The sequence below is a fragment of the Ahaetulla prasina genome, chromosome 2 (genome assembly GCF_028640845.1).
Source record: "Ahaetulla prasina isolate Xishuangbanna chromosome 2, ASM2864084v1, whole genome shotgun sequence".
NCBI lineage: Eukaryota > Metazoa > Chordata > Lepidosauria > Squamata > Colubridae > Ahaetulla > Ahaetulla prasina.
This window is the reverse complement of record NC_080540.1, coordinates 2,780,971-2,851,703: the sequence shown is the minus strand read 5'-3', so window position 1 is coordinate 2,851,703 and position 70,733 is coordinate 2,780,971. Positions and strand designations below refer to the sequence as shown.

Below are 70,733 nucleotides of genomic sequence, written 5' to 3'. Positions count from 1 at the left end.
AGATAAGCAGAGCTGGTAGCCGGTGCTCCCCCCCAAACCCAATCCATGATGCGCGAGAGGCATGTGCAGACGATGATACACGGTGCATTACTGTGGAACCGGTGGGCGGTTAGAAAATTTTACTACTAACAGAGATACAAAAGTGGGCAGTAAGTATAAAAAGGTTGACTACCCCTGGTCTAGATAGATAAGTGTGAATTGCTAGGGAGGATTTGATCTTCCTCTCTGCCTGCCTGTCAGAGCCCCTCCCTCCTGCAACTCCTTCCACCACAGGGAGGGGAGAAAGAGGGGCCCTCCTTCCTCACCAAAATAGGCCTTGATCAATTCTTCCCACAGGCTCCAGTCCTCCAAGGCCAGCCTCTTTAGAGAGCCAAGAGACCCCAATCAATCCAAGTCTCTGTATCTTCAGCGGAGCCCAGGGAGAAGATGGAGTCAAGAAGCCCGACGGGAACCAGCCCTTGTGGTGGTCAGACGGAAGAGTTTGATCAAAGGACCAGGCAGAAGTTCCTAGAAGAAGACAACCTCTCTTGGGAGATTCACCAGCAGAATTTCAGACGATTCTGCTACCAGGAGTCAGAGGGACCCTGAAGAGTTTGCAGCCGCCTCCATCGCCTTTGTCACCAGTGGTTAAAACCAGACAGGAACACCAAGGCTCAGATGCTGGACCTGGTGCTCCTGGAGCAGTTTCTGGCCATCCTTCCCCTGGAGATTGCCAGCTGGGTGAGGGAATGTGGAGTGGAAACCAGCTCCCAGGCGGTGGCCTTGGCCGAAGGCCTTCTGCTGAGCCCGATAGACGGCAAAGAAAGGGAGGTGAGGAACCTGATTTTTGACTTGATTCCAAATGGAGCCCTACCAGGATTTTTTTGAACTTTTAACAGATTAACAAGAGTTGGAAGGGACCTTGTAGGTCATCTACAAGGTCCCTACTCAAGCAGGAGACCATCTACCCAAGCAGGACCCCCTACACCAGTGGTTCTCAACCTTTATAGTGCTGCGACCCCTTTAATACAATTCCCCACGATGTGGCGACCCCAACCATAAAATTATTTTCGTTTTGAATTTATCGCGCCTGAAGCCGTATTGGCTAGCGATCTGAACTGCTTGCGATTGCCTTGAGGACGGAGGCATTAAAGCGGAGACTCCTCCCCTATTAAATTTATCGCGCCTGAAGCCAGATTAGGCTAGCGATTGGGAGTGATTGCAGCTGGCTTGAGAGGGAGACATCAGAGCAAAGATTTCTCTCTTTTTTAATTCATCGCGCCTGAAGCCGAATTTGGCTAGCGATTTGAAGAGCCTGCAGCTGGCTTGTGGAGTCAACCACATATTTCCGATGGTCTTAGGCAACCCCTGGCAAATCGTCATTCGACCCCCAACGGGGTCCCAACCCACAGGTTGAGAACCGCTGCCCTACACCATTTCTGAAAGAGGGCAGTCCAGATTCTTCTTGAAAGCTTCCAGTGATGAAGCTCCCACAACTTCTGAAGGCAACTTCTGGTCCATTGGTTGATTGCTCCCACTGTCAGAAAATGTCTCTTTATTTCCAGGTTGAATCTCTCCTTGTTCAGTTTCCACCCATTATTCCTTGTCTGGCGTTCGGGTGTTTGTAAAATAGCTTGACCCCCGTCGTCTCTCTGGCAGCCCCTCAAATATTGGGACGCTGCTATCGTGTCTCTCCAAGTCCTTCTCTTCACTAGCCTAGCCAGGCCCAACTTGTAATAGAAGGTGTCATTATACCTCTTTGACCCATTTGTCCCCCGAATAAGTAAGAAATAGAAAATTTGCTCTATTCCCATATTGAATTGAAAGGTTTACTTATTAATATGTCTAAGCTCATAACTGCCAATCAAGAGACTTAAACAGAGGCTTGAGTAAAATAGCATTTAATCCTGATCAGGTTCAAATGGATAGTCGTTCCAAACACATAAGATGGTACATACATGCAAAGAAGGAAGCTACCAAGCTCATGAGAGAAAGCAATGTCCTCTTATGCCCAAAAGGTCATAAATCCTCAACTCTGGCATCTGCGTATTCTGGAATCTGGTTTGTGTATCTCCATAGTAAAAGTCAGTGAATGTAATCTAACTCCAGATTTACATCCCTCTGCATTGTTTATCTTTTCCTCCTTTGTCTTCTAAATTAGCCACTTGGTCCCCTGGAGGATGACATACACGTTCTCAGCCAGAGTGGGGTGGGGAGAGATCAAATGATGGGCTCTGATCAAATGATGGGATTATATTTTTATTATTATTTATTATTATTATTTATTTGATTTTTATACCGCCCTTCTCCCGAAGGACTCAGGGCGGTGTACAGGCAAGATAAAACATACAATGTACAAATTAAAATGCAATTTAAAAAACTTATTTTAAAATTAGCCTGAAAAAATTAAAATATGCCATGAACTAAAAACCCCATTTAAAATTAATAAAATTTACAAAATTTAAAAATTAAAATTCAATTCAAGCCAGCCCCGCACGAATAAAAAGGTGTGTCTTCAGTTCGCGACGGAATGTCCGAAGGTCGGGTATTTGGCGTAAGCTCGGGGGAAGCTCGTTCCAGAGTGTGGGAGCCCCCACAGAGAAGGCCCTTCCCCTGGGGGCCGCCAGCCGGCATTGTTTGGCGGATAAATATTTATTTTATTTATTTATTTATTTATTAGATTTTTATACTGCCTTCTCCCGAAGGACTCAGGGCGGTTCACAGCCACAATAAAACAAAAAACAATGTACATATAAAAACAGAAAATAAAAAACTTACTCTATATTTGGCAAATTTTAAAACAATTATAACAATTAAAAACCCCTTAAAATTTGTATCAAAAAATTAAAATTCCAACCCTTAAAATATTAGAATATAAAATTCCTACGCCAGTCCCGCGCGAATAAACAAACAAGTCTTCAGCTCATGGCGAAAAGTCCGAAGGTCAGACAGTTGACGCAAGCTAGGGGGAAGTTCGTTCCAGAGGGTAGGAGCCCCCACAGAGAAGGACCTTCCCCTGGGAGCCGCCCACCGACATTGCTTGGCGGACGGCACCCTGAGAAGTCCCTCCCTGTGTGAGCGCACTGGTCGGTGGGAGGCGTGTGGTGGTAGAAGGCAGTCCCGTAAGTACCCTGGCCCTAAGCCATGGAGCGCTTTAAAGGTAATAACCAAAACCTTAAAGTGCACCCAAAAGACCACAGGCAGCCAGTGCAGCCTGCACAGGAGTGGTGTTACATGGGAGCCGCGTGCGGGAGCCTATTATTTATTTATTTATTTATTTATTTTATTTATTTATTTATAAATATATATATCCTGACAATTGCCAGACACTTTCGGGATGAGGTCCCAATAACAATTTATTTATTTATTTATTTATTTTGTCACAACAATATATGTAGGCATCATACAAAAAGATTATATAGTATATAAACATATATATGAGTAAATATTAGGAGGTATAAGCATATATATATATATAGGAAGAAGAAAAGAAAAACAATAGGACAGGAACAGTAGGCACGTTTGTGCGCTTATGCACACCCTTTATGGTCCTCTTAGGAATGGGGTGAGGTCAATAGTAGAAAGTTTTTGGTTAAAGCTTTTAGGATTATGGGAAGAGACCACAGAGTCAGGTAAAGTATTCCAAGCACTGATGATTCTGTTGCAGAAGTCATATTTTCTGCAATTTAGATTAAAGCGGTTGACATTAAGTTTAAATCTATTGGTTGCTCTTGTATTATTGCAATTAAAGCTGAAGTAGTCTTTAATAGGAAGGACATTACAATAGATGATTCTATGAGTTAAACTTAGGTCTTTGGAAGGCGACGGAGTTCCAAGTATTCTAAGCCTAGGATTTCAAGTCTGGTGGGATAAGGTATTTTGTTGTTTTCAGAGGAATGGAGAACTCTTCTTGTAAAATATTTCTGGACACGTTCAATTGTATTGATGTCAGAGATGTGGTGAGGGTTCCAAACAGGCGAGCTGTATTCTAGAATTGGTCTAGCAAATGTTTTATATTTACTCAATGTGACCTCAACACTCCAGGATGCCAGCATGTCTGTCTTACAGCTTCAAAGGCACAATACATATATCAGTGTGGCATGTTTGTCCTATGTCACTGCCACAGGAAACACATATTTACAGCGTGCAGGTATATCTCTTCCCTTACATTCCTAAGTCTAGTATTTCAGTATATATGTTCCCTTCAGAATAGTTAGTTTACTTTATTGTCATTGCACCTCGTACAACGAAATCAAATACCAGCTTCAGTGTATATTATAACTATAAAAATAAAACACAAACACACATCCTGCACATGCCATACAATTGAATTGAAAACCCCTCATATTGCAATAATATTGCACTATACAGTAGAATTCTGAGCCTCTGGTGGCTCAGACTGCTAAGACAGTCTGTTATTAACACAGCTGCTTGCAATTTCTGCAGGTTCAAGTCCCACCAGGCCCAAGGTTGACTCAGCCTTCCATTCTTTATAAGGTAGGTAAAAGGAGGACCGAGATTGTTAGGGGCAATAAGTTGACTTTGTATATAATATACAAATGAATGAAGACTATTGCTTGACATAGTGCAAGCCACCCTGAGTCTTCGGAGAAGGGCGGGATATAAATTCAAATTAAAAAATTTTTTTAAATATAATTACTGCTCTGGGATAGAAGCTGTTTTTCAGTCTATTTTTCCTTGTTTTTATTGTCCTGTACCATCTGCCAAATGGTAATAGTTCAAAAAAAAAAAAGGGGTGCCCAGGATGAGATGGATCTTTAAGAATGTTTTTGGACTTTCTTAAGGCAGCGGGAGCTATACAGCTGTTCCAAGGAGGGGAGAGGCAACCAATGTTCCTCTGGGCAATGACGTTAATCCTCTGGAGCGCTGTCCTATCAGCAACTGTGCAATTGGCAAACCATACACGGGCGCAGTAAATTAAAATACTCTCTATGGTGCAGCGGTAAAAGATCACCAGCAGTTTCTCACGTAGTATAATCTCTGCTGGGACCTTTTGACCAGTGCTGCAATGTGAGCGCCCCAGGTCAGGTCCTCTTTTATGATAACACTCAGCAACTTAAAATAAGGCCATGGTCAAAAGTAATAATTCCTTTCTTAGATTCCAGGATTCCGATTCTCCTTTTTTTCAAAGGGAGATAAGGTCTCCCGATAAATCTTGCTGTGTGTGAGGCCCAGCCTCTCCCCCTTATTCAAGAAAGTAAAGACTCTTGAAACTTGGCATTTCAAAAGGAAACTTTTGTTGAAAAAGGGATGATAGGAAGGCTCTGAGGTCCCTCAGGGTATACAACTAGAATAAAAGAAATTAAAGAGACCCCTCCCAACAGTCTGACCGTGGATTCAGCCAGTCGTGAAGATTGTTATTGTACCAGCCGCTCTGAGAAAGAGATAAAGAGAACTTTCTCAGGGCCGTCTTCCCGCGATGCATCCCACATGACCCACCCTCCCCTTACATTCCCCAAGAGGCGAGAAACTGCCAGGCAGCTACGGCGCCAGGCAACGGTTATAAATCAGGCTAAAGGTTATACAAGAATGCAAGCAAGATATGGGATACATAGAAAGGAAAAGAAAGTAAATGTACCAAGTATGTTACCCCGTCCCCTTCCTCAGAAGAATGGCAGATACACAGATCTGACATTGTGGTTTATTTATAGGAAAGCTCTATCAAGGTGGATCCACAAGGTGCAAACGCGAGGATGGATTCCTCAGATTCTTTTCGGGGGTTACTTTTCGAAGGAATCTCCCAGGAAAACGACATTCTTGACATCTTAGCAGGTAAGGATGGATTCTGTCTTCCTGCCCTGATTGGCAACTTCTCCCATCTTCAGAACCTGAATTCACAGGATTACCTTGAGTGTGAACAGGTTTTTATAGAGAGTGTCATCACGCAAATTGTTAATAATATTTATTTATAATTTAATTTCTATACCGCCCTTCTCCCGAAGGAACCCAGGGCGGTTTACAGCCATATTAAAACACAAAATACAAATAACAAATTTAAAAAAGAATTAAAAACAAATATTTAGTAGGCCAAATCAACTAAAACGGTCATAGACCGACATAAAACCCCTTTAAAATTTCAATTAAAATACACTTAGGCTAGTCCCGCACGAGGAAATAATAAAGTCTTCAGTTCATGTTTGAAGGTCCGGAGGTCGGGGAGTTGGCGTAACCCCGGAGGCAGCTCATTCCAAAGGGCCGGTGCTGCCACAGAGAAGGCTCTCCCGCTGGGGGCTGCCAACCGACGTTGTTTGGTCAACGGCACCCTGAGCAGGCCCACTCTGTTGGGAGGCTATCGGTGGCAGAAGGCGGTCTCGTAAATAACCCGGTCCTAAGCCATGGAGCGCTTTAAAGGTCACCAGCACCTTGAATTGCACCCGGAAGGCTACCGGCAGCCAGTGCAGGTAATAATAGTCTTCTAAAATTCACTTCTTCCCATTTATTTATTTATTTATTTATTTATTTATTATTTAAATTTATATACCGCCCTATCTCCCAAAGGACTCAGGGCGGTTCACAGGCATATAAAACATCGATACACAAAATTAAAATAATTTATTTGTCTCCCTTACAGGATATGGTCCATCACCACTGGACCTTGTTGAAATGTTTTCTTTTTCTGAGGAAGAAGACATACTCCCTTCAACTCAGGTAGGGAAAGGACCCATAATCACAGAAGTCCTCTTTAAGGACTCAGAACATTGAAGAGTCAAGATAAAATCATAACCCTCTAACCTTGGACCTGGCTATTCATGCCATGTGCGAGCTTCTTGAAGTGACGGGCCTAAAACTATTCTTATTTATTCTTTTATTTCTTTCTTATTTATTACATTTGTTGGCCGCCCATCTCGCCACAGGGTGACTCTGTCATTTTAACGTTTACTGGTTTTTAATATTTGTAAGCGGCCCAGAGTTGCCTCTAGACAAGGTGAGCAGCACACAAATAATAAACAAATAAACGAACAAATAAAACATAGCAGGAGTGACTGAGAATTTGACTTTCTCCGCATCCTGAATGAAAGGGGCTTTCGGAAGCTTCATCATAAGGGCCTCTGGTGGCTCAGACTGGTAAGACAGTCTGTTATTAACAGCAGCTGCTTGCAATTACTGCAGGTTCAAGCCCCACCAGGCCCAAGGTTGACTCAGCCTTCCATCCTTTATAAGGTAGGTAAAATGAGGACCCAGATTGTTGGGGGCAATAAGTTGATTTTGTATATAATGTACAAATGGATGAAGACTATTGCTTGACATAGTGTAAGCCGTCCTGAGTCTTCGGAGAAGGGCGGGATATAAATGCAAATTAAAAAAAAAACTATTCAGCCATTCTGTTCCCAGGAAAAGAGGGAACTTTGTGTTACTTGTACACTCGAAAGTAGCATTTAATTGAATGGCTGCGGACCTTGATAAGGAGATAAATACCTAGGAGCCACAAGACCTCACAAGTTTTATTTCTTCAGCCAAGACTTCTGATGGGCCTTCCAGTGTTGGGAACTGAATGTGTGTTAGGGCTCCCTCTTCTCCTCTTTGAAACTCAATTGATAAGGACCTTCTCTGATAAAGATGGCTGGGGTAGAGGGGGAAAAGTCCCCTGAATCCAGTTTTTCTGGACGCCACTCTTCAAAATCTAAAAATAGTGGAAACCTTTCAGTACAACTAAGGTTTCTGGTAGAATAACCATCCTTGGGAACTCTTGATATTTCAGCAGGTAGGTGATTGTGGTTTGGAACCCTGAGAAACACGGCTTCTCTGTCTCTGATCTCATTGGGGTACCACCATCTGTTTGAATGTTTCCTCTCCTGGTACTTCAAGGACCATGATGGCGAACCTATAGCACACGTGCCACAGGTGGCATGCGGAGCTTTATCTGCGGGCACGCGAGCCATTGCTCTAGCTCAGCTACAGCGTGCATGTGCGTGCCGCCCAGCTGAATTTTGGCTGGCCCCTCCCCTCCCTTCCCAGAAGTCTCCACACAACCAGTTTTGGATGCCAAGTAAGTACAGGGCTCACGCGGAGGCTCTGGGAGGGCATTTTCGGCCTCCGGAGGGACTTGGGATGGGGGAGGCTGTTTTTGCCCTCCCCAGGCTCCAAGAAAGTCTCTGGAGCCTGGGGAGAGCGAAAAACTGGCTTTCCGGGCCCACTGAAAGTCAGGAAAGGGGCCGCTTCCAGCCTCCAGAAGGCCTCTGGGTGTGTGTGGAGGAGACTGTTTTTACCCTCCTCAGGCTCCAAGAAAGCCTCTGGAACCTTGGGAGGGTGAAAAATGGGCCTACTGGAAGTCTGCAAACAGAGGCTACAGGGAGACTTGCTAGGCCCAAAACAGGGTGCGAGGGGGGGGTTGTGCAGACATGTGCGGGGGGTCGCAGGGGAGGTCACATGCGCATGTGCAGGGGGGCGGGGCGTGGGGGGCATTGAATTATAGGTATGGGCACACACATGTGACCTTCCCGCACTCCCCTCGCTTTTGGCACCTGAGGGCAAAAAGCTTAGCCATCACTGTTCTAGGAGAAGAGGGCATGTCATGTAATCTTCAGTTGGACGAGCTGCAGTTCCCTTTTCCTTTGGGGAAGGAAATCCAAAATCCAAACTAGAGCTGTGAGAAGGTCCATCAGTGGATCACCTACTTCGGACTTTTCCTTCATACAGTGTCAAAAGAGAACGCCCTCTTTTCTGGAAAGGGAATCCTCACTGAAGGTGCAGTTGAATCCATAGAAACTGTAACACTTTACTGAGAATTCTTCATTGTTTTCTTCTGACAATTTGCAATCCTGCCCAAAATTGGCCATTGGATGTACTACAAGTGGTTGAACATCCTCAACGTCCACCAGCTTCCTGTATGGACCTCCAGCTTGGTGGAATGCGGGCAGTAGCAAGATGTACGTGGATGCAGGGAAATGTTTGATGAAGATTAAAGCAGAGGGCGCTTTATCTGTTAATATTTTCTCCCCTCCCTCAGGGTGCTGTGTCCTTCCAGGATGTGGTGGTGTGTTTCTCCAAGGAGGAGTGGGCTCTGCTGGATTCCACCCAAAAGTCCCTCCACGGGGAAGTCATGCAGGAGAACTCTAGACACGTGGCGTCTCTGGGTAATAGACCTCTCTTTGCTCTGAGTTCAGATAGTGGGAACAGGCATTTGGAAGTGAGCAGCCTATTTTCACAATAATAACAACAACAGAGTTGGAAAGGACTTCGGGAGGTCTAGTCCAGGGGTCTCCAACCTTGGCAACTTTAAGCCTGGCTGTTCTGTCCTCCTTCGCCTCCGTCCGAGTGATGGCTTAATTAGTCAGCTCTGGCAGCAGAATAGCCAGCGTCTGCCAAGAGCCTCCGTTATCTTCCATGACGCTGGTGAGTCACCCAGGAACAAACTTCAGCTCTTAGTCAATCAGAGGATTTGCCTGTTACAAAGAGACACAGCAGCTCTCGCTGCCTTTTATATCCTGTGGGGTGTGGTTCCATGACTCAGCACTTCCTAGGCCTGCCCCACCCCTGCTTCTGTTATTCCCTCCTCTCCTGCCTACGAAACCTAGGGTCCAACCAAGCCTGATTGCCATCAGCTGGGTCTGAAGGCGTGGCCTGGGGGGGGGAAGAGTCAGGGGATAGAGGCTTCGTTATCTCTTCCACCTGGCCAGCCTCTGGCTCCTGGAGCTGAGCCAGGGAAGCCGGTGCTCCCGAGATAAGTCTTGACGGCCCTTCCCCCTCACTGTCCGAGTCACTTTCTGGCAGCAGGCCTGGCTCCAAGTCACTTTCTGGCAGGAGGACCGGGTCAGGGGGCGCAGACACAACACTGGCGGACTTCAACTCCCAGAATTCTGGGAGTTGAAGTCCGCCAGGCTTAAAGTTGCCAAGGTTGGAAACCCCTGCTCTAGTCCAACCCCATACTATACTATCCCAGAGAAATGGCTGTGCAGTCTCTGAAAAACCTCCAGCGTTGGAGCACCCACAACTTCTGGAGACAAGTCATTCCACTCATTCATTGTTCTCACTGTCAGGAATTTTTTCCTTAGTTCTAGGTTGCTTCTCTCCTTGATTCGTTTCCGTCCTTTGCTTCTTGTCCTGCCCTCGGGTGCTTTGGAGACTAGGTTGACCCCCTCGTCTTTGTGGCAGCCCCTGAGATACGGGAACATTACTATCATGTCACCGCTAGTGGGTTGGACTGGAAGACCTCCAAGGCCCTTTCCAATTCTTGTTATTTTGTTATTCTGTTCTGTTCCTCCTCCTAGATACCTGGAAAATATAGGTAGATCTTGTTTAATGACCATTTTTTAGTGACTCATCAAAGTTACGACAGAGCTGGAAAAAAATGGCTTGTGGATAGTTCTCACAATGGTTGCAACATCTCTACGGTTGTATCACAACTGGGCACTTGGGAAGCATCACACATTGTTGTGGCTCCAGCCCCTCCCGGGCCTGGCTCCCTGCCAGAGAGTGACTCAGAGAGTGAGGGGGAAGGGCTGTCAGGGCTCCCTTCTACAGGGCCAGCTTCCCTGGCTCAGCTCCAGGAGCCACAGGCAGGCCAGGTGGAAGAGATAACGAGGCCTCTTTCTCCTGTATCTCCTCCCGCCCAGGAAACACTTCCAGACCCAACTGAGGACAATCAGTCCTGGTTAGATCCCAGATTTCATAGACAAGAGAGGCGGGAACAACAGAAGCAGGGGTGGGGCAGGCCTAGAAAGTGCTGAGTCACGGAGCCACACCCCACAAGGTATAAAAGCAGGAGGGGCTGCTATACTGCTTTGTGACGAACTAATCAAACTGCCTAGAGAGAACTTGAGCTGAAGTGCTGTTTATTCCTGACTTCCTGGTTGACACGCCGGCATCAAGAAAGATAACTGAAAAACCTTGGCAGACGCTCGCTGGGTTGCTACTAGAGCTGATAGCTGCCATGGACTCAATTGCCGGCTAATTGAGTCATTTCTCGTGTCTCCCGGACTGAGGTGGTGGGGGACAGAACACACATATATGACAGTTGCCGTGTTCCACGGTCATTTGTTAGCCATTTGCAGTCTTCCCAGCTAGCTTCCAACAAGACAGTCAATGGAAAAACTGGCAGGGGGTCCCAAGTAATGTTTCACTTAACAAGCACTTTGTTTCAATTAGGATCGCTAAGTGAGGACTGCCTATATTGCTATATGAACTTTTAATCAACTTTTCAAGGATAACTATGCATGTCCTTCTGTCTCTTCCTATAAGACTTAGCTGCTCATTTTAGTATGATTGCCTCGGAGGATTTGCCCCCCCAAAATGAAAAGCGTGCTCTTGCTTGCTCAGTTCCAGGTTGTTAAAATTAAAAACTTTGCAGAATTGTAAGCAACATTTATGGCTTATCTGCATCGCCATTTCATTACAGTTTTTGTCCTCTCTATTGTTCCTTTGTTTTAAGCTGCTTTTTATTTTTTTGCAAAGAAAAAAATAGTTACAATATCTTCACTGGGGAACAGTTCAGTCAAGAGATGACTGCTGAGATAGTTGTGTAATCAAAATTTAAAAATTAAAAAAAAACTACAGGAAATGAAAAATCCTGCAAGACGCTGTGAATCAGTTCCCATCAGCATTAATTCATTAGCTAATCAGCATTAATCTTTGGAAGCCCAGTCTTAAAAGCTAGTTCATGCTTTGTTTCTCTCTCTAGAAGCAGATGAGAACAGTGAGAATTGCCAGGTGCTGGATACGATTTTGCAACCAACCAGGGCCGAAGTGGGAAATGAGATTTTTGAGAACCGCCGGAGATCAGGAACATTTGGGGAAAAGAAGTCAACATCTAGGAAGAAGAAATCACCTACTTCCCACCGTGCTGAAGTCCACGAATTCCTGACTCAAGGGAATCACACTGGAAACCAAAAGAGGAATTCCCTACCCCATGGGGAAATCCCCGGGGATCAATCCGAGAAATGTAATCATTCCAAAACTAAAATTAAAGGCAACCAGTGCAAGTGCAGACCGCCGCAGCGAACCTATTCCAGCCAAAGCTTTGCTTTGACTTCATGTCAACAAACCCACCCAAGGGCTACAGATAAACCCGAGACATTCAAAGGGCGTGGAAAGAGCAGTAGGAACAGTAGCGCCCGTAAAAGGCTCCACCCAAGAGAAAAACCGTGGAACTGTGCCGAGTGTGGAAAGAGTTTCAGGTGGACAAGTGAACTCACCTCTCATGTGAGAATCCATACGGGGGAGAAGCCATTTCCATGCGCGACATGCGGAAAGAGGTTTAGATTGAACAGTGACCTTACCCTACACAAAAGAGTCCATACCGTGGAGAAACCGTACAAATGTCTGCAGTGTGGGAAGAGCTTCAGCAACAGCCGCAACCTGACTTTTCACACAAGGAGGCACATGGGAGAGAAGCCCTACCAGTGTACGGAGTGTGGGAAGAGCTTCAATTCGAGCGGATCCCTGGCTTCGCACAACCAGATCCACACAGGAGAAAAACCGTATGCATGTACAGAGTGCAGCAAGAGTTTTAGCGTCCGCAGTGCTCTCTCGAGTCATAAAAGGGTCCATTCAGAGGAGAAACCCTATCAATGCACGGAATGCGAAAAGAGCTTCCGATGGAAAAGTCAGCTAAGATCTCATCAAAGTATTCACATGTGGGAGAATTTGTATAAATCCACAGAGAGTGGAAAGACCTTCGGTTTCGGCAGTGACCTTTCTTCCCATTCGGGCAAAATTCCACATATATGTACCGTGTGTGGACAGGGTTTTATTGACAGCGATGCCTTTCGTACCCATAAAAAAATGCATTCCATAGAAAAGTCCTATATATGCACGGAGTGCGGAAAGAGCTTCTGTAGAAATTACACGCTTACTATTCACAAGAGGCTCCACACGGGAGAGAGACCTTATCAATGCACGGAATGTGGGAAGAGATTCAATCAGAAGTACAACCTTACGACTCATAAGAGGATTCATTCAGGGGAAAAACCCTATAAATGTGGCGAATGCGGAAGCAGCTTCAGCACTTCCGGTGGCCTCACTGCCCACACGAGCATCCACACGGGGCAGAAACCTTACAAATGCAAAGAGTGTGACAAGAGCTTCACCCGATGCAGCAGCCTCTCTGTCCATAAAAGCAGCCATACCAGAGAGAAGCTCTACAAATGTCCGGAGTGTGGAAAACACTTCAATAGGAGCAAGAGCCTGGACTGTCATATGAGATGCCACACTGGCAAGAAGCCATATAAATACACAATGCGTGAAAGGAGCGTCAGTCAATGCAGGAAGCTTGCTTCCCATCAAAGTACCCATTCAAAGGAGAAACTCTTTATCAGCGTATGATGTGTGGGAAAAGGTTCGGGCAGGACAGCCACCTTATTTCCCCATAAAATAATTCATTCTGAAGGAATAGTGTAAGACAGTGGTTCTCAACCTGTGGGTTGGGACCCTGTTGGGGGTCGAATGACGATTTGCCAGAGGTCGCCTAAGACCATCGGAAATATGGGAAGTATACTTGCGAGTCGAAGAATCGCGCTCCAATGGTTGACTCCACAAGCCAGCTGCAGGTTCTTCAAATCGCTAGCCGAATTCGGCTTCAGGCGTGATCAATTAAAAAAGAGAGAAATCTTTGTTCTGATGTCTCCCTCTCAAGCCAGCTGCAATCACTCCCAATCGCTAGCCTAATCTGGCTTCAGGCGCGATAAACTTAATAGGGCCGGGATAGCTCAAGCAATAGAGAAGCCTGTTATCAAAAACACAGAGCCTGCAATTACTGCAGGTTCGAGCCCGGCCCAAGGTTGACTCAGCCTTCCACCCTTTATAAGGTAGGTAAAATGAGGACCCAGATTGTTGGGGGGGCAATAAGTTGACTTTGTAAAAAAATATACAAATAGAATGAGACTATTGCCTTATACACTGTAAGCCGCCCTGAGTCTTCGGAGAAGGGCGGGGTATAAATGTAAACAAACAAACAAAAAAAATAGGGGAGGAGTCTCCGCTTTAATGCCTCCGTCCTCAAGGCAATCGCAAGCAGTTCAGATTGCTAGCCAATACAGCTTCAGGCGCGATAAATTCAAAACGAAAATAATTTTACGGTTGGGGGTCGCCACATCGTGGGGAACTGTATTAAAGGGGTCGCCACATCGTGGGGAATTGTATTAAAGGGGTCGCAGCACTATAAAAGTTGAGAACCACTGGTGTAAGACAAAGTTCCCCAACCTTTCCGCCTTTGTGGACTGGGGAGGAGGAGATCCCGCACGAACGGCAGGCAAGTGCATGTGCAGCTCCAGTTGTGTGAGCAGCAGGCACATGCACCCATTACTTGGGCAAATGGACCACACGCGCACGCACATACTGTCATCACATACTGTGATTTACTTCCAGTTCCAGCTTAATGTCAGCCTGCCCCAGATCAGTGTTTGAGAAAATAAAAACCCAACTTCATCATGTTGAAGAATTTGGTAATCTTTATCATACAAGTCTGGATGCGGTGAAAAGCAAAGCTGGAACTGGAAGTAAATCAAAACCCCAGAGTCATATTCTCTCCTGAACCCTCCCCCTACTAGAGGTCATACAGTAATAGTCCAATGTCTTCTTTCTCCTCAGCCAAGTGTAGTTTCACTTCCGATATTCTCCCTCTGTCAATCTTCTGAATGGAATGTGGAATCAGCAGCTGCCATTACATTCACGCGCCAACACAATTCAAACCTCTGGTTTTGAAAATGGCATTTCCCCTCTCCCCCACATACAATGTCAGCCGACGCTGGGAACAGTGAAAACCTCCCCCCCTTCTCCATAAAGCATGTAAGACAATCAGTAGAGCAAACTTTTAACAAGGTAATAAAATAGTCAGATAATCTAGTAGGAGAAATACACTAAATTAAAGCGGAGGCTGACACATACTCACTACTCGCCGAGGTGGGGATGCATGGACGCATGCTCGCCTGGCACATCCGCAGCCCGGTTCCGAATGGCTCAAGGCCCAGTATTGGGTTGCGGCTCGGAGGTTGGGGACCCCTGGTGTAAGAGGAAATGAGTTCCAGTTTTATTTCTTCATTTGTTTTATGTTTCATATTTCTAAATTGCCGAATGTCCCTCAAAGATGAATCGTACCAAAGACAACTTATAAATCCTACAAGAATGCACTCTTTCCAATAAAATGATCAGCATGGGAGAAACCATACCCAGGTAGTCCTTTACTCACGATCACAAATGGGATCAGATTTTCCATTGCTAAGCAAGGGGGTGATTTATTTATTTTTTTAATTTATTTGCATTTATATTCCGCCCTTCTCCGAAGACTCAGGGCAGCTTACACTATGTTAGCAATAGTCTTCATCCATTTGTATATTATATACAAAGTCAACTTATTGCCCCCAACAATCTGGGTCCTCATTTTACCTACCTTATAAAGGATGGAAGGCTGAGTCAACCTTGGGCCTAGTGGGACTAGAACCTGCAGTAATTGCAGGCAGCTGCTGTTAATAACAGACTGCATTAGCAGTCTGAGCCACAGAAGCCCCATAATATAAGTGAGTCGCTTCTGATTTTACAACTTCAGTTATTAAGCGGGGTTACAATTGCCACATAACAGTGGGGTTGCCATTGCTAAGTGATGCAGTCCAGTGGGGAAATCTGAACTTGTTTACTACCGGTTCGCTGGGTGCACATGCACGCTGTGCACCAAACGCATGCTGCGCCCGCACATACACAATGCACACCATGCACCAACTGCAAGGTGCGCTTGTGCGTGTGCAGTGCACGCCAAAAAGAGGCATTGGGGTAAGTAGAAAAGCGCACCGGGTGGGAGGTGTGATAAGCTGTGGTGGACGATCTTTTTTTTTTTTTTTTACTTTTAAAAGCATATTTTTACAACCTATTCGGGTAAATAGGTTGTAAAAAAATGCTTTTAAAAGTTTTTTAAAAAGGTTCTGACGATCAGGCAGCTCAGCTGAATTGATATTCTTCCCTTCTTTGACAAAGTGACAAAATTAGTAGACCAGAGGAATGCTGTCGATATAATTTACTTGGACTTCAGTAAAGCATTTGATAAAGTAGACCATAACCTACTACTAGATAAAGTAGAAAAATGTGGGTTAGACAGCACCACCACCGGATGGATCCGTAACTGGCTGACCAACCGCACTCAACGTGTAGTCCTCAATGAAACTACATCCACATGGAGGGAAGTATGCAGTGGAGTACCCCAAGGCTCTGTTTTAGGCCCAGTACTCTTCGACATCTTCATCAATGACTTGGACGAGGGGATAGATGGGGAACTCATCAAATTTGCAGATGACACCAAGCTGGCAGGAATAGCCAACACTCCAGAAGATAGGCTCAAATTACAGAAAGATCTTGATAGACTTGAACATTGGGCGCTATCTAACAAAATGAAATTCAACAGTGAAAAAAAGTAAGGTTCTACATTTAGGCCAAAAAAACAAAATGCACAGGTACCGTATATGTGGTACCTTGCTCAATAGCAGTACCTGTGAGAGGGATCTTGGAGTCCTAGTAGACAACCATTTAGATATGAGCCAGCAGTGTGCAGCAGCTGCTAAAAAAGCCAACAGTTCTGGGCTGCATAAACAGAGGGATAGAATCAAGATCACGTGAAGTGTTAGTGCCACTTTATAATGCCTTGGTAAGGCCACACTTGGAATACTGCATTCAGTTTTGGTTGCCAGGATGTAAAAAAGATGCTGAGACTCTAGAAAGAGTGCAGAGAAGAGCAACCAAGATGATTAGGGGACTGGAGGCTAAAACATATGAAGAACGGTTGCAGGAACTGGGTATGTCTAGTTTAATAAAAAGAAGGACTAGGGGAGACATGATAGCAGTGTTCCAATATCTCAGGGGTTGCCACAAAGAAGAGGGAGTTGGGCTGTTCTCCAAAGCACCTGAAGGTAGAACAAGAAGCAACGGGTGGAAACTGATCAAGGAAAGAAACAACTTAGAACTAAGGAGAAATTTCCTGACAGTTAGAACAATTAATAAGTGGAACGACTTGCCTGCAGAAGTTGTGAATGCTCCAACACTGGAAATGTTTAAGAAAATGTTGGTAGTAAAAAAAATGCTAAAAAAGTTTTTTAAAAAAAGTTCCGACAATTGGGCGTCGCTCACCTAATCGTCATAACTTTTTTTTTTTTACATTTTTTACTACCAGTGCGGGGAACCGGTAGCCTTTTACTACCAGTTTGGGAAATCCGGACCAAACCGGGAGCATTTCACCACTGATGCAGTCATAAAGGCTGGCATTACATGACCAGGTAACAGTAGTAGTGATCCAGGCTGTTGTTCTGTCCTCCTTCGCCTCTGTCCGAGTGATGGCTTAATTAGCCGGCACTATCAGCTCTGGCAGCAAAGTAGCGAGCGTCTGCCAAATGTCTGTTATCTCCCTCGACGCTGATGAGTCACCCAGGAACAAACTTCAGCTCTTAATTAATCAGTTGATTTGCCTGCTACAAAGAGGCATAGCAGCTCTTGCTGCCTTTATATCATGTGGGGTGTGGCTCCATGACTCAGCACTTCCTAGGCCTGCCCCAACCCTGCTTCTGTTGTTCCCTCCTCTCCTGTCTATGAAACCTAGGGTCCAACCAAGCCTGTTTGCCATCAGCTGGGTCTGAAGGCGTGGCCTGGGGGGGGAAGAGTTAGGGGACGGAGGCCTCGTTATCTCTTCCACCTGGCCTGCTTCTGGCTCCTGGAGCTGAGCCAGGGAAGCCGGTGCTCCCGAGGTAAGTCCTGATGGCCCTTCCCCCTCACTTTCCAAGTCACTTTCTGGTAGGAGGCCCGGCTCGGGGGGGGGGGCGCAGACACAACAGCTGTCCTGGTTGTAACCTCAAAACGTGGGTTGGAGCCTGGGTGGGAGACACCAACACATGCTGCACAAGTTGGGGGAGGGTGCTGCAGTGTATTGTGAGCTCAGATAAGCTGAGGAAAGTGGGCACATGGATTTGGGGGGAAGGAAACTTACCAAGGCTACCTAAGAGAAGCAACCTAGAGCTAAAAGATTTTCTGACGGCTAGAACAATTAACCAGTGGAACAACTTGCCTCCAGAAGTTGTGAATGCTCCAATGCTGGAAGTTTTTAAGAAGATGTTGGATAACCATTTATCTGAAATGGTATAAGGTTTCCTGCCTGAGCAGAGAGTTGGACTAGAAGACCTCCAAGGTCCCGTCCAACTCTGCTATTCTATTCTATTCTATTCTATTCTATTCTATTCTATTCTATTCTATTCTATTCTATTCTATTCTACTCTACTCTACTCTACTCTAATCTAATCTACCCTTCTATTAATCTAAACCATCATGGATCCGCTGTTAGAGCCCTTGCAATTTGCATATCGAGCAAATAGATCAATAGATGATTCTGTTAATATGGCTCTGCACTACATCCTACAACATACGGCAGTCCAGCCGAGTCAGGGGTTCTCCAGACATTCACACAAAGTTAGAACCTGCTGATGCTTTAGGTTAGGAGAACCCCCGGGGACCTATGGAGCAGAGAAATCGTAGAAATATTTATAATTTACACAAATCTGTCCACACAATGAACGCGAAGACTCTTATAATATAACAACAGAGGTGGAAGGGAACTTGGAGGCCTTCTAGTCCAACCCCCTGTCTAGGCAGGAAACCCTACACCATCTCAGTCAGATAGTTATCCAACATTTTCTTAAAAATTTCCAGTGTTGGAGCATTCACAGCTTCTGAAGGCAAGTCGTTCCACTTATTAATTGTTCTAACTGTCAGGAAATTCCTCCTTAGTTCTAGGTTGCTTCTCTCCTTGATTAGTTTCCACCCATTGCTTCTTGTTCTACCCTCAGGTGCTTTGGAGAATAGTTTGACTCCCTCTTCTTTGTGGCAACCCCTGAGATATTGGAACACTGCTATCATGTCTCCCCTAGTCCTTCTTTTCATTAAACTAGGCATACCGGGTTCCTGCAACCGTTCTTCATATGTTTTAGCCTCTAGTCCCCTCATCATCTTGGCTGCTCTTCTCTGCACTCTTTCTAGAGTCTCAGCATCTTTTTTACTTTGCATCAAGGCAGCGGGGGGTGGGGGGGGAGCCTGGCTTTCCCAAACAACTCCCCTCCCAAATGCGCTGAGCCCGGACTCCAGAACACATCTTCTCGGCGGGCATCACCTCGCTTTTTGTTAGAGTTACGAATCTGGGGAGCTCTCTTTGTCTGCCTGCCAACCCACCTCCCCTCCCCTCCAGTGGCTCATGCCGGTTTTGGTTTAAGAGTCAGGGGGAGGGGAAAGCTCCCCTGGCATCGCTTCCCCATCCAGCCAGGTACCCGTGCTGGATGGGGATGTACGTGCTGGATGTACCGTGCAGGTAAAGGTGCTGTAGGAAAGGACCAGAGCAGTGGTGGGTTTCAAAAGGGGCCTCTGTGGCTCAGTCTGGTAAAACAGTCTGTTATTAACAGCAGCTGCCTGCAATTACTGCAGGTTCAAGCCCCACCAGGCCCAAGGTTGACTCAGCCTTCCATCCTTTATAAGGTAGGTAAAATGAGGACCCAGATTGTTGGGGGGGCAATAAGTTGACTTTGTATATAAATATAAATAGGATGAAGATTATTGCTAACATAGTGTAAGCCGCCCTGAGTCTTCGGAGGAGGGCGGGATATAAATGCAATAAATAAATAAATAAATAAATAAAATAAAATGTGTTTACTACCGGTTCGGTAGGTGTGGCTTGGTGAGTGTGGCATGGCTTGGTGGGCATGGCTTGGTGGCAGGGGAAGGATACTGTAAAATCTCCATTCCCACCCCACTCCAGGGGAAGGATGCTGTAAAATCTTCATTCCCACCCCATGCCAGGGGAAGGATACTGTAAAATCCCCATTCCCATCCCACTCCAGGGGAAGGATACTGTAAAATCTTCATTCCCACCCCACTCCAGGGGAAGGATACTGTAAAATCCCCATTCCCACCCCACTCCAGGGGAAGGATACTGTAAAATCTTCATTCCCACCCCATGCCAGGGGAAGGATACTATAAAATCCCCATTCCCATCCCACTCCAGGGGAAGGATACTGTAAAATCCCCATTCCCACCCCACTCCAGGGGAAGGATACTGTAAAATCCCCATTCCCACCCCACTCCAGGGGAAGGATACTGTAAAATCCCCATTCCCACCCCACTCCAGGGGAAGGATTTAAGGGCCGGTTTAGCTCTGCCTGGTAAGGCCTGTTATTAAGAACACAAAGCCTGCAATTACTGCAGGTTCGAGCCCGGCCCAAGGTTGACTCAGCCTTCCATCCTTTATAAGGTAGGTAAAATGAGGACCCAGATTGTTGGGGGGGCAATAAGTTGACTTTGTAAATATATACAAATAGAATGAGACTATTGCCCTATACATTGTAAGCCGCCCTGAGTCTTCGGAGAAGGGCGGGGTATAAATGTAAACAAAAAAAAAAAAAAAAAAAAAAAAGGATACTGTAAAATCCCCATTCCCACCCCACTCCAGGGGAAGGTTGCTGCAAAATCCCCATTTCCTCCCAATCAGCTAGGACTCGGGAGGCAGAGAATAGATGGGGGCAGGGCCAGTCAGAATTTTTACTACCGATTCTCCAGAACCGGTCAGAACCTGCTGAAACTCACCTTTGGACCAGAGGTTCCACCGCAGCCCTCCCCAACTGAGCTTGCAGAGGGTGGCGGGTAAGCTTTGATGTGGGAGTGACGGGGACTGTGATTTTTTGAGGAGCGGGGTAGGAGGGGGTCCTTGCCACAAGTTTTGCCTTTCAAGAGGCTGGCGTTCGCTAGCTTTAAACCTAGAGCTGGCACAGCAGGAGGAGGAGGAGGAGGAGGAGGAGGAGGAGATAGGCATGGGGGAGGGGGCTGTCTGTAGACCCTTCCAGAACATCGTCCCCATATAGGGGCAAAGCCACGGGTGAAATCCAGCAGGTTCTGGAGAACCGGTAGCAGAAATTTTGAGTAGTTCCAAGCACCAGCAAACACCACCTCTGGCTGCCCCCAGAGTGGGGTGGGAATGGAGTTTTTGCAATATCCTTCCTCCAGGAGCGGGGAGGGAATGGGGATTTTGCAGTATCCTTCCTCCAGGAGCGGGGAGGGAATGGAAATTTTGCAGTATCCTTCCCCTGCCACGCCCATCAAGCCACACCCACAGAATCGGGGGTGGGTGGGTGTTCCTTGGAACCCTGACACCGGTATAAAAAAAAATTGGATTTCACCACTGGGCAAAGCCCTTCTTCCACTTTATTTTATTTATTTTATTTATTTATTTTGTCACAGTATATATAAGCATAAGCATGAAATAATTATACAATATATAAGCATATATATGTGAGTATGAGTATGTAATAACTATATAAATTGGATATAACGAAAGGAAACAGTAGGACAGGAACGGTAGGCATGCTTGTGCTCTTATGCACGCCCCTTACGGACCTCTTAGGAATGGGGTGAGGTCAATAGTAGACAGTTTTTGGTTAAAGCTTTGGGGATTTTGGGAAGAGACCACAGAGTCAGGTAGTGTATTCCAAGCATTAACAAATCTGTTACTGAAGTCATATTTTCTGCAATCAAGATTGGAGCGGTTCACATTAAGCTTAAATCTATTGTGTGCTCGTGTATTGTTGCGATTGAAGCTGAAGTAGTCTTCGACAGGAAGGGCTTGCCTGCAGGCCCAGGAAGGGAGGGGGCTCCACTGGGGGAGTTCTTCCCTCCCTTGCGTGGGGGTCTGGGGGCTCCTGGAAGGCGGGAGCTGTGGGAGGACGTGGTACCCTGGAAACATCAAGTGAAAGATGTTTAGGGAGCTATAAAGGTCTTGTGCTGTCTCCCCTGACCCAGCTGCAGCCCCCCCCCTTTTCTTGAACTGGGAGACTAAAGAAGGGGGAGGGGGAGGAAAGAGGCAGACCCCAGGGGGGGTCCTTTCTGTGGCGGAGGGGAGAAGATGGGGGCCCAGATGATGGGTATTCTTCCCACATCACTGGTGCTCTCGGAGTCCCCGAGGTTCAGAAAAGATGGAAGACCCAACCCTCCCCACCTTCCACCTCATAGGTCCCGATGCTTATGGTGAAATCCAGGGGGAAATTTGGCTGAAGGGTGAGGTTAAAAAAAAAAACACAACACAGTTCGGCTTGGGATGTCAGCAAAGGCATTTCAGCAGATCGTTGCAACCAGGAAACCGCGGTGACTTTCTTCCAGCTCTCCTTCCTTTTGCGGGACTTGAGCACAAAGAGTTAAAGGAGCTGCTGACGGGTGGGGGGCAGGGGGGGGGCGGGAAATATTTATTTCGGTGGGTTCCTCGGAGGCTCTCCGAGCTGGGTTGTTTTCCTGCCGAGGTTTCCTTTGTGCCAAATAGGTAACATCATGCCGACGTTTCGTTACCAAACAAGGCAGTAGCATCAGGGCACGGATCGCGTTACCTAGTTTGGTTAACGAAACGTCTGCAGGACGTCAACCCAGCTCAGGGAGCCCGAAGAACCTCCCCACACACCACACAGAGAGCTCAACTCTGAGTTACAAATATTTTCTTCTGTGAGTTATTTCTATATTGTCCATAGTTAGCCTCGCCGCCTCCTATATTTGGTTTACACTCTGCCTCCAACGCCTGATGTGCTTGAAGGCAATGTCTATATTTGGAGATCTGGAGTCAGTACTTGACCCAAACCCCCCCCCCAACCTTTTGCCTTGATTATTTTCAGAGAGGAAATTAACCCGCATCTCCAAGGCTGCCGCTCCTCTGCTGGCCCAATTCTTTGTTCGAAGCCTTGGCTATAAATTCCTGCATTATCTTCGTGAAGCGATTAGCGTAGGAGTCACCACAGAGACTGCGAATGCTGCCTTAGACAAAATATCGGAGCAGCAGTCCATCAAGCTTTCAGGGCTAAGGACTTGAACTCAGGGTCTCCCTCTTTCTAGCCTGGTGCCTTAAACCATGCGAAGTATTTGTACCACTCTGTAAACCCTTAGTAAGGGTTGCATCCAGTTTTGGTCACCGCATTATTAAAAAGATATTGAGACTTGGGAAAAGTGCAAAGAAGAGCAACTAAGATAATTAAAGGCTTGGAGACTAAAACATCTGAAGAACGGTTGCAGGATTTGGGTTTGGCCAGTCTAGTGAAATGAAGGACTTGGGGTGACATGATAGCAGTATTCTAATATTAGGGCCTCCGGTGGCTCAGGCTGCTAAGACAGTCTGTTATTAACACAGCTGCTTGCAATTACTGCAGGTTCAAGCCCCACCAGGCCCAAGGTTGACTCAGCCTTCCATCCTTTATAAGGTAGGTAAAATGAGGACCCAGATTGTTGGGGGCAATAAGTTGACTTTGTATATAATATACAAATGGATGAAGACTATTGCTAACATAGTATAAGCCGCCCTGAGTCTTCGGAGAAGGGCGGGATATAAATGCAAATTAAAAAAAAATATTTGAGGGGCTGCCACAAAGTGGAGGGGGTTGATTTATTTTTCAAAGCACCAGAATGCAGGACAAGAAACAATGGATGGAAACTAATCAAGGAGAGAAGCAACCTGGAATGAAGGAGAAACTTCCTAACAGTGAGGACAATAAACCAGTGGAACAGCTTGCCACCAGAAGTTATGCTTGCTTCATCATCGGAGGTCTTTAAGAAGAGACTGGACAGCCACTTGTCTGAAATGGCATGGGGCCGTGATGGTGAACCTATGGCACGCGTGTCAGAGATGGCATGCAGAGCCCTCTTTGCTGGCACGCGCGCCATCGCCCCAGGTCACATCTCCGTGGCGTTTCTTTTTGTTATAAAAAGTTTTTATTGGTCAAAAAAAATTTATGCAAATACATATCAGGTATGGTAAATTTTCATTTTTCTTATACATGATAAGAATTTTACTCAAAATTTTAAACACATACAACAGCCATATGGCAAGCAGGTGATCTGAGTAGCTAAGTTTCAATCTTACACAATAAGGAAGGGTCAAGAATAATCAGAATATCATACGAAAGAGAATAAGGAAAACCAACACAATACCAAATATCTTTGTCACTTCCTAGTTTTGGATCTCAGAACTCTGGGTTCAGCCTGACCCACCTCCAGGGCCGCAACAGCGGCAGCCGCCTCCGCCCATGGTCTATAACCTCCCTTCTTCAATTCCTGGGTCATCTAAATCCAGGAGGGCTTTGTGTTCCTCCACGTAGGCCGCAGCCTCCATAATTGTACTAATTTTTTCGTAATGCCCTCCCGGAAAATCATCAATCCCTCTGGCATCAGCCATCTGAAGCCCACTCCCTTCTGGTACAATTTGCTTGATAAAAAATAATATTTCTTTCTCATTTCACGTACCTGTCTGGGAATCTGCCTCAGAATGGCTATCTCCCTGCCCCTATAAGTCAGTGCCCCACTCCTATGTTTTCTAAGAATTTCATCTCTCGTCTCTCTTTTCACAAATTTGACATGAACCTCTCTAGGAACTGCATGCGTGCGTGCATATTGTGAATTAACTCTATAAACTCGATCCACATCCCAATTCATAAAATCAACACCTCTCCCAAGAAATTCTCCCAACAGTTTAGTCACAACATCTCTCAAGTCTTCTTGGTCCACTTCTTCCAAATTTTGAAACCTAAGAAAATAAGACATTTTATCCATCTGTAGTCCAAGCACAGCATTGCTTGTCGTCTCCCCTCTTTTCTGCACTGCCCGCATCTCACCCTCCAGACCTTCCACTTTCTGCTTATTTTCTGCTGAGACTTGTTGAGTATCCTTTAAATCCTTTTGGATAGTCACAATTTCTGCTCTTATTTCATCCAGTTTCTTGTCCATATTAGATAACTTTTCCAGAATTCTCTCCATTTCTCCAGCAGTTGGTCTCTGACCTTTTGCCATTAAAAAAAAATTTTTAAAATCCTCCGGCAAGCACAGTATCCTTATAATTTCCTCCGGATCCACCAGGGGGCACTCACAGGAGCAACGAGTCCAGAGTACAGTTAGTCAACCAGGAAGCCGAAGGGAAGTGATGTCATCAAGATTCTCATAGTGAAGGCGGAAGCTGGACGCCACCATTGTTCCCCAGAGGGAGGGGGGGCCTCAAACCCTCCCTCCTAAATTTCTCCATCACCTCTTTCTCCAGAGCTCCACAAAACCTCCGTGGCGTTTCTTTTGTGAGTTTCTGTTTCCCTTCAAACGACAAAACAGAAGCTCACGAAAGAAAAAGATCTTATCTCTTTCTGTGCTGCCTTTCTGTGCTCCCACCGGCCAGCTGGCCTTCAGGTCTCTGCTGCGCATGCCCACATTTGTAAACAGTGCCTAAAAGGTTCGCCATCACTGGTATAGGTAAAGGTAAAGGTTCCCCTCGCACATACGTGTTAGTCGTTCCTGACTCTAGGGGGCAGCGCTCATCTCCGTTTCAAAGCCGAAGAGCCAGCGCTGTCCGAAGACGTCTCTGTGGTCATGTGGCCGGCATGACTCAACGCCAAAGGCGCACAGAACGCTGTTACTTTCCCACCAAAGATGGTCCCTATTTTTCTACTTGCATTTTTTACGTGCTTTCGAACTGCTAGGTTGGCAGAAGCTGGGACAAGGAACGGGAGCTCACCCCGTTACACGGCAGCACTAGGGATTCGAACCACCGAACTGCTGACCTTTCGATCGACAAGCTCAGCGTCTTACCCACTAAGCCATCACGTCCCTTATACTTGCGGGCATAGTTGGTATAGGTCTCCTATACGAGCAGGGGATTGAACTAGAAGACCTCCAAGGTTCCTTCCAACTCTGTTCTGACACAGATTAAACTGGGTCTCAATATTCCTCATAACAGCCCTGCCGACAATCCTGGGACAGAACTCAGAAGCCGTTTTGAGAAAGGCTGCTGGGCAGCTCTGTAAGGATGTGAGAAGTGGAGAGAAATTCTATTTTGCTGCACAGGACATCGCCAGATAATCCCAAGGCTGGTGTAGCGGTTGGTTTGATGGACTTCCTCCGACAGCCTTCAGGGTGTCTCTTCTGGAGTTTTGACTTCTCCTGGTGTCCCTTGGAGGCCCAAGCTCCTGTTCCCTTGCCCCAGAGGGAAGTGCAAGGAGAGGAGCAACAGGGTTCAAGGTCCCCTCGCAGGGGACTTCCAGGCAGGGGCAGAGACTTGAGGCAACCTGTCCCCAGAAAGGATCCTGAACGCCCCCTGGAGCCCAATTTGAGCAGCTCACAAATCCCTACAAATGGACTTCTAGCCTGTCTCCATTGTCAGGACGACGCAGCTGCCAATCACTCCGCAGCAGTGGCCAATCAGATAACACCACTGGACAAGGAGGCAGGGAAGGAAGGCTGAGGGAGGACAAGATGGTTGCCTGGGGACGGTTTCTGTCACCTCAGCCTTGAGACAACTAGGCTGAATAAACAAAGCCAAAGAAAGAGTGAAATTTAAATAACTAGGCTGAATAAACAAAGCCAAAGAAAGAGAGTTACATTTAAATTCAATTCAATTCAGGAGACGGTCCCTCAGATAACCATTATTTATAATGCTGTACAAATAATCCGCCCATTTAAATTTACTTCACAGTGCGGGCAGTTTCATGCAAATTATAAATATTGTGATGTCTCCCTTGAGTTAGGTTGTTAATGAATTCTCAAGTCAATATGTAGCTTTGCCAGTAAGAAGCACCGAGTTGTCACCCTTGAAATGGTCAGATCGTTGTGATCCACTCCAGATTCCTCCAGAAAGTTACAAACCTAGTTTGTTTCCTAATGGATTCATTGAGGGACAGTAATTGTCCCTATATTATACTATTAACTCTTGTTATACCCAGCACTGATGATGGTACCTAGTTTGATAATGGAATGTCTGCAAGAAAACAACCAAGCTCAAAGACCATCAGGGACCCATCATTTTGACCCTGAGCTACAACTATTCCATAAGGTAAAGGTAAAGGTTCCCCTCGCACATACGTGCTAGTCGTTGCCGACTCCAGGGGGCGGAGCTCATCTGTTTCAAAGCCGAAGAGCCAGCGCTGTCCGAAAACGTCTCCGAGGTCATGTGGTCGGCATGACTCAATGCCAAAGGCGCACAGAACACTGTTACCTTCCCACCAAAGGTGGTCCCTATTTTTTCTATTTGCATTTTTACATGCTTTTGAAACTGCTAGGTCGGCAGAAGCTGGGACAAGTAACGGGAGCTCACCCCGTTACGCAGCAGTACTAGGGATTCAAACCGCTGAGCTGCCGACCTTTCAATCGACAAGCTCAACGTCCTAGCCCCTGAGCCACCGCATCCTATACAACTATTCTATACTTGTTCCTATACTTTCAATACCCACGTTACTACAAAACAGGAAGCGTAATTGAATCTTTCCCCTCTAAGATTAGGTCCTCTCACAAACTGCCCTATACAATGCCCTATACATTGTAAGCCGCCCTGAGTCTTCGGAGAAGGGCGGGGTATAAATGTAAACAAAAAAAAAAAAAAAAAAAAAAAAAAACTATCCCAAGATTTTAGTCAAAAGGGAAACTAGAACGTTGTCCACCAAAGAATATATTTATTATAGTACTACAGACAGCAGAAGCAAAATCTAAAAAGGGAGGAAATCTCTCCTTATACACTCGCACAAACTAGAATATACATACGATTGTCAAAAATAATTGAATTAAGCATGTATGTGATGGGTGCCTTGGTTAGTGAAGTCAGATAGGGAATCCATGGGGCAATGGAACAGAGTTACAAAAATAATGATGTATTTAAGTGAACAATGTATTATATGAACATAGTTAAGTTTCTAAGGATATTTTTATGGCTTGTCATATATGGGCTTTGCTTGTCAAAGCCTTTGCTCACCACTCAGTATCTGTTCTCCTGGGCCTTCTGTGGCTGAGTGGAGAGGGTAATTTTGCCCCTGGGAAGGGGGTGGTTTTGCCTGTTCTAATCAATGCCATTTTTTTTCTCCTACAATCCAGGCTCTACGGATAAACTCTTGTGCATACTCTTATGAGACGCAAGCTGACTGCGTAACCTGAAACTCATTCCACACTCCATACACTGATACGGTTTCTCTCCGGTGTGGATCCTCTTATGAATCGTGAGAGATCCGTTTTCACGGAAGCTCTTTCCGCACTCTGCGCACTGAAATGGTTTCTCGCCCGTGTGGATCCTTTTGTGAGAAGTTAGGGACGATCGCATTGTGAAGGTCTTTCCACACTCCATACACTGGTATGGTCTTTCTCCAGTATGGATCCTTTTGTGGGAGGTAAGGTCACTGCTCCGCTTGAAGCTCTTTCCGCATCCCATGCATTCATACGGCTTCTCTCCTGTGTGGATCCTTTTATGGGACGTGAGATCACTGCTTAATCGGAATGTCTTTCCACACTCCGTACAGTGATATGGTTTTTCTCCCGTGTGGATCCTTTGATGAGATGTAAGCTGACTGTTCAATCGGAATGTCTTTCCACACTCCATACATTGGTAGGGTTTCTCCCCTGTGTGGATCCTTTTATGGGAAATAAAGCAACCTTCCTTACTGAAGCTCTTTCCACACTCTGTACATTTAAACGGTTTCTCCCCGGTGTGGACGCTACTATGGAAAATAAGAGAATTACTCTGGTTGAAACTCTTTCCACACTCCAGACACTGATAGGGTTTCTCTCCCGTGTGAATCCTTTTATGGAAAGTAAGGGAACTGCCTCTGCTGAAGCTCTTGCCACATTCAATACATTTATACGGTTTTTCTCCCGTGTGGATTGTTTTATGGCAAATAAGGGCAGAACTGCCTCTGAAGCACTTTCCACACTCCGTACATTTATACGGTTTTTCTCCTGTGTGGATCCTTTTATGGCTGGTGAGGTTACTCCTGTTTTTGAAGCTCTTTCCGCACTGCACACATTTATATGGTTTTTCTCCCGTGTGGATCCTCTGATGGGCCGTAAGGTGACTATTCCATTTGAAGCTTTTTCCACACTGCATACATTTGTATGGTCTCTCCCCTGAATGGATCATCTGGTGGGTCGTAAGAGAGTATCCCTGGCTGAAACTCTTTCCACACTCCATACATTTGTATGGTTTCTCTCCTGTGTGGATGGTTCTGTGAGACACCAGGGCTGAGCTGTCTCTGAAGCACTTCCCGCACTCCGCGCATTTATACGGTTTCTCCCCTGTATGGATCCTTTTATGGGAAGTAAGATGACTGCTGTTCCGGAACCTTTTCCCACACTCTGTGCATTTGTATCGTTTCTCTCCTGTATGGATAGTTTTATGGCACGTGAGCGAACTAACATTGCTAAAACTTTTTCCGCATTCCGCGCAACTATACGGCTTCTCCCCCGTGTGGTTCCACATGTGATACGTCAGCTGACTGCTCAACCTGAAGCTCTCTCCACACTCGATGCATGTATATGGTTTTTCACCTGAGTGGATCCTTCTGTGAGAAATAAGATGACTCCGTTGCCTAAAGCTCTTTCCACACTCTATACATTTGTAAGGTTTTTCTCCTGTGTGGATCCTATGATGGGAAGTTAGGTGACTGCTGCTCCGGAAGCTCTTTCCACACTCCTTGCATTGATAGGGCTTCTCATTGTGAAGTTTTGTCTGGGCATTAAGCAGGCTACTCTGCTTGAAGTTCTTTTTTCCATGCTCTAGATATTTATGCGCTCTTTTGCCTTTTTGTATTGTTTTATGGGAAGCAAGGTCACTGGGCTCACTGAGCTCCTCTCTAGACTCCGTGCATTTATAGGAATTCTCCCCAATGTGGGTTTCTTGATACGAAGGAGGAGGGAAGGTTTGCCTGCAAGACAATTCAGAGTTTGCGCCTTCATCGTGGTTGTATTCAGTCTCGGTTGCACACTGATTATCTAAGTCCAAGTTATTTTTTAATGTTGTCCTATGTAGTAGCCACGAGTTAGTTGCGTTTTCCGTGTCTTCCTGTTGGACTGAGGATTCAAGGACTTCTGCACACTGGGAAGGGGATGAATTATCTCCCATATATTGAAGGCGGTAGTCCTCGTGTATTTTTGAGCTACACTGATATTCAGAAGTCTCCTGTCCCACTTCTTCCTCCAACGTTTCTGACATCGCTATATCTAGTATCTGATCATACACAGTTTCCTGCTCATCTCCTTCTATGGGGGGAATGAGTGAGAAAAAGAAAAAGAGAGATATATAAAAAAGAAGTATAAATCTTCTAAGACCTTTCACACAGGAACTGGGTGGTGCACTGAAGATCAACTTCCATTAGTTAATCAGCTACTTCTAATGAAAGTTGATCAGCATCTGCAAGCTTCTCTTTCTTCATTAAAACTTATACAATGGTACCTTGGTACTAAACTGCTTTGAAACTCATCAAATTTGGTTCTCAATGCATCTTGACAGCAACGTTTTGTCCTGCTACTCACTGTTTGTTTGGTACTCAAAACACCCACTGGAACTTGTCATTCTCAGCTGCCTTATTATGCCTCACTACATTATTCTTTATGGAAAAAAATGTTTGCTACTCATTGTTTTTGGTACTCACCATGCCTCCCAGAACCAATTAACGATGAGTACCAAGGTACCACTGTATTAAATTGTGCTTACACAACTATTTCAGATGTTATTTCTCTGCTGCAGTATTTCCCACTCATTTGATGAACTGGCAATAAAATGTCATAAATAAATAAATAAACAAAGTACAGAATGGAAGAGGAAAGAAAAAAGGTAGCAATGAAAATATGTTGTAGTTAAAAGGATTGAGATGCCCGCGGACCTGGCAACAGAGTCAGTGAGGAGGCTGGGGAGGACAATGGGCCAATCCTGGAGTCAGGGGAAGGCCCGGACGAGGGCTCTGCATCAGAGGCAGAGGTGGGGCCAGGGCCATCTGGGAGCGATGCGCAGACTTCGGAGCCTCCAGAAGCAGACAACAGAGAGGCAGAGGAACAGAAGGAGCCTGTTCCTAGTGCACGCATGCAAAACAAGAGCAGCTGAAGAAAAAAGGACAACTCTGGAGTAAGGCCAGAAGATGATTGGCCCCATCCATAAGGCTTAAAAGAGCAGCAACGAGCCGTTGGGTTCTTTGCAGAAAAGCAATGTTGATTTCCGTGCTTCTTGTCAGCGTCTCTTGAACTTTATGGGGGTTTTGCCAAGAAAAGCCTTTGGCAGGTTGCCAAAAACATCAAAGGTTGGTGATAAGGCCGACAGACTGGTTATTAAGAATTTTGTTTTGGACGAAGCTGAGGATGAATTAATTCTCAGCTGTTTTAATAAAATAAGTTTGTTGAATTGTCTTTAGTAATCATTACTTGGGCCTTGGTCACAACAGGATTTTAGATTTTAGCCAGCTGGAGCCAATCAATAGAACATGAAACTGTTGCATCTTGGGAGGCTGAATTGGCAAGGGGAAATATTTATCCATCATTATTGTCAAAAGAATGAGGAAAGGTTTTTTTTTCCATAATTTGAAAACTCAGGACATTAGAACCACAATGTACGTATGTTGGATAGGCATCAACAAAGTTATATGTCCTGCAAGATCTCCAAGGGAACAGAGGGCAGAAGATTACGGTACAAATCTAAAAGTAACTTCTGATGAAAAAGGACCTTTGAGGTTCACCCGTAACAGTTAATTTGATATAATTTGATGGGGAGGAGTGAAAATCTATTTTCTGTGACTGTTGGGTCTGTATTCTCGTCCCTGAATCTTCTGCTTGTGCAATAATCATTTGTTCGACAACTTTGCACTGATTATGTCGGCTGGCGGCACCCAGGGGGAGGGCCTTCTCTGTGGGGGCACCAACCCTCTGGAACAAGTTACCACCAGGTATCCGTCAACTCCCTGATCTTCGGACCTTTCGACGCGAGCTGAAAACATTTTTGTTTCACCGTGCAGGACTGGCCTAGTGGGGTTTTAATAAGGGGTTTTATTGGTTTTAAGTTCTTCAACCAACTCTAAATTTTCCTTTTAAACTGTTCTTAAAAATTGTACTAACTGTCTTTACTTTGGCTGTAAACCGCCCTGAGTCCTTTGGGAGAAGGGCGGTATAGAAATTTGAAACAATAAATAAATAAATAAATAAATTATACGGCTCACCATATCATGAATGGGAATATAGACTACCAGGATTTCCAAAGAATGTGGACTAAATTCAAAAGGGGGAGAAGGAACAGGGACCCAAATGCAAAATACCGTATTTTTTGGACTATAAGACGCACTAGGAGTATAAGACGCACCCTAGTTTTTGGGGAGAAAAATAAGAAAAATGCTGATTGGGGGATGGATTGGCCTCTCGCAATACCCCCAATCAGCTGTTCTCAGAGGTGAACTTTAGCAACAGGTTCTTTGGTTGTGAGCTCTGTGCCTTGCTTTTTTTTCAGCCTCTGAAACCTCCCTTTAAGAGGTTTTTTTCAGCTTTTGAAACCTCCATTTCAGAGGCTGAGAGGGGCTACATTCGGTGTATAAGATGCACCCAAATTTTCACCCTCTTTTAGGGGGGGAAAAAGGTGTGTCTTATACTCCGAAAAATACGGAATACGAAAGACAAAGGACTAGCTGAGAGAAAAAGAAAGGCATGCTTGGATGGAAATGATGAAATCCAGAAAAAGAAAGAGGAGGAAAATTTCAGAGACAAATGACTACGTGGGGACTTTCTCTTGATTAGTTCTTACTTGCTTTCAAGGGCCTCTGGTGGCTCAGACTGCTAAGACAGTCTGTTATTAACACAGCTGCTTGCAATTACTGCAGGTTCGAGTCCCACCAGGCCCAAGGTTGACTCAGCCTTCCATCCTTTATAAAGTAGGTAAAATGAGGACCCAGATTGTTGGGGGCAATAAGTTGACTTTGTATATAATATACAAATAAATGAAGACTATTGCTTAACATAGTGTATAAATGCAAATTAAAAAAAAATCCACTTAATTGCTTTCAATTCCACTATGAACTCTAGGGAAGTAAGGGTCCTTACCCAGAGAAGTCACATTCCTAGTATTTTCCATCCTGACTTCCCCATGGAGGGATTTCTGCATGAAATCCAGCAGAGCCCACTCCTCCTGTGTGAAACACACTGCCACCTCCTGGAAGGACACGGCACTCTGAAAAGAAAACAAGAACATTCCGGCTTAACTGAGAAAACTCAAGAAAGTTTCGACGCACAAGAGCCCAGCCATAGGTATTACTATATATCCATCATGCTATTCCCTTTTGGGGTAAGCAACTTTTTCCAAAAAGGCAGAAAAGAAATGAGATGATCCCATTGATCGGGGCTGTCAAAGCACGGGGGCGGGGTCTAGATCCGGCCCACGGGGTGCTTAGATCTGGCCGGCGAGGCCGCCCTGGAAATATCAAAGGACCGGCCCGCGGTGCCTCTGCCAGCGAAAATGGAGCTTGGGAGGGCTGCACATGGCTGTCCCGAGCTCCGTTTTCGGCTGCGACCGGCCTCCTGCAACCCTTTGCCAGTGAAGGGCCGCGGTGTGGCTCAGGCTGTAAGAAGCCTGTTATTAACAGCAGCAGCCTGCAATTACTGCAGGTTCTAGTCCCACCAGGCCCGAGGTTGACTCAGCCTTCCATCCTTTATAAGGTAGGTAAAATGAGGACCCAGATTGTTGGGGGGGCAATAAGTTGACTTTGTATATAAATATACAAATAAATGAAGACTATTGCTTAACATAGTGTATAAATGCAAATTTAAAAAAAAATCCACTTAATTGCTTTCAATTCCACTATAAACTCTAGGGAAGTAAGGGTCCTTACCCAGAGAAGTCACATTCCTAGAATTTTCCATCCTGACTTCCCCATGGAGGGATTTCTGCATGAAATCCAGCAGAGCCCACTCCTCCTTTGTGAAACACACTGCCACCTCCTGGAAGGACACGGCACTCTGAAAAGCAAACAAGAACATTCCGGCTTAACTGAGAAAACTCAAGAAAGTTTCGACGCACAAGAGCCCAGCCATAGGTATTACTATATATCCATCATGCTATTCCCTTTTGGGGTAAGCAACTTTTTCCAAAAAGGCAGAAAAGAAATGAGATGATCCCATTGATCAGGGCTGTCAAAGCACGGGGGCGGGGTCTAGATCCGGCCTGTGGGGTGCTTAGATCTGGCCGGCGAGGCCGCCCTGGAAATAGCAAAGGACCGGCCCGCGGTGCCTCTGCGAGCGAAAATGGAGCTTGGGAGGGCTGCACATGGCTGTCCCGAGCTCCGTTTTCGGCTGCGACCGGCCTCCTGCAACCCTTTGCCAGTGAAGGGCCGCGGTGTGGCTCAGGCTGTAAGAAGCCTGTTATTAAACACAGCTATCTGCAATTACTGCAGGTTCGAGTCCCACCAGGCCCAAGGTTGACTCAGCCTTCCATCCTTTATAAGGTAGGTAAAATGAGGACCCAGATTGTTGGGGGGGCAATAAGCTGACTTTGAATATAAATATACAAATAGGATGAGACTATTGCCTTACACAATGTAAGCCGCCCTGAGTCTTCGGAGAAGGACGGGTTATAAATGTAAATAAATAAATAAAAAGGCTTGGGAGAGCTGCATGTTTTCACTGGCACCACAGGGTGCCAGGCCACCACAGGCACCCCTAACATGAGTGATGCTGAGCTAGCCACGCCCACGCTGGTCACTCCCCACCCCACCCACCAAGGTCAAACACAACCCTGAAGCCGCCCTCAATGAAATCAAGTTTAACTCTCCTGCCATACATACTGACTTCTGTGACCCTTCATGTCACGGCTTAGAACAATCAAGGCTATCACAAAATGAACTATAGCGTCAGAACTGCCACCTCACACTTGCCCTTCGCCAAGTGCCAGTCTGCCGTGAACTCTGGGGAGGAGAGGGAGGACAATTCGGGGTGGGAAGGGGTGAAACAGTTCATTGCCAGAGACACGGACTCAAGGTCAGACAGCTGGGAATGGAATGCAGCTGCACACCAGCCCGCATTTCAAGTGACTCGTCCCAAAACATCTCCTTTGAATTTGATTGGACAAGGAGTAAGCAATTGGTAGCACCTTAGAATAGAATAGAATAGAATAGAATAGAATAGAATAGAATAGAATAGAATAGAATAGAATAGAATAGAATTTTTATTGGCCAAGTGTGCTTGGACACACAAGGAATTTGTCTTGGTGCATATGCTCTCAGTGTACATAAAAGAAAAGATCATCAAGAATTCTAAGGTACAACACCTAATGATAGTCACAGGGTACAAATAAGCAATCAGGAACCAATCAATATCAATATAAATTGTAAGTATACAAGCAACAAAGTTACAGTAATACAGTCATAAGTGGAAGGAGGTGGGTGATGGGAACAATGAGAAGATTGATCATGATCTTTCTTGGGTTCTGAACAGAGGCATGCCTGACACAATATGTTCTGTCCTCCTTCGCCTCCGTCCGAGTGATGGCTTAATTAGCCAGCACTATCAGCTCTGGCAGCAGAATAGCCAGCGTCTGCCAAGAGCCTCCGTTATCTTCCACGACGCTGGTGAGTCACCCAGGAACAAACTTCAGCTTTTAGTTATTCAATGGATTTGCCTGTTACAAAGAGACACAGCAGCTCTCTCTGCCTTTTATATCCTGTGGGGTGTGGCTCCATGACTCAGCACTTCCTAGGCCTGCCCCACCCCTGCTTCTGTTGTTCCTTCCTCTCCTGCCTACGAAATCTAGGGTCCAACCAAGCCTGATTGCCGTCAGCTGGGTCTGAAGGCGTGGCCTGGGGAGGGAAAAGAGTCAGGGGATGGAGGCCTCGTTATTTTTTCCACCTGGCCTGCTTCTGGCTCCTGGAGCTGAGCCAGGGAAGCCGGTGCTCCCGAGGTAAGTCCTGACGGCCCTTCCCCCTCACTTTCCAAGTCACTTTCTGGCAGGAGGGCCGGCTCGGGGGGTGCAGACACAACACAATAGCTGGAAACTAAGAGCAAAGAGAGACACAACCTGGAATTAAGGAGAAACTTCCTAACAGTGAGGACAATTAACCAGTGGAACAACTTGCCACCAGAAACCGTGGGTGTGCCATCATTGGAGGTTTTTAAGAAGAGACTAGACAGCCACTTATTAGGGGGCTGGACTAGCTCCAAGATCCCTTCCAGCTCATCCCATCCCATCCCATCCCATCCTATCCTATTTATATTATTCTGAGGGTTTTTTCCAGAGTTACGCAGAACCAATATTGAATAAACGAAACCAACAAACAGCTTTAATGACATCTGTGCCATAGGTAGCATTCCCAGTAAAAACCAGTTGTGGTCATTATCACAAATTCAGGCCATTACTGTATCAGTTGAACCAAAGCAAAAATTTTGAATTAATTTCAAAGCCAGAAAACATCAACCCAACATTCTACAAACCTCTAATTATAATTATACTAATTATACTCTTAAGTATACTGCACGAATCAAGAAGAGGGCCGTGAAAATATTTACAGATCCCTCACATCCTGGACATAAACTGTTTCAACTCCTACCCTCAAAACGACGCTATAGAACACTGCACACCAGAACAACTAGACACAAGAACAGTTTTTCCCCGAAGGCCATCACTCTGCTAAGTAAATAATTCTCTCAACACTGTCAAGCTATTTACTAAATCTACACTACTATTAATCTTCTCATCATTCCCATCACTAATCTCTTTCCAGTTATGACTGTAACTTTGTTGCTGGCAATCCTTATGATTTATATTGATATATTGACCATCATTTGTGTTGTAAATGTTGTACCTTGATGAAGATATCTTTTCTTTTATGTACACTGAGAGCCTATGCACCAAGACAAATTCCTTGTGTGTCCAATCACACTTGGCCAATAAAAAATTCTATTCTATTCTATTCTATTCTGTTCTGTTCCGTTCTGTTCTATTCTATTCTACAAATCTCTAATTGCGGTAGTTCATACATTGTGGGGGGGACAAATGGCCAATTCTTATTAAAAATAACAACAAAAAAACCATTGTCTATTGCAAGGAATAAAATTGAGGAAACTATCCAAAACTGTGGCACCAGGATATGTGCACAGATCAAGGCTTTGACTGATAGAGGATACAGTGCCCGTATTTTAGTTTTTAAATAAAACCACTCATACTTTGAAACCTGCTTGGATAAGAACCAATACCACCATGGGAAAATTATTCCAGTATCTCTGATACTGAAAGAGATCCAGCCTACATTGATAAAGTTCTCTTAGAAGATCACAGAGAAGATAGGGTCTCTTGGATCTTTGATGCAGGGTGACCAGGAAATGCCAGATATACAGGCCAGATTAGGAAGATAAGAAACATACCCAAAGAAGGTAAGAGGCAGCCAGTTTTGTCAAGAAAATTGCATGGATCTTTCCACAAAGTCAACAGAAGTTAAGTCAATGTAATCATTAGATTTGCAGGTGTCGGTTGATAAAGCTTCCGGGATCCAGTCTTTCACTAAGATACCCTAAAGATTATATCTTGGCTATCTGTGATCCACTGAAGTACGTGGTGGATCTGCAAGTGTTTTGGGCAACGTCTCACCAAGTTGAACATGACACAGACAGCCGACACCAAGGTTTCCGGAATAGCAAAATACTGCAGAAGATAGGCTTAGGTTTCAGAAGGATCTTGACAGACTTGAACATTGGGAGCTATCTAACAAAATGAAATTCAACAGTGAAAAAAGTAAAGTTCTAAATTTAGGCAAGAAAAACCAAGTGCATAGGTACAGTATATGTGGTACCTTGCTCAATTGTAGTAACTGTGAGAGGGATCTTAGAGTCCTAGTGAATAATCAGTTAAATATGAGCCAGCCGTGTGCAGCAGCTGCTAAAAAAGCCAACACAGTTCTGGGCTGCATAAACAAAGGGATAGAATCAAGATCACGTGAAGTGTTAATATCACTTTATAATGCCTTGGTAAGACCACACTTGGAATACTGCATTCAGTTTTGGTCGCCACGATGTAAAAAAGATATGGAGACTCTAGAAGAGTGCAGAGAAGAGCAACCAAGATAATAAGGGGACTGGAGGCTAAAACATATGAAGAACGGTTGCAGGAACTGGGTGTGCCTAGTTTAATGAAAAGAAGGACTAGGGGAGACATGATAGCAGTGTTCCAATATCTCAGGGGTTGCCACAAAGAAGAGGGAGTCAAACTATTCTCCAAAGCACCTGAGGGTAGAACAAGAAGCAATGGGTGGAAACTAATCAAGGAGAGAAGCAACTTAGAACTAAGGAGAAATTTCCTGACAGTTAGATCAATTAACCAGTGGAACAACTTACCTCCAGAAGTTGTGATTGCTCCACAATCACAAGTCTTTAGGAAGAGTTTGGACAACCATTTGTCTGAAGCGGTATAAGGTCCTGCCTGAGCAGGGTTTGGATTAGAAGACCTCCAAGGTCTCTTCCAACTCTGTTGTTGTTATTATTATTATTACATATTGTAGATGCAGTTTTGATTTCTGCAATGGGAATTATTATGGTGCCCTCAGCTGTTTCATGAATTGGGGGTTTCCTTACAGCAAATCTTAGTTGCTGAGGTTTCTCCTACCTGAGCTGGAAGCTGAATTGCTCTTCCTGCTCCACTAGAAAAAGGAGAAGTTTCAAGAAGGTCCACCGATGTTGTACAGTCCCCTACAAAATAAAGGGAATGCAAGAACGATCGTTAACCATTACCGGAGCAGCTCAACAGAAAGCACCTTCCAGATTGAAGTGACCCCTACAAAACCAGTTCCTGAAGATAAAAGAAGTCAGACAGCTGGAATTCCTGAAAATATCTAGGGAAGGAAGAAAGGATAGTCATGTACCTGGTGAGATATCTTGAGCTTCCTCCTCCTGAGAGGTCTTCCTGAAGAACGTCACCCGAGAAGGAAACGATGCTTCTGGCCCACGTGGGTCCACCTGACTGGAGCCTCCCTGCATATGTGAAGACCCAAAAGAAAAATTAGGGGGCTGGATGACGGGAAAGGAAGATTTCTCATCTCATCTCTAAGTGGGGAGGGAGAAGGGTCTGGGGTTTTTTTTGACATCCATCCCGACAAGTTTTCTAAAGACAGAGTGAAATTCGATGGAAGAGAATTCTACTTGTTGAACTGAGCTTGGTTGTTTTCTTGCAGATGTTTCATGACCAAACTATGTTAACATCATCAGTGTTGGCGAGGTAGCACTGTAGCTACTGTAGCATTTAGCGCTGATGATGTTCCCTCGTTTGGTCATGAAACGTCTATCAGGGAAAAAACAACAACAACATTTTCTTGTATTATTATTATTATTTATTTGCATTTATATCCCGCCCTTCTCCGAAGACTCAGGGCGGCTTACAATATGTCAAGCAATAGTCTTCATCCATTTGTATATTATATACAAAGTCAACTTTCATTGCCCCCAACAATCTGGGTCCTCATTTTACCTACCTTATAAAGGATGGAAGGCTGAGTCAACCTTGGGCCTGGTGGGACTAGAACCTGCAGTAATTGCAAGCAGCTGCTGTTAATAACAGACTGTCTTAACAGTCTGAGCCACACTCAAGGACCCTATTAGAATTCTGCTGAGGACTTTTTAGTGTAACTAAGAATGATGCTTCCTGTACGGTGACATGTCCCCTCACCTGCTCCTCCGCCTGGCTCAGGAGAAAGCCTTCTTCTCAGGGCCACCGCCTGGGAGCTGTCCTCAGCTCCACATTCCCTCACCCAGTTGGCCATCTCCAGGGGTAGGGCAGCCAGAAAGTACTCCAATACCACCAGATCCAGCATCTGAGCCTTGGTGTTCCTTTCTGGCTTCAGCCATTGAAGGCAAAGGCGATGGAGATGACTGCAAACCCCTCGGGGGTCCCCCAGCCTCCAGGAAGCAGAAGCTCCTCAATGGCTGATCCTGATGGAGACCCCGGGGGAGAATTCCTCCTTCCAGGATGTCCCATCTGGCCAAGCCAGGCTCTCCACCCTTTTTGCTTTGCCCGCTACATCGTTGGCTTCCATCTACTTGAGAGAACCAAAAGCTTGGAAGTTCTCAGAAGCTGTGATGCTGGTCCTGACGGACAGTATCCTGGGAGAGTTCCTCCTTCCAGGATGTCCCGTCTGGACAAGCTTTTTTTTTTTTTTTCATTTGTCATTTCATTTCAATTTCATTTCATTTCATTTCATTTCCCGGCTCCCCACCCCTTCTGCTTTTGCCCGCTACATCGTTGGCTTCCATCTCCTTGAGAGAACCCAAATCTTGGAAGTTCTCGGAAGACTGTGGAGGTGAAAGGAAGGACCAGATCTGCTGGGAGACTTGGGGGATTCCCTAAAAAGGGGGTGGTCTTCCTTCCTTCCTCTCTCTCTCCCCCCCCCCCGCCACCCAAAAGGCCACCTGGCCTACCCACTCTCCTCCTTGCCTCCCCCTCCCCACCCCCGCCCCCTCCCCAGCCAGGGTCGGGCAGAGGGGTTTCTGCAGGAAGGATCGGGTCCCAAAGGGGGGGCTCCGCCTAATCGGGCTCCCTTCTTGCAGGCAGCCCTGGGCCCTTCTGGCTCCCCTCCCTCCTCTTTCTCCAGCAGAGGGAAGGCGGCCACCCCCCCGAGCAACTGGCAGGGGTCTTTCCTTCCCTCCCCGCCACCGATCGTGCAAAAGCCCTGCCGACCCACCTCCGGAGGGATCCGGATCGCCGCCCCGCTTCCTTCCCCCGGCTCCGTCCTTTCAGGGAGGCGCCCCCGGGATCCTCCCTTGGCCAAGGAGCGCCTAGCCAGGGGTTTAAAGCCAGGAAGTGGGGCGCCCTAGAGAGGCGGAGCCGCCTTGCCCCAGCGCCTCCTCTTCCTCCCGCCGCTGCAGCCACATCTGGCCAGCGGCCAAGGGCGCCCCCTGTCGGCCTTTCGGCGCCCCCCCACCACCACCACCCAGTTGGGTGAGCGGAGGGCGCCGCCTTGCAGATCTCGCCTTTCGCTTGGCCTTTGGGGAAGGGTGGGGGGGCTTCACTTAGTGCGGGGGGAGGGAGGGACGGGAGGGGAGGGGGAGCCGCCGGGATTCAAAGAGCCCCTTCCCCAAGATCCTCCCCCCCGCACCAATTGTGGGATTTGGTGGAGGGGATGCTGGCTTGGGGAGGGGGCGGAAGGAGCCCTTTCTTTCTCCTGCTTTTCTGAGACGTACAACGTGCATGTATCAAACCTGAAAAAGAAGGGGAGGGAGGGAGAAAGGGAAAAAGAGAGAAAAAGAAAGAGGGAGGGAGGAAGAAAGAGGGAGGGGGAGAGAGGGAGGGAAAGAATAAATATTTGGGATTTGTAAAGCAGTACTAGAACTGGGATTGGGAATACTGCACGAGGGTGTCAAAACTATTTCCCAAAGCACCCGAAGGCAAGACAAGAAACAACGGATGGAAACAAACCAAGGAGAGAAGCTACCTAGAGACTAAGGAGAAATTCCCTTAGGAGTGAGAACAATAAATATAGAATAGAATAGAAAATATGGAATGAATAGAATAGAATAGAATAGAATAGAAAATATGGAATGAATAGAATAGAATAGAATAGAATAGAATAGAATAGAATAGAATAGAATAGAATAGAATAGAATAGAATAGGAGAGGAGAGGAGAGAGAATAGAATAGAATAGAATAGAATAGAGAATAGTATAGAATAGAATAGGAGAGGAGAGAGAATAGAATAGAATAGAATAGAATAGAATAGAATAGAGGAGAGAATAGTATAGTATTGAATAGAATAGGAGAGGAGAGAGAATAGAATAGAATAGAATAGAATAGAATAGAATAGAATAGAATAGAATAGAATAGAATAGAATAGAATAGAATGAATAGAATAGAATAGAATAGAAGAGGAAAGGAGAGGAGAGAGGAGAGAATAGAATGAATAGAATAGAAGAGAAGAGAGAGAATAGAGAGAGAGAATAATATAGTATAGAATAGAAGAGGAGAGGAGGAGGAGGAGGAGAGAGAGAGAATAGAATAGAGGAGAGAGAGGAGAGGAGAGAATAGGATGGGATGGGATGGGATAGGATGGGATGGGATGGGATAGGATAGGATAGGATAGAGGAGAGGAGAGAGGAGGAGAGGATTGAATAGAATAGGAGAGGAGAGAGAATAGAATAGATAGAATAGAATGAGAATAGAATGAGATAGAATAGAACAGAATAGAATAGAATAGAGAGAATAATATAGTATAGTATAGAAGAGGAAAGGAGAGGAGAGGAGAGAGAATAGAATAGAATAGAATAGAATAGAATAGAATAGAATAGAGGAGAGAATAATATAATATAGAAGAGGAGAGGAGAGGAGGAGAGGAGAGAGAGAATAGAATAGAATAGAGGAGAGGAGAGAATAGGATAGGATAGGATAGGATAGGATAGGATAGGATAGGATAGGATAGGATAGGATAGGATAGGATAGGATAGGAGAGGAGAGGAGAGGAGAGGAGAGGAGAGGAGAGGAGAGGAGAGGAGAGAATAGAATAGAATAGAATAGAATAGAATAGAATAGAATAGAATAGAATAGAATAGAATTCTTTATTGGCCAAGTGTGATTGGACACACAAGGAATTTGTCTTGGGTGCAGATGCTCTCAGTGTACATAAAAGAAAAGACACCTTCATCAAGAATCATAAGGTACAACACTATTGACCTCACCCCATTCCTAAGAGGTCTATAAGGGGCGTGCATAAGACCACAAAACATGCCTACCGTTCCTGTCCTGTTGATTCCTTTCATTATATCCAATTGATATAATTATTACATACTTGTACTCATTTATATGCTTATATGTTATATAGTTATTTTCATGCTTATGCTTATATATACTGTTATGACAAAATAAATAAATAAATAAATAAATAATAATAATAATGATACTCATAGGGAACAAATAAGCAAGCAATCAAATCATATTAGGAAACAGTTAATATAAATTGTAAGGATACACACAACAAAAGTTACAGTCATACAGTCATAAGTGGGGGGAGATGGGTGATGGGAACGATGAGAAGATTAATAGTAGTGCAGATTTACTAACTAGTTTGACAGTGTTGAGGGAATTATTTGTTTAGCAAAGTGACGGCGTTTGGGAAGAAGAATAGAATAGAATAGAATTTTTTATTGGCCAAGTGTGATTGGACACACAAGGAATTTGTCTTGGTGCATATGCTCTCAGGGTACATAAAAGAAAAGATACCTTCATCAAGGTACAACATTTACAACACAATTGATGGTCAATATATCAATATAAATCATAAGGATTGCCAGCAACAAAGTTATAGTCATACAGTCATAAGTGGAAAGAGATTGGTGATGGGAACTATGAGACGATTAATAGTAGTGCAGATTCAGTAAATAGTCTGACAGTGTTGATGGAATTATTTGTGTAGCAGAGTGATGGCCTTCGGGAAAAAACTGTTCTTGTGTCTAGTTGTTCTGGTGTGCAGTGCTCTATAGCGTCGGTTTGAGGGTAGGAGTTGAAACAGTTTATGTCCAGGATGCAAGGGGGTCTGTAAATATTTTCACAGCCCTCTTTTTTGAGTTAAATAGCTTGCCTCCAAGTTATGGGTGCTCTATCGTTGGAGTCTTTCAGTCCAACCCACTACCCAAGTAAAAGACTGTACCAGGGGTGTCAAACCCAATTTCATTGAGGGCCACACCAGGGTTGTGTTTGACCGCAGGGGGCCGGGGTGGGCATGGCTGGGGTGGTCAGTCACTTGTGTCGGGGAGGGGGGGGTGCGCCCAAGCAATTTGCCAGCGAAAACGGGCTCCCGAGCTCCATTTTTGGCTGTGACGGCCTCCTACAACCCTCTTCCAGTGAAAATGGAGCTCAGGAGGGGGCCGCCCCCAGATGTCCTGAGTTCAGTTTTCACTGGCAGAGGCACTGGGGCTGGTCCTTCCCTGTTTCCAGGACAGCCCCATGGGCCAGATCTAAGCACCCTGTGGGCCAGATCTGGCCCACCGGGCCTTGATTTTGACACCTCTGCTCTATACCATTTCAGACAAATTGACTGTCTAATCTATCCTGATCTTTATTATCCCGGCCTTCTCCTGCACAGTATGAATGGATGCCTTTGCCTGTATCGCTTCTGCGTAATAGAGGCGGCGGTCCCTGGGCAGCTGGGATGGCTTTCACGCCTTGGATGACCCAGCTGGGAGTATACATTTTTGTATACAGTATACAAACAGGTGGCTCAGGGGCTAGGACGTTGAGCTTGTCAATCGGCAGCTCGGCAGTTCGAATCCCTAGTGCTGCCATGTAACGGGGTGAGCTCCCGTTACTTGTCCCAGCTTCTGCCAACCTAGCAGTTTCTAAAGCACGTAAAAATGCAAGTAGAAAAAATAGGGACCACCTTTGGTGGGAAGGGAACAGCATTCCGTGCGCCTTTGGCGTTGAGTCAGGCCGGCCACATGACCACGGAGACGTCTTCGGACAGCGCTGGCTCTTCGGCTTTGAAACGGAGATGAGCACCACTCCCTAGAGTCGGCAACGACTAGCACGTATGTGCGAGGGGAACCTTTACCTTTTTATACAGTATAAAGAATATAGTTTTGGCATATTTTCTTGATGTTTTTCATTCATCCCTCTCAGGAACGCCCTCTACCTGATGAGGCAAAACAGCAAGACTTGGAGGGGCGGGGAGGGTTGCTTTTGTATTGATTCAATCTTTCACCCAACTTCCACAATTCTATCCCTGCCTGGACTCTGCAAGAATGTGCCACCAGGGAGCGCTCTCTGCAAAGCAATTTCGCCTTCGGAAGCCAAGTGAGCAGGCCCAGAACAGCCACCATCAGTCATGGGAATAGATTTAGCAGGGAGTGAGGATCTTTGCTAGAGTTTTACTACTCTAGGCAGGGACACTCTGTCTCTTTAACCCTTTGAGTGGTGATGGTTAAAAAAAGGAAACAGTAAATGTGGATCTTATTTTCCAAGGTGACAAAAAAAGACAATTCTGTGTATTTGAATAAGAATCATAAGAATAATATGATATATTATATAATATATATTATATATAATATGATATATTATATTATATATATGATATATTATATTATTTTCTGAGGTTTTCGCGGGTGTTTGTATGTAGGTCTTTGGTTATTCGGGTTTTCTCCTGCGTAAAATTGGAAGTGTCTTGGCGACGTTTCGACGAAGTCTCATTCGTCATCTTCAGGCTTCAGCTTCGTGCTTCTGGGAGCAATATGTGACTGCAGCTGTTTCTTCCTTTTTAACTGCTAGTGGGGGTTTGAACTGACTGGGTGGGGGCTTGGTTGTGCTCAGATTAGTCTGAGTTGCGACCAAGGACCAGAAGCCAGACCACAGCTGCAACATTAGCCATTTCAAACCCCTCCAATCCATACATGCAGCAGATTGACACCCACTATGAAGATGTAGCACGACCATGACCACGAAGCCAAACAGCAGCAGTGCAGCTCACCAGCTCAAATCCCCCTGCAACTCAGACTAATCTGAGCACAACCAACCCCCACCCAAACAGGACACACCCCCATCCAATCAGAGCACACACACACACAAAAAACCCATCCAATCAGAGCACAGCCAAGCTCCCATCCAATCATTTCAAACCCCCCACTAGCAGTTAAAAAGGAAGAAACAGCTGCAATCACACATTGCTCCCAGAAGCACGAAGCTGAAGCCTGAAGATGACAAATGAGACTTCGTTGAAACGTCGCCAAGACACTTCCAATTTTACGCGGGAGAAAATCCGAATAACCAAAGACATATATATATATATATATAGTGCATAAGCGCACAAACGTGCCTACCGTTCCTGTCCTATTGTTTTCTTTTCTTCTTCCTATATATATATATATGCTTATACCTCCTAATATTTACTCATATATGTTTATATACTATATAATCTTCTTGTATGATGTTGTGACAAAATAAATAAATAAATAAATAAATAAATAAATAATTAATCAGGGAACAGCAGGGTCAACACTTCACATAGTATTGCATACCACAAAGAGGATTAGACTCCCTGATGGGTCTATGTGTGTGGGGGGGTACATCTGGAGACTCCTAAAGAAGAGGAAACTGAGGGGAAATTCACGGCCTGCAATCCCAGGGGCTCCTCTGATGAAACCCTTCCTCATCTTTTGCTGGAGCTCAGGACATAATAATCTCATTGCGGTAATTAGGCTTGGATGTACATTTGGTGTGTGACTGGATCAACCTCCTAATTCAAAGGCAGATAGATTATGAGCATAAATGGAGCAGAAGTAAGGGCCGTGCATAAGAGCCCAAAAGTGCCTCCCGTTCCAGTCCTATTGTTCCCTTTCATTATATCAAATTAATATAGTTGCTGCATACTTTTACTTATATATGTTTTTCTTTTATGATGTATTGTTGTTTTATGTCGATGTTTACGTATACTGTTGTGACAAAATAAAAAATAAAAAAAGTAACCAAGACGTGATTTTTCTAGATAATCCCACTGAAAAATTGTATGCTGAAAGCCTGATCAGCCAACAGCCCGGCCTTTAAATGTACCTCATACAAGTATTGAACACCTGTTGCAAATCAGACTCAACTCTTGTTGACTTCATAGGTGCATCCATGCCGTTTTCTTAACCACAGAGTGAAACTTTCTTTCTTTCTTTCTTTCTCTCTTTTTCTTTCTTCCTTCCTTCCCCTCCTTTTTCTTTCTTTCTTTTTTTCCTTCTTTCTTCTTTCTCTCTCCTTTTTTTCTCTCTCTCTCTTCTTTTTCCTTTCCTTTCCTTTTTCCTTTCCTTTTTCTTTCCTTTCCTTTTTCTTTCCTTTGCTTTTCTTCCTTTCCTTTTCTTTCTTTCTCTTGTTTTCTTTTCTTCCTTTCTCCTCTTTTTTCTCTTTCTCTTCTTTCTTTCTTTCTTTCTTTTTCTTTCTTTCTTTCCTTTTTTTCCCTTCCTTTCTCTCTCCTCTTTCTCTCTTCCTTTTCTTTTTCTTTCCTTTTCCTTTTCCTTTCTTTCCTTTCTCTCTCCTCTTTTTTCATTTTCTCTCTCTTCTTTCTTTCTTTCCTTCTTTTTCTTTCTTTCTTTCCTTTCTCTCTCTCTCCTCTTTCTCTCTCTCTCTCTCTCTTTCTTGTCATGGTTCTCCCAAAGGTGCTTTTCCAACAGGCAACCGGACTTTCTGGTTCTTCTCAATCAAAGAATAAGATTAATTTTACAATTTCTCCAGAAAGTACGGTTGCCTCTTGAAAAAGCACCTTTGTCACGTTTATCCCTGTAGACTAGCGTCACCTGTGAAAGGACAGGCAGACAGACGCAGCAGGTAAACCAGGAATCTCCAATCTTGGCAACTTTGAGCCTGGCGGACTTCAACCCCCAGAATTCCCCAGCCAGCAAAGCTGGCTGGGGAATTCTGGGGGTTGAAGTCCGTCAGGCTCAAAATTGCCAAGGTTGGAGGCCCCTGTTCTAAACCCCCTCTCCCTCCTCCTCCTCCCTTCTTGGCCCGCCCCTGTCGTCAGGACGACCCAGCTGCCAATCAAACAGAACCGTTAGGCTGGAGGCGAGAAGGCTGGAAGAAGCAGCGATGGCCGTTTGTGGGGTCTGCCGGCACGAGGCTCCTGAGGGAAAGGCTGAAGGTAGCGACCCAAAGTCCAGATTCAAGAAAAGAGTGAAAATTAAATTAAATTAAATTAAATTCAGGAGAGGCAGCCGGGAAAGAGGCAGCAGCTGAGAGAACCGGGGAGGGAGAGGCGCTTTTTGGCTTCCCTCAGAACCAGCCTGAGGGGAAAGTTTCCCTCCAAGGAAGTTGAGGATCGGGAAGAACCCAGCAGAAAAGGGGGAAGAAAGATAAAATTAAATCGAACAAAACTAGAAAACAAAAACCGAAAAAAAGATTTTTAAAAATTGAGCTCGGTGGGAAAAAGAGTGACCGTTGAGACACATGAGCATTAAGATGACAGAATTAGAGAAGTCCGCCATAAGCAAATATTTTGGAGAGATCGAATGTATAGTGAAATTGGATTTTAATATATAGTGAAATTGGATTTTAAGGAATTTAGTATATAAATTGAATTAATAAATAAATAAATAATAATAAGTAGATAGGGCCTATGGAAAATGGATAGTTAAAATGGAAGATGGTTTTTATTAATTTCTAAACGAGTTGAAGGGATTTGGTAATTTATAGTTTTATTGGGAAGCTTTTCTTTACTAAACATCTCCCTGGAGGTACAAAAACCGAACTAAAGACCATGTGAAGTGTTAATACTTTATAATGCCTTGGTAAGGCCACACTTGGAATACTGCATCCAGTTTTGGTTGCCATGATGTAAAAAAAGATGTTGAGATTCTGGAAAGAGTGCAGAGAAGAGCAACAGAGAGGATTTTTTTAATTTATTTACATTTATATCCCGCCGTTCTCCGAAGACTCAGGGCGGCTTACATTGTGTAAGGCAATGTAATTAGGGGACTGGAGGCTAAAACATAGGAAGAACGGTTGCTGGAATTGGGTAAGTCTAGTTTGATGAAAAGGAGGACTCAGGGTGACATCATAGCAGTGTTCTAACATCTTAGGGCAGGGCTGGGCAACTATGGCCCCTTTATGACCTATGGACTTCAACTCCCAGAATTCCTGAGCCAGCATGCTGGCTCAGGAATTCTGGGAGTTGAAGTCCATAGGTCATAAAGGGGCCATATTTGCCCAGCCCTGTCTTAGGGGCTGCCACAAAGAAGAGGGAGTCAAGCTATTCTCCAAAGCACATGAAGGCAGGACAAGAACCAGCGAGTGGAAACTATTCAAAGAGAGAAGCAACCTAAAACTAAGGAGAAATTTCTTGACGGAACAAATAATCAGTAGAACAACTTGTCTCCAGAAGTTGTGAATGCTCCAACACTGGAAGTTTTAGAGAGTGGACAACCATTTGAAATAGTATAGTTTCCTGCCTAAGCAGGGGGTTGGACTAGAAGACCTCCAAGGTCCCTTCCAACTCTGTTATTCTATATTCTACCAGTATATTCTAACTTAATGGCCAAAGTTTTAAGACTTTTGAGTATTGAATCCGAGTCACTTTTGGTCTCTGTATTGGAGAGCCAAAAATATCCCACTTCACCTCCCTGATTCCTTCCCAACACGTTGTTTCCCCCCCCCCTTCTCTATACTGTAAGAGCACATTTCTGGGTAGTTATTTCTAGATTTGCTCCCTAAATCATTTTGCTGCGCTCTCCTATAGATCTTGCAGGACGTATTACGAAAGGCATTTCCAAATTAAAACCCTGTCAATTTATAAAGATTCTTTTGACTCCTTTGCCAATTAATATCGTTAATTATTATTTATTATTATTGTCAGGCTACCCCCGACGGCAAATAGGAAAGAATTCACCTTGACTCCATTTGGAATGGAAACAAGTACTTTTACTTTTACAGTCTGGTTAGCAGCCAAGCAAAGCTGGAACTGAGACAAAATATGGCAAACATATCATATGCCCCCAATTGTCCCTCCTCCTCCAGGAGGTCAGGCTGGTCTGGTCCAATGCCAACTCCTTCACGGCCCCTCGTGGTAATCTTCTTCCACAAGTCTCTGGATGTCAGTCAACTCAGGAATGCAGTGTCGGTTAGGAAAGCGCGCGCTGATAACACTCAATCATTAATCACCCCTCCTCCCAGTTATGTCAGCCGACACTAATAATAAGCTCCTTTCCCTTACCCCGGACGGTGGTATGATTCACCTCATGATCCTAAGAGTTTATAATACAGAAATAAACATTTTACATTCTATCTACTGATATAATCATTTAAAAGTAAATGAAGAGTGGAGTGGAGGCTGACATTCGGCCCTCCTGCAACAAGGACGTCAGTCCTAGAAAGAAAAAAGAGAAGTTAGGGTTTGTCAGGATATTTTTTATAGAATTGTGCTATTTTTTCCGAGGCATGAACATCTTCTTTGTTCACCCATTCAGCTTGGGATAACGGAAGTGTTTCCAAGAAATAAGATATTGAATTTTATTTCTATGTTTTCTTGAATCTAAAATTTCTTTTATTTCAAAGTGTTGTTCTCCTCTATGAGAATTGGTATAGGAGGGGTGTATGGTTAGGACGGAAAGTAGATGTGTTCAGGTTTCAGCAAACTGACATGGAAAACGGGTGGATTCTCCTAAGTGTTTTTGGTAAATCTAGTTGTACCGTCACAGGGTTGATGATTTTTACTATTGGGAAAGGTCCCACATATTTGGGTCCAAGTTTTTTAGATTTCTGAGTGGTTTGAAGATATTTGGTGGAAAGATAAACTTTATCGCCTACTTGATATTTGTTCTCAGGGGACCTTTTTTTATCTGCTTGTTTTTTATGCGCACGGTGAGCGTCGTCGATCGCCTTGCGAGTCATTTTCCATGTGCTTTGTATTTGATCTATCCATTCTGATAAAGAGGAAACAGTAGTTTCTTCCTGTGGGAGTTCTGAGATAGGAACAAAATCTTGGCCTGAAGCTATTTTAAAGGGAGTAAATCCCGTGCTACTATGAATTGAGTTGTTGTAGGCAACTTCAGCAAAAGGTAAGAGATCAGCCCAATTATCTTGCTGGTAGTTAACATAACATCGGAGATATTGTTCTAGTACAGAGTTCGAACGTTCACAGCTTCCATTAGTTTGAGGATGATGGGAGGAGCTTAATCCTTGGGCGGAACCAATGAGTCGTAAAAATTCTTTCCAAAATTTAGAAGTGAATTGAACTCCTCGATCTGAAATGATGCGATCAGGCACTCCGTGAAGTCTATAAATGTGTTGTACGAACAACTTTGCTAGAGTCTTTGAGGAGGGTATTTTTGAACATGGAATAAAATGGACTTGTTTGGAGAAAAGGTCAGTCACTACCCATATAACAGTATTGCCGGAACTTTCAGGTAATTCCACTATGAAATCCATGGATATTTCTTTCCATGGGGTTCCTGGTCTGGCTACCGTTTGTAGTAGTCCAGGAGGTTTTCCCGGAGGTCTTTTGGATGATGCACAGACCGGGCAACTTGCCACATATGCTTGAATGTCTTTTTTAAGACTTGGCCACCAAAATTGTCTTTTAAGAAGATGCAAAGTTTTCACAAATCCAAAATGCCCTGCCATCTTGGCATCATGGCATCGTTGTAGGATGGTTTCTCTGAGTGATAGAGGAACATATAGTTTTGTTCCAATCCAAGCTAGTCCATCACGGAGTGTGCATTCATGGGAATGCGTTAAGTACCAGTCATCGGTGTTTAAAGCTTCTTTAAACGATTTGGTTAGTTCATCTGGGAGTGAGGGGTCAGCTTTGGAGTGGCTTCTAGTTATTGCTGGGGCCGCCAACTGTTGCACGGGAAGTATTGGTTGAACAATCTCGGAGCGAGTGCAATTGTATTGGGGTAAACGTGAAAGAGCATCTGCTAAGAAGTTTTTCCCTCCAGGAATATACTGTAAAGTAAAATTAAAGCGGTTAAAATATTGAGTCCAACGGGCTTGTTTAGGCGAAAGTTTTCTAGGAGTCTTTAGCGCTTCCAGATTTTTGTGATCAGTCCAAACTTCAAAAGGATGATTTGAACCTTCTAAGAATTGTCTCCATGTCCGTAGAGCCCAATGAACTGCAAACGCTTCTTTTTCCCAAATAGCCCATCGTCTTTCGGTTTCAGTCAATTTTCGAGAAGTGAAAGCACAGGGTTGTAAATTACCATCAGCATTGTTTTGGAGCAAGACGGCTCCGACTGCTACATCACTTGCATCAGCTTGTATTACAAAAGGAACATCCATGTCAGGGTGCTTTAAAATAGGTTCGGCAAAGAGTCGTTTCAATTTTTCAAATGCTGCTTGACATTCCATTGTCCATTCGAGGGGTAATGATGGTTTGGGTTTCGTGTCTCCTTTAGTTTTTAAGAGGTTAGTGATTGGTAAAGCAATTTGAGCAAAGGAGGGGATGAATTGACGATAGAAATTTGCAAATCCCAAAAAACTTTGGAGCTGTTTGCGTGTGCGTGGGGGGGCCCATTCCAAAACAGCTTTCACTTTTCCTGGATCCATTTCTAACCCATCAGCCGAGATCGATATCCTAGGTAGTCTATTTTGGTTTGATGGAAATCACATTTGGATAGCTTGCAATACAGTTCAGCAGATAATAACTTTTGAGAACTGCTCTTACTAGTTTAATGTGTTCTTCCATAGTTTCTGTATAGATGAGTATGTCGTCAAGGTAGACAAGAACTCCTTTGAACAAATGCTGATGGAGTATTTCATTTATCAGTTGCATAAAACTGCAGGCGCCCCTGCAGACCAAAAGGCAGTACTCAAACTGGAAACATCCTAGTGGACAGTTGAAAGCGGTTTTCCATTCATCCCCTCCTTTATACGGACTCTGTAGTAAGCTTCTCAGGTCCAATTTGGTGAAGAATTTCCTTCGCTAAGTGTGCTAACATATCTTTCATGAGTGGCATGGGGTATATGTTTTGGCGCACACTGCGTTCAAATTTCTATAGTCAACTATAAGGCGAAATGAGCCGTCTTTCTTTTCCCGGAACATCACAGGTGCGCCACGCGAGGCCTAGCTGGTTGGATAAAGCCCGCTCTAGGTTTTTGTCTATGAACTGCAGCTCTCCCAATTCTTTTTGGGTCATGGGGTAAGCTTTTGGTTTTGGAAGTTTTACCCCCGGTAGGATGTCGATGGCACAATCAATAGGCCTATGGGGAGGTAGAACGTCTGATGCTTTCTCACTAAAGACTTCCCGCAGGTCCCAGTACTCCTTAGGTATCCTTTCCTCCCCATCTATCCGTTCAACCATTGCCCCCCATTTATCTTGGAGCATGGCCATAGTTTGACTCTTCTTGGAACCCCCCTTTCCTCCTTTTAACGCTCTTGAGCGGAACTGTAAGACTCCCGTTCTCCAGTTAATATGGGGGTTCCATTTCCGCAACCATGACAGTCCTAGTACCAAAGGTTGGTCCATTCCAGGGGCTACTATGAAGTTTAAAATCTCGCGATGGTCTCCAATTTCCATTTCTATGGGTTCTGTTACGAAATGGGCGGGTCCTCCCCCTGCCACACTGCCATCCAACTGGGCAAATGCTATGGGCCTGCTTAGGGTTCTCAACCTTAGTTCCATTTTTTCTACTAGTTCGGGACTGATCATGCACCTAGTACATCCCGAATCTAATAACGCTAACATTTCCCCCTTGTTGCCCGAGGAGGAACATGCAGGTTGACTGGAATGTCCAAGGGCCCCGTGCCCAACTCACCAGAAAGTCTTCATCGGACTCGATGTGGTTTTGCTGTCATCAGTGTCGGTCGACGCCGATCCTCTTGGATGGGCGTGCCCTTCTTGGCAATGCCGTCCTCCACTTTTGCCGGTTTCGCGCCTTAGCAGTTGGTTTCACTGCTTCCTTCCCACCACCAGGGTCGTGCTTGGAACCAACTTCACTCGACAGTCGGCTGCCCAATGGCCCTCTTTCCACATCTGTAGCACGCAGTCGATCGTTGTCTCCTCCCTCTGGTCTAGGCGTGTCCCTTGAGGCCACCCAGGAGAATGGGCCGGTAAGGTCTTCCAGTGCGCTGCCTTCTGCTACGGTCCTTCGCTAGTTCAATTTCCATCTCTGCTGCCAGGGTATACCAGCCATACAATGTGGTTGGAGACGCTCGTGCCGGCACAGTTCATAGAGATCTCCATTCAGGCCCTCTTTGTAAAAGTCGACCAGGATCACCTCCGACCACCCTCTCATCAAGGGACTAGATCACTGAATTCCTGGGTATAATCAGCCACGGTCTCCTCCCTTGCCTGATGGTTTTCATTCGACCTTTGGCTTTCTGCTCCGCCAGGGGGTCCTCAAACCTCCTCCTTAGTGCCGTAATAAAATGCTCGTAATTTTGCAGTAGGGGGGAGTGGTTTTTATACAGCGACACAAACCATGCAGCTGCCCTTCCGGTCAAATTGTGGGTCACAGCTCTAACTTGTGCTGCCTGTGACCAATAATCTCCCCCCCAGTCTAACATGTGGTCATTCACTATCGCCAGGAACAATTCCAGCTCCTTCGCATCTCCATCAAATTTTTCTAATATGGGGAATTTTGGCTTTTTCCTTCCCTGCGTGCCTTGCATGGTCAGCAGGTGGCGCCCCCATCCAATTCAGCTTCCTCTGGGGAGAGTTTCCGTCTCTTCAGGAATCTCACCACCCTGGAAATCACCTCTAACGGCCTCTTTGTAATTTCTTTCCTCTTCCCTCCCCTTGGAGGACTGAACAGGGATTCATACCTTTGGCGGACATCTAGCCTTACTTTCACCTCACGGAAAAGACGAAGGCTTCCTCCAGCTGGCGTCTGTCTCTTATCTCTCTCTCCTTGCCAATCCGAAAGTCTCACCGTCCTTCTTTTTCTCTTTTGTTACTCCAGGCTGAAACTCTTGGCACTTGGTTCCACCTTCCTCTTCCAGCTTTAATTGCTCAATCCACCGAGCTCTGCAAATTTCCAGCTCAGGGTTAAAAGTGTCAGCAAAATTCCTCCGGACGCCTCCCCAGCTCAGCCGGCAGTCCTTCCATCATATTTGGGTTTCTTCCCCGGTATTGCGATTGCAATCCTGGTTGGTAGACATGGGTGTGTTCCAGCTTAATGTCAGGCTACCCCCGACGGCAAATAGGAAAGAATTCACCTTGACTCCATTTGGAATGAAACAAGTACTTTTACTTTTCCAGTCTGGTTAGCAGCCAAGCAAAGCTGGAACTGAGACAAAATATGGCAAACATATCATATGCCCCCAATTGTCCCTCCTCCTCCAGGAGGTCAGGCTGGTCTGGTCCAATGCCAACTCCTTCACGGCCCCTCGTGGTAATCTTCTTCCACAAGTCTCTGGATGTCAGTCAACTCAGGAATGCAGTGTCGGTTAGGAAAGCGCGCGCTGATAACACTCAATCATTAATCACCCCTCCTCCCAGTTATGTCAGCCGACACTAATAATAAGCTCCTTTCCCTTACCCCGGACGGTGGTATGATTCACCTCATGATCCTAAGAGTTTATAATACAGAAATAAACATTTTACATTCTATCTACTGATATAATCATTTAAAAGTAAATGAAGAGTGGAGTGGAGGCTGACAATTATTAATAATATTAATATTTATAATATTATAAGTTATAATATTAATAATTAATTATTAATAATATTAATAATTAATTATTATTAATAATTAATATTGTGTAATCTACAGTACAAGCCATGTTGGTCTAATAGAGGCTTTATAGATTCAAAAGTGCCCTTCTTTGCTTAGATCCAGTAGTTGGGAATTCAAATTCCTAACGTCTGCAGATTTCATCCGTACCTTATGGAGCTGTATATAAGTCTAATAATAATACTAATAATAATATTTTAATTTTTATACCGCCCTTCTCCCGAAGGACTCAGGGCGGTTAACAGCCAAATAAAAACAGTACAATACAATACAATAAAATCACTATTAAGAAACTTATTCAATAAGGCCGATAAATTAAATTTTAAAATACATATTATAAAATAAAACCCCATTTAAAAGTCCACTTAAAAACCCCTCTTATGCCAGTCCTGCTCGGAAGAATAAATACGTCTTCAGCTCGTGGCGAAAGGTCCGGAGGTCAGGAAGTTGTCGAAGTCCTGGGGGAAGCTCGTTCCAGGGGGTAGGTGCCCCCACAGAGAAGAGTCTCCCCCTGGGTGTCGCCAACCGACTTTGTTTGGCTGACGGCACCCTGAGGAGCCCCTCTCTATGGGAGCGCACCGGTCGGTGGGAGGCATGTGGTAGCAGAAGGCAGTCCCAAAGATATCCCGGTCCTAAGCCATGGAGCGCTTTAAAGGTGGTAACTTTTAAGTTACCACTTAAAGGTGCTCTTGCTATCTTCTAATATTGTATTTCTATTAAAAAAAATAATCATTACATACTCTTTTCATTGTGGGATCTACAGCTCATGAATTCAGTGGGAAAATTCCGTGGTTTAGAAAAAATTACACATCTGAGACAGTTGTATAATCAAACTTCCGAGTTGCAAGAGAGCAAACAGAAATACTGATCAATTCCCATTAAAATTAAGTGGGTCATTTTCTGTTTACAAGTTCAAAGAAAATATGTTTTCCCCCCAACCTTTTCAGGTTTGCTTTACTGCTTCCTACGCCATAATATATAAATTGTGCTTCAGTGGAATTTTCAGTTAATCCTTGATTTAAATGAACTTTTGGGCAAATTTATAAAATGTATCACACATATTAACAGTATACAGATAAATAACCATACTAAAATAATAAGCGCAGTTCACTTTACTGAAGAAACACATTCTCACACATTAAATCCGGAAGAATTTTCATGTTTACAGAGCTAGAAAACAGTTTTGGTGACTTAGATGGAGTGTTTAGGGATACTGCAATTTAGAAAATTATCCAAAATTAGAACTGGATCTAATTATAATATGGTCAACATTCACAGTATACAGATGTTGAAACCAAATATCTACTTGCTTGAAACACTCAGAGCGAGACCACATATATTCTAAGTTGATGTGCCAATCAAAAGTTAATTACATGCCACCAAATCTGTGTTGACTCTTGAGTTGACCACATGGATTTTCTCTAGGAAGATCTGTCTTCAACTTGGCCATCTCAAAGGTGCATTCATGGTTGTAATCAAGTCCATTCATCTTGCTGCTGGTTCTTCTCTTTCTTTGTACTTTTCCAACTAAAGACTGGGTCATCAAACAGCAACTCTACTTCATTGGGTAAATCTTGAGCAACATATTAAATAAGACTTCTTAATTAAAATAGCATCATCTCTGTCTTGCTTCCAATAAAAACATCCTTGCCTTGACATTTAGTAAAATTTATTTCCCATTGGAAGAATGAAAAATCTCTTGAAAAAGGCTGTGCCAGTTGACCCTTCCTCTTTTTCAACTTAGCTAGCATTGGTAAACATATAGAAGGCAATTACAATCCTTTCAACTTTTATTACAAAGGAAGCTACCATAAATAATTACTATAAATATTAAGAAAAACAAGAATGTATTCTTCACAAACTCTAACTGAAAAAGAGACAATTCATATGACAGTGATAAACTCAAAAGAAAATTTTAAAAAGAGAAGCTCTGGTCTTTCTCTACAACATATACTTTAAAACTGAGACAGATTTAGCCCTAAAGAGGACTGACATAAAACAGAAACTGTATTTGGTTTGGAAGCCAAAAAAAATTATTATGTTCTCCAACTTCTGCCCAACTATTTTGTTTTAACAGTTTAACAGAAACATCATTGGTTCTAGGTTTGGTCTGAAATAAAATTCAAGGGATCCTAGAGCAATGTTATATGCTGAATGCAATGAGACTGCTCTCATCATATTCTCTCTCCCGTGAGCAGTTGTCAGCCCAGAGTATCTCATATGATCTTCCCTCATCTTCCCTGATTTCTGTAGCTTTTCCACTCTTAAATTCATCATGAACATCTTTAGTTAAAAGATGTATTTCCGTTGGCATTCAAAATAAAGAAACCTATTTTGTTTATCTAGAGTCTAGATTAAAACATTCTATTTGGCACATCCCAAGGTTAAGCTAACTCCATCTAACCAACCAAACAGGGTAGAATCATTGGAGGTTACTTATTTATTTATTTATTTATTTATTTATTCATTCATACTTTTATACCGCCCTATCTCCCTAGGGACTCAGGGCGGTGTACAGCCATATAAAAAACACATAAATATACAAAGTAAAACATTCATCTAAAAAACTTATTATATAGGCCAAAATTTAAAATAGACATATAAACAATAAAACCCAATTTAAAACCAAATCTAAAATTTAGACATTTAAAAATTTAAAAAAATCTAGTCCAGTCCTGCGCAAATGAAGAGATGTGTCTTAAGCTCGCGGCGGAAGGTCCGAAGGTCAAGAAGTTGACGAAGTCCTGGGGGAAGCTCGTTCCAGAGGGTGGCAGCCCCCACAGAAAAGGCCCTTCCCCTGGGCGTTGCCAGTCGGCACTGCCTGGCCGACGGCACCCTGAGGAGTCCCTCCCTGTGAGAGCGCACGGGCCGGTGGGAGGCATTCGGTGGCAAAATTTCTAAAATCAAAGCAAAGTCTTAAGAGATGCTACAAAACTGGGCCTTCTCTAGAAATGCTGTCTCTATGTCCCTTTTGATTTTCATACACCTCTTCAGCACAGGTAAGTGATGTAAATTAACCCAAGCTGATAAGGGCAGGAGAGAACCATCCTGAATTTGTCCATGGCAATTCCATCCTGAATATGCATTTTTTTTCCTTTCAAAAAATTATTTCGTTTGGATAAAAAAATGGGAAATGAGGCAGGAAGCAGAAGCCTCCCTCCCTTCTTTGTAACAGCTGGGGGAATGGCTGAAATGGCCATAATTATGCAGACGCAGTCATCTGTGATTACGAACTACCAACACACAGCTTGGGACCTACAGACAGCAAAAAAATACATTTAGGTTTCTCATTTGCATTTCTGAGGTCCATGAGGCTTCTCTGGACATACATGATCCTTCTTGTTTTCTAAGTGCTAGTCTCCCAAAACTGTCCTGGAGTCGCCCAGCCTCTAAATTTAAAAATATCAGAAAGCTGTCGGCATTGTGAGAACAGAACCAGAGGATGAAAAAAGTTTTAAAAATCATTATTTCTTGACAGTCACAACATTCTTTGCACCTCTTTATCTACAGACTCCTACTAAACACAGAAAGGTGGCAAAATTACTTCACTGCTGCAAGAAAATACTTGTCTAAAAAGAAACCACAATCAAGAGGAAAAGGATAAATTATACACCTGCAATTCCAGAAAACACTGTAAAAAGATTTACTTCACTACAAAAGTAACAAGACTACAATAAACCTTAGACAATAAAATTAGTCTTAACTAATTTTTGAGAACTTTCAAAGACTCATTGGCTGAATGAGAGATCCAGTTAAGAGATCAGAAAAAAGTGTGTGACATTTTATTTACTGGTGTCTGATTAAGAGCAGCTCGTGAGTAAATCTCTCCCAAAGAGGTTTCAACCCTAGTAGATAATAAAACCTTCCCCATCTGGAAGAAAATCTCATACTGTTGGATGGTGAAAGTTGCAGGAACAAGAATATAATATTTCAGATTTTTCTCCTTCTACCAAGAGTGTCGTTTGAACAAGTCTACCAATTACCAGCCACCTGTTTGGCATCATCCTAAGAGATTTTGGATGGATCCCGTTTAAGCTTTCTTGTTATCTTGAGCAGGCTTCAGAAGATCTTTGAAAATGAGCATAAGGAAGTCTATCGTAATTCATCAAAGTGCATCAAATGCAATGGGGAAGATAAAAGGCAACAGTTAGAAGCCACATTACATTTACAGGCATCGTTTGCATGATAACACTGATGGGTGTGGCATTCCTGACCCCACCCATAAATATCTGTGGAAAGATGAATCCTTTCAAATTCTTACTCATGTCCGAGTCGATATTTCAAAATCACACATCTGTCACAAAAAAGAGCCTTCTAGAAGCCCTTCTGGGTGAGATACTTGGTCAATCACAGAATGTAATTGGCTTCTGCAGTTCTGTTATGGGTAGCTTCCAGTTGACTGATCCCATTCTCCACTGCATTGCTTATGATACAAATATTATTGATATTATATAATCAATGGGCCGCGGTGTGGCTCAGGCTGTAAGAAGCCTGTTATTAAACACAGCTGCCTGCAATTACTGCAGGTTCTAGTCCCACCAGGCTCAAGGTTGACTCAGCCTTCCATCCTTTATAAGGTAGGTAAAATGAGGACCCAGATTGTTGGGGGGGCAATAAGTTGACTTTGTATATAAATACACAAATAGAATGAGACTATTGCCTTACACAATGTAAGCCGCCCTGAGTCTTCGGAGAAGGGCGGGATATAAATGTAAAAAAAAAAAAAAAAAATCATCGGGGGGGGGGAATGATTGAAAAATGATTTTTCAATAATAACCTCAGTTTCTATCCAGATGTTGCCAGGAGAGAGGACTAGAATGACACTCTATTTTTCCGTTATGTCTCTTGGTACAGATTCTTCACAAACTGCCCCAGAGACAATATTTATCACCGGTTTCCAGACCAAATAAAGGAGATTAAACAATTGTCAGGATACAAAGAGAAATAGGAGCTCTCAAAGGGAGCTGAAGTTTCTGCAACCGCATCTCTATTTTGGCTGGATGCCGTGTGGGTGGTTTCGTGCTGAGTAAGTTGGTCCCTATATTTAAAGTCCTTGCCACACGCTAAGCATTGGAGTGGATTCTCATCAGCATGAGTTTTTTGATGTGAAGTCAACTGATGCTTAAGGGCAAAGCGCTTCCTACATTCCAGACACTCATAGGGTTTCTCTCCTGTGTGGATTCTCTGATGCTTATAAAAATTCCCACTCATCCGGAAACTCTTCCCACATTCCATGCAGGTGTAAGGTTTTTCTCCCGTGTGGATCGTCTGATGTTTATAAAGGTTCCCTCTTTTGCTGAAGCTCTTCCCGCACTCCAAGCATTGATAGGGCTTCTCCCCCGTGTGGATCCGCTTATGGGCCGTGAGGTTACTGCTCTTGCTGAAGCTCTTCCCACACTCGAGGCATTTATAGGGTTTCTCCCCCGTATGAGTTCTCTGGTGTGTATTTAGACTTCCGCTATTGCTGAAGCGCCTTCCGCACTCCGTGCATTTGTACGGTTTCTCTCCGGTGTGGATACTTCGATGTTGGGCAAGGTGTTGGCTGCGGCTGAAGCACTTCCCGCAGTCGGTGCACCGAAACGGTTTCTCCCCTGTGTGGATGCTTCTGTGCTGAATGAGATGCTGGCTGCGGCTGAAGCACTTCCCGCAGTCCGTGCATTCGTAGGGTTTTTCCCCGGTGTGAGTTCTTTGATGGACTGTCAGGCTGAAGTTCTGCGTGAAGCTCTTTCCACACTCCAAGCACTTATACGACTTTTTCCCCGCATGAGTCCTCTGGTGAGAAAGCAAGTGGCTGCTCATACTGAAGCTCTTTCCACATTCGAAGCATTTGTAAGGTTTCTCCCCTGTGCATGGACTCGAAAGCAAATTATGACTGAAGTACTTCAGAGGGGGCTCTATGCACTTCCTGGTTTTCTGCCCATCACCTGCTGGAGAGAGAGAGAGAGAGAAATAGAAATTTAAAGGAAAAAATGGAGAAGATCATTAGAGAAGAATCTTCTTAGTTGCATCTATATTTCTGCCTTTCTATGCTCCCTGCAGCTTTTCTAGGTGTTTTTTCTAGGTATTTTTTCTCCCTGCAGCTTTTCTAGGTGTCCCCAAAGCTTTAACCAAAGACTATCTACTGTTGACCTCTCCCCATTCCTGAGAGGTCTGTAAGGGGCGTGCATAAGAGCACAAGCGTGCCTACTGTTCCTGTCCTAATGTTCCCTTTGGTTGTATCCAATTTGTATGGTTATTTCATGCTTATATATATTGTAGACTTCAGAGGATAATTCAGAGGACTTCAGAGGATAATTAGAACTGCAGAAAAAATAATTGCTACCAACCTGCCTTCCATTGAGGACCTGTATACTGCATGAATCAAGAAGCGGGCCGTGAAAATATTTATAGACTCCTCGCATCCTGGACATAAACTGTTTCAACTCCTACCCTCAAAACGACGCTATAGAGCACTGCACACCAGAACAACTAGACACAAGAACAGTTTTTTCCCGAAGGCCATCACTCTGCTACACAAATAATTCCCTCATCACTGTCAAACTATTTACTGAATCTGCACTACTATTAATCGTTTCATAGTTCCCATCACCAATCTCTTTCTATTTATGACTGTATGACTGTAACTTTGTTGCTGGCAATCCTTATGATTTATATTGATATATTGACCATCAATTGTGTTGTAAATGTTGTACCTTGATGAACGTATCTTTTTTTTTTTTTTATGTACACTGAGAGCATATGCACCAAGACAAATTCCTTGTGTGTCCAATCACACTTGGCCAATAAAAATTCTATTCTATTCTATTCTAGTGTTTGACAAATAAATAAAATAAAAGGGCAGCTCTTGTGCCATCGATGTGTCAAGAAATTAATGCATTTGAGAACATTTGAGGGCCGCGGTGTGGCTCAGGCTGTAAGAAGCCTGTTATTAAACACAGCTGTCTGCAATTACTGCAGGTTCTAGTCCCACCAGGCCCAAGGTTGACTCAGCCTTCCATCCTTTATAAGGTAGGTAAAATGAGGACCCAGATTGTTGGGGGGACAATAAGTTGACTTTGTATATAAACATACAAATAGGATGAGACTATTGCCTTACACAATGTAAGCCGCCCTGAGTCTTCGGAGAAGGGCGGGATATAAATGTAAAAAAAAAAAAACCAGCAGTCAGAATCATCGGGCAAAACTTTAGTTCTTCCAAAGGTCCATTTCTCTTGGCAATATTAAACACCATCTGAAAGGTTCTTCAGGGCGCTTTCCCCAGAAAAACCCATTGATTAGATTTCTGCTGATTTCTCACCTTCAGAATTCCAGAGGAATGGATCTTCTCCTTCCAGCAAGGAGACAAACTCTGGTTTGGGTAGTTCTTGGAGAAAGCAAGAGGGAATAATTACTTCTAACTAGAAAATATTTTTCCCCATTTATCTGAACCCAGATGCTCCCTTACCTAGAGAGGCCACACTCCTTGCATTCTCCAGCATGACTTCCCCATGGAGGGCCCTCTGGTTGGAATCTAGAAGGTCCCACTCCTCTTCGGTGAAACACACAGCCACCTCCTCAAAAGAGACAGAACCCTGAAAGAAGAGAAGACTCCCCCTTACTTATAGACAAGTCAGGAAGAATTTCCAAGAGATAACCAGTGCTTGGGGTAACAGGAGAGAATGGACAGAATCCACTGCTTATTAGCAACCGATTTTGTAACACTTTCGACGCCATTTAATGAAAGCAACTGCACCATCTTTCTCGACCAATGGGCAAGTGGGCATTGTAAATGCCACAATTCAGGGCCTCCAGTCCTCGCTCAGAGAATTAAAAATGTTGGGGAGCTCCTGTCTGATCTTTAGTTTATGGCCTGGGGAGTTCTCCGAGGGCGACACGCTACCCAATATCAAACAATGTCATGGAAGAGGGAAATTGCATCCAAGATTTAACAAGCTGCCATCAATACTGTAATATTAGGTTTATACTTTGCCTTTCGTTCAGGAGCTCAAGGCAGCATCTGTTCCATTCCTTTCCAACCCTACAAAGCCCAAGAAAAAAATGACTGACCTAAAGTAACCAAAGGAACTAACTTCCTTTTTTCCAGCAAAACCAGCCTTAGCAAACAATTGGTTCAGTTAGCTGCTCAACAACTGGAACATTTGCTTAACAACCGTTGCAAAAAAAAAAAAAAGATGATAAAACTGGATCAGTCACAATGGTTTACTTTTGTCACGACTTACGACCATTAATGGGCATGCTCCATTAAAGTTGTAAGTCAAGGATTACTTGTATGACTCTTCCCGTGAACCTCTTAGGAGTGCATCTGTTAGTATTTTCTATTTTATTTTGGCAATATTTCAAGGCACGTCACCAGAAGGACTTGACAGGTAAAAGCAGGTTCAAAGGAGGGCAACACAGGTGATTCAAGAATTACAGGACACATTTTAGGACAGGGGTGTCAAACTCCATCACGTCACGGGCCGGATTGTGACATATTGCAATGTTTTTTGGCTTTTGTGGAGCTGGGGTGGGCATGGCCTGCACGAGCCGTATCCGGCCCGTGGGCTCCCAGTTTGACAGGCCTGGAGAAAAGGCTGAAGGTACTTGGGAGTCCTTCGGGAAAAGGGTGGTATAAAAATTGAATAAATAAAATAAATAAATAAATAAAAATGTCCAGTCTGAAGGAAAGAAGAACAAAGGGAAACAGAGTACATGGATGACCACCTCTTAAAAATGTGTCGTGTCCCACCCCTCCTCTGACGGCCGGGTCAGGGAAGTCCGTATCAAGCGTGCCTCTGCAGCTTTGCCAAAGTTCTGTCAGAGTTTTCAGGGCAGGCAGGAGACCAGGATGTGACTTCAGCAATCCAATTTAGACTTTGCCTGACTCAAAGAATGCCAGAAAGCAGATCCTTTATATAGGCCATGGGGTGTGGCTCCATGACTCAGCACTTATCCAGGCCTGCCCCTCCCTTCCTTTTGCTGATGTCGCCTCTCCACTCTCCGGAAGCGTGGGTCCCTCCAGCTTCCAGTAATTCCAGCTCGTAACTGGCTTCACACTCCCCAGGCTCACATGCTGTGGGGGAGGGGCCCAGCTGCTCCGTTTGTCTGGGCATGGTGCCCATGGACTGGGGGCTGGAGGCATGTCAGGCCATTCGTCTTGCTCGGTCTGTCCGAGCATGGTGCCAGGACTGGGGGCTGGAGGCATGCCAGGACATTCTTCTGCACTATCAACATCCGGCAGGAGACGAGAGGGGCCCGGCTGCAGAGAGGGGGACGAGTGAGGCACAACAAAATGGTTTTGTTGGTTTTCTTGCACAATACAATACGATAGACTGCTGATCTTGGGAGTGGTTTCTAACTCCATATTTCTAAGATACTTTGAATCTTATGAGGTAGGCTCAATTGAGTCTGATCCTTTCAGTACCTGAGCTGGAGGTTCGGTTGTTTTTTCTGCTCCACCACAAAACTCAGACATTTCATTGAACATCAGAGAAACGGTTCTGCTCCCTGTGAGGGAGAAAATGTGGAAAAAATAAGACTTTTAAAACAAGAATGTATTCTAGGAAAAGATGGAACATCATCTTACCCATATAGTTAATATACAAGGTGGAAGAGGTATCTCCCCAGCATTATTATTTTTTTGCATTTATATCCCGCCCTTCTCCGAAGACTCAGGGCGGCTTACACTATGTCAAGCAATAGTCTTCATCCATTTGTATATTATATGCAAAGTCAACTTATTGCCCCCAACAATCTGGGTCCTCATTTTACCTACCTTATAAAGGATGGAAGGCTGAGTCAACCTTGGGCCTGGTGGGGCTTGAACCTGCAGTAATTGCAAGCAGCTGCTGTTAATAACAGACTGTCTTACCAGTCTGAGCCACCAGAGGCCCTTTTGCCGTGAAATGAGAATGAAAAATAAAAGTTGAGATTTTTCTTCAGAGGAAGTGTTCCTTCTTACCTGGTAAAATCTCTCCACCTTGATTCTCCTGAAAGTTCCCACCCAAAACTAGTTCTTCTGGGGGACCGGAGAATCCATTGCTTGTTGTCACCTCCACAAAGGGTCCGTCTCCCTGCAACTGCCGACAAAAGTAAAAAGCCAATGTGATGGGAGGGGGAGGGAATTCACTTTCCATCTGCAATTCTGAAGCCCACCAAGACCAGAAGGGAAAAAGGAGAAGACACATTTCCTCCTCTCCTAAGGCCCAGGAAGGTGTTGTCCATTTGATATTGTTTTCCCTGAAATGTGTCTGAATATTAGAATAGAATATTAGTGAATATTTGGTAGTGAATATTAGTAGAATATTAATGAATATTCTGGAGGCTAAAACATATGAGGAACAGTTGCAGGAACTGGGTATGCCTAGTTTAATGAAAAGAAGGACTAGGGGAGACATGATAGCATTGTTCCAATATCTCAGGGGTTGCCACAAAGAAGAGGGAATCAAGCTATTCTCCAAAGCACCTGAGGGTAGAACAAGAAGCAGTGGGTGGAAACTGATCAAAGAAAGAAGCAACTTAGAACTAAGGAGAAATTTCCTGATAGTTAGAACAATTAATAAGTGGAACGACTTGCCTGCAGAAGTTGTGAATGCTCCAACACTGGAAATTTTTAAGAAAACGTTGGATAACCATTTGTCTGAAATGGTGTAGGGTTTCCTGCCTGGGCAGGGGGTTGGACTAGAAGGCCTCCAAGGTCCCTTCCAACTCTGTTGTTATATTATTATATTATATTATTATTATATTCGGTAGTGAATATCAGAATATTAGTGAATATTTGGTAGTGAATATTAGTAGAATATTAATGACTATTCGGTAGTGAATATTAGAATATTAGGGAATATTAGGCAGTGCATATCAGTAGAATATTAGTGAATATTCGGGTGGCTAGTTAGGCTGTTGGTTTGAGCTCCAAGCTTGGCAATTTGGCTGCAAACGTTTCCTCACCATTCGAGGAGACATCGTCAGTGCACTTTGAATTGTGCTTGTCTGCAGACAAACACAATTCAAAACGCGCAGACGATGTCTCCTCGAATGGTGACGAAACGTATGCGACCGAATTGCCAAGCTTGGAGCTCAAACCAACAGCCTAATTGTTTTCCCTTGTGGCTACCCTTCAAGCCAACATGTAGATCTCACCTGAGGCACTTTCTGCTGCTTCTCTTCTGCCTGGCTCAGGAGGAAGCCTTCCGCCAGGGCCACCGCCTGGGAACTGGTCTCGGCTCCACACTCCCGCACCCAGCTCTCCATCTCTGAAGGCAGGACAGCCAGGAACTGCTCCAGGAGCACCAGGTCTAGCATCTGAGCCTTTGTGTTCTTTTCGGGCTTCAGCCATTGGTGGCAAAGCCAGTGGAGTCTGCTGCAAAGCTCTCGTGGCTCCTGGGCCTCCCGGTACCCAAAGTCCTTGAAGCGCTGGACATCCCAAGTAAGAGCACCTTCTTCTTCCAGGATCTTGACCCTGGTTCCTCCCCAGAATCCCCTGGGGCTTCCTGAGAGGATGCCGCGGAAGCTACCTGCAGCTTCATTTGTGCTCATTTTCCGATGCCGACGCTCCTCGGAAGCACCTGTGAAAGGGAGCCAAAGATTCCCGGGGTCTCCAAAGTTATTTGGATTCATCGGAGCAGAGCGGCATGGATGAGCCCAGACAACGGACGTTCTTCTGGAGGAGAGCCTGACAAAACCCAGGCGCTTCCTGATTCTAAGGTACAGCACAAGGTGGACTCCGAGAGGAAGCAAGCTTTGCTCTATCTTGGGTAGACAGCAGTTTTCCTCCGTCACTTGGAGAGCATCTCCCTCACTCCAAGGGCTGCCACTGAGCCAAAATCCTTTTTCAGAACGACCCGGAGATGGCGGGGAAATTCCCCAGCCAGGTCAGCTAACCTAGCGGAAGAAGCTTCTTGGATTTGAAGCTTCAAGCTTCAAAAGAAAAATCCAGAAAGCCCAGTTGCCTCCTGAAAAAGCACCTTTGGGACAACCAGGACCTGAGTAATTGAGAATCTGTAGAGACTTTTCGCTATACAATTTGGGACAAACACCCTGGGAATGGTGTGGGAGTAGGAATGGATTTCTAGACGGGGGAAAAAAAATTGCAGACTACAGGAACCAGGAGCACCACTCAGGTGACCCTGAGGACACAGATAAACCTCCAAGTGCTTCAAGGACCCTTTTAAAAGGATGTAAACGACCAGCTGTCTGCAAGGAATATAAATATTTCCATCCCCCACCATCCAGTCAGAGCTGAAGAAGCTTCTGGGATGAGAAGCAAAACGAGAGCAAATCTCAGGGGTTGCCACAAAGAAGAGGGAGTCGGGCTGTTCTCCAAAGCACCTGAGGGTAGAACAAGAAGCAATGGGTGGAAACTGATCAAAGAAAGAAGCAACTTAGAACTGAGGAGAAATTTCCTGACAGTTAGAACAATTAATAAGTGGAACGCCTTCAGAAGTTGTGAATGCTCCAACACTGGAAATTTTTAAGAAAATGTTGGATAACCATCTGTCTGAGATGGTGTAGGGTTTCCTGCCTGGGCAGGGGGTTGGACTAGAAGGCCTCCAAGGTCCCTTTCAACTCTTTCAATTCAACAGAGGAATTATTGAGTCTGTCATTTACACCTCTATAACTGTCTGGTTCGGTTCTGCAACCCAACAAGAAAAACACAGACTTCAGAGGATCATTAGAACTGCAGAAAAAATAATGGCTACCAACCTGCCTTCCATTGAGGACCTGTATACTGCACGAATCAAGAAGAGGGCCGTGAAAATATTTACAGATCCCTCGCATCCTGGACATAAACTGTTTCAACTCCTACCCTCAAAACGACGCTATAGAGCACCGCACACCAGAACAACTAGACGCAAGGACAGTTTTTTCCCCGAAGGCCATCACTCTGCTAAACAAATAATTCCATCAACACTGTCAAACTATTTACTGAATCTGCACTACTATTAATCGTTTCATAGTTCCCATCACCAATCTCTTTCCATTTATGACTGTATGACTGTAACTTTGTTGCTGGCAATCCTTATGATTTATATTGATATATTGACCATCAATTGTGTTGTAAATGTTATACCTTAATGAACGTATCTTTTCTTTTATGTACACTGAGAGCATATGCATCAAGATAAATTACTTGTGTGTCCAATCACACTTGGCCATTCTATTCTATTCTATTCTATTCTATTCTATTCTATTCTATTCTATTCTATTCTATTCCTTTTATGTACACTGAAAGCATATGCACCAAGACAAATTCCTTGTGTGTCCAATCACACTTGGCCAATAAATTCTATTCTATTCTATTCCTTTTATGTACACTGAGAGCATATGCACCAAGACAAATTCCTTGTGTGTCCAATCACACTTGGCCAATAAATTCTATTCTATTCTATTCTATTCTATTCTATTCTATTCTATTCTATTCCTTTTATGTACACTGAAAGCATATGCACCAAGACAAATTCCTTGTGTGTCCAATCACACTTGGCCAATATATTGTATTGTATTGTATTGTATTGTATTGTATTGTATTGTATTGTATTGTATTGTATTGTATTGTATTGTATTGTATTGTATTGTATTGTATTGTATTGTATTGTATTCTATTCTATTCTATTCCTTTTATGCACACTGAGAGCATATGCTCCAAGACAAATTCTTTGTGTGTCCAATCACACTTGGCCAATAAAAATTCTATTCTATTCTATTCTACCTTTGGGCCAGCCTGGGTTTTGGGCTTTAGCACGCAGGGGGACACCAGTGCCTTGCTGCAATACCGCGGATGACCGCTAGGAGGAGAAAGAAGCCTGAAAAATCGCTGGGAATCCAGACAATCGCTTATAATACAACCTTAACCAGATCGGCAGCGCCCTCTGACGGTCGGGCAGAGTACCGCAACCCCCCGATCCGTGCCCTTCTGCAACGCAGCGCCCCCGGGCCTTCCTACCGCGGAGCCTCCGCGCTTCTTGCGGGTCGGTGGCAGCAAATTTGGCCGGCGGCTTCTTGTTGCCCGGCTTCCCTTCCCGAGACGACGTCGAAGCTTTCTTGCCCAGCTGTTGCGGGCGAGGGTTGCGCGAACGGCCGGCTCTTGCAACCCGCCCTGCGAGAGGTTGCAAACGCCGCCGCTGCCCCAGACAGGAGTGGGAGGGGGGGGAAAACCTTCGCGGACCACGTGACCCTTCCCTAGGATTGCGGGCGGGGATTGCAGCCCATTCTTTTTAACTCTTTCTTCTCCTCCCCCCCTCTCCCCATAAATCGGGGATTGTGGGGTGGGTGGGGATGTCCCCTTCGCTGATCGAACCTGTGACCGGCTGTGCAATTTTCCTTTGAGCCCGCATGCTGGGAGATGCAGAGGGCTCGTGCCCTTAGGAGCATCTGAGGGCTTCTTTTTTTATTATTATTATTTCATTTTGTCACCACAGTATACACAAACATTGTCATAAGTAGAAAAAAACATATCATGAAGAAAATATATATATATATATATATAAGTAAAGAATATGCATCAGCTATATTAATTTGATATAATAGAATAGAATAGAATTTTATTGGCCAAGTGTGATTGGACACACAAGGAATTTGTCTTGGTGCAGATGCTCTCAGTGTACATAAAAGAATAGAATAGAATAGAATAGAATAGAATTTTTATTGGCCAAGTGTGATTGGACACACAAGGAATTTGTCTTGGTGCAGATGCTCTCAGTGTACATAAAAGGAATAGAATAGAATAGAATAGAATTTATTGGCCAAGTGTAATTGGACACACAAGGAATTTGTCTTGGTGCATATGCTCTCAGTGTACATAAAGGGAATAGAATAGAATAGAATTTATTGGCCAAGTGTAATTGGACACACAAGGAATTTGTCTTGGTGCATATGCTCTCAGTGTACATAAAGGGAATAGAATAGAATAGAATAGAATTTATTGGCCAAGTGTGATTGGACACACAAGGAATTTGTCTTGGTGCATATGCTCTCAGTGTACATAAAAGGAATAGAATAGAATAGAATAGAATTTATTGGCCAAGTGTAATTGGACACACAAGGAATTTGTCTTGGTGCAGATGCTCTCAGTGTACATAAAAGAAAAAATACCTTCATCAAGGTACAACACTTACAACACAATTGATGGTCAATATATCAATATAAATCATAAGGATTGCCAGCAACAAAGTTACAGTCATACAGTCATAAGTGGAAAGAGATTGGCGATGGGAACTATGAGAAGATTAATAGTAGTGCAGATTCAGTAAATAGTCTGACAGTGTTGAGGGAATTATTTGTTTAGCAGAGTGATGGCCTTCGGGAAAAAACTGTTCTTGTGTCTAATTGTTCTGGTGTGCAGTGCTCTATAGCGTCGTTTTGAGGGTAGGAGTTGAAACAGTTTATGCCCAGGATGCGAGGGGTCTGTAATAAAGTAATAGAGTAATAAAGGGAACAATAGGACAGGAACGGGAGGCACTTTTGTGCTCTTATGCACGCCCCTTCTAGTCCTCTTAGGAATGGGGTGAGGTCAATAGTAGACAGCTTTTGGTTGAAGATTTTATTTATTTATTTATTTATTTTGTCATAACAATATATGTAGGTATCATACAAAAAGATTATATAATATATAAACACATATATGAGTAAATATAAGGAGGTATAAGCATATACGTGTATAGGAAGAAGAAAAGAAAAAACAATAGGACAGGAACGGTAGGCACATTTGTGCGCTTATGCACGCCCCTTATGGTCCTCTTAGGAATGGGGTGAGGTCAATAGTAGATTTTGTAGTAGATAATAGTATAGGAGATTTTGGGGTTTAGAGTAGAGACTATGGAGTCAGGTAATGAGTTCCAAGCGTTAACAACTCTGTTACAGAAGTCATATTTTCTGCAATCAAGTTTGAAGCGGATGACATTAAGCTTGAATCTATTTTTTGCTC

General features: G+C 44.3%; 3 protein-coding genes across 7 annotated transcripts in view; 1 reads left to right on the top strand and 2 right to left on the bottom strand.

The window, feature by feature from the left end:
• LOC131192704 (zinc finger protein 883-like) overlaps positions 1-14,291 on the top strand; it is a 17,700-nt gene extending 3,409 nt beyond the window's left edge. Inside the window, exons 2-7 of the mRNA XM_058172122.1 lie at positions 337-810; positions 4,426-4,476; positions 5,652-5,772; positions 6,572-6,648; positions 8,948-9,074; positions 11,618-14,291. Of these exons, the coding sequence (XP_058028105.1) occupies positions 658-810; positions 4,426-4,476; positions 5,652-5,772; positions 6,572-6,648; positions 8,948-9,074; positions 11,618-13,260 (2,172 nt within the window). The 5' untranslated portion in view covers positions 337-657 and the 3' untranslated portion in view covers positions 13,261-14,291. The remainder of the gene's footprint in view (positions 1-336; positions 811-4,425; positions 4,477-5,651; positions 5,773-6,571; positions 6,649-8,947; positions 9,075-11,617) is intronic.
• A 13,074-nt stretch (positions 14,292-27,365) lies between these two features.
• Positions 27,366-66,626, bottom strand: LOC131192698 (zinc finger protein 665-like). Of its 5 annotated transcripts, XM_058172113.1 has the most exons (7): positions 65,951-66,626; positions 64,773-64,890; positions 64,236-64,318; positions 62,277-62,403; positions 62,130-62,195; positions 59,926-60,759; positions 27,366-29,427 (listed from the first exon to the last, which is right to left on the bottom strand). In XM_058172113.1, the coding sequence occupies exons 1-7, from the start codon at positions 66,425-66,427 to the stop codon at positions 27,800-27,802; spliced, it is 3,333 nt and encodes a 1,110-aa protein (XP_058028096.1). In that variant the 5' UTR covers positions 66,428-66,626; the 3' UTR covers positions 27,366-27,799. The 5 variants fall into 5 exon arrangements, with proteins under 5 accessions (XP_058028096.1, XP_058028094.1, XP_058028095.1 ...); XM_058172111.1 differs by lacking the exons at positions 59,926-60,759; positions 62,130-62,195; positions 62,277-62,403; ... (1 more) ...; positions 64,773-64,890; positions 65,951-66,626 and adding exons at positions 33,564-33,690; positions 38,321-38,403; positions 38,577-38,685; positions 40,389-40,477 and having other exon boundaries at positions 27,372-29,964; XM_058172112.1 differs by lacking the exons at positions 59,926-60,759; positions 62,130-62,195; positions 62,277-62,403; ... (1 more) ...; positions 64,773-64,890; positions 65,951-66,626 and adding exons at positions 32,779-32,905; positions 38,321-38,403; positions 38,577-38,685; positions 40,389-40,477 and having other exon boundaries at positions 27,372-29,964.
• Positions 66,627-66,729: 103 nt separating this feature from the next.
• On the bottom strand, positions 66,730-69,181 carry LOC131193666 (uncharacterized). The gene is made up of 3 exons (XM_058174116.1): positions 69,108-69,181; positions 68,657-68,989; positions 66,730-67,138 (listed from the first exon to the last, which is right to left on the bottom strand). The coding sequence occupies exons 1-3, from the start codon at positions 69,179-69,181 to the stop codon at positions 66,730-66,732; spliced, it is 816 nt and encodes a 271-aa protein (XP_058030099.1).
• Positions 69,182-70,733: the final 1,552 nt, after the last annotated feature.

What these genes read in the sequence shown, in the direction of transcription:
- LOC131192698 (XM_058172113.1), bottom strand. Translation starts at nt 66,427, where the DNA reads ATGAATCCAAATAACTTTGGAGACCCCGGGAATCTTTGGCTCCCTTTC. An exon ending in AGGTGGAGAGATTTTACCAG is followed by an intron (nt 64,319 to 64,772) that starts GTAAGAAGGAAC and finishes TCTCCCTCACAG; the next exon opens with GGAGCAGAACCGTTTCTCTG. An exon ending in GACTTCACATCAAAAAACTC is followed by an intron (nt 29,428 to 59,925) that starts ATGCTGATGAGA and finishes CCCAGACAAAAC; the next exon opens with TTCACAATGAGAAGCCCTAT.
- LOC131193666 (XM_058174116.1), bottom strand. Translation starts at nt 69,181, where the DNA reads ATGCTCCTAAGGGCACGAGCCCTCTGCATCTCCCAGCATGCGGGCTCA. An exon ending in AATTGCACAGCCGGTCACAG is followed by an intron (nt 68,990 to 69,107) that starts GTTCGATCAGCG and finishes CCGCAATCCTAG; the next exon opens with GGAAGGGTCACGTGGTCCGC. An exon ending in GCGCTGCCGATCTGGTTAAG is followed by an intron (nt 67,139 to 68,656) that starts GTTGTATTATAA and finishes TTCTACCCTCAG; the next exon opens with GTGCTTTGGAGAACAGCCCG.